The sequence below is a fragment of the Triticum aestivum genome, chromosome 6B (genome assembly GCF_018294505.1).
Source record: "Triticum aestivum cultivar Chinese Spring chromosome 6B, IWGSC CS RefSeq v2.1, whole genome shotgun sequence".
Taxonomy (NCBI): domain Eukaryota; kingdom Viridiplantae; phylum Streptophyta; class Magnoliopsida; order Poales; family Poaceae; genus Triticum; species Triticum aestivum.
In genome coordinates, this window is record NC_057810.1 from 683,794,609 (window position 1) to 683,866,697 (window position 72,089).

Genomic DNA, 72,089 nt, shown 5'->3' on the forward strand with positions numbered 1-72,089 from the left:
GATATATACATGGTGGACACACTTAAAGAGAAGGAGGCCGACGACGATAATGATCTGCCTGTCGATGAACCTCCCAAGCGTCGGCGTCAGAAGCGTCGACCTCGATCCGGCAAAGGGAAAAACAACAACATTGTCATGGACGACAGTGATAATCCGGACCAAAACTGAGGACCCCGTAGACCCAGTGTTGGAATAGGACGTGTGAGAGGACGGTGAGCACAGTACGGCATTGTCTGACCACAGCAATGCCGAATATAGCAATTATCAACCTGTATCTGAAGAGGAGATCAGCCTGGGCGACGAAGAATTCATCTTCCCAAAAGAACCCTTAGAACAAGAATGCCTCCATCAAAGGCTTATCGCCACTGCAAGGGGCCTGAAGAAGCAGAAGCAGCAGCTTAAAGCCGCTCAGGATACGCTCAATAACAAATGGAACGAAGTGCTAGATACTGAGGAAAAATATGGCTGTAATCGCCAAACAAGGGGCTATCCTAAGCGTAAACTGCTGCCCGGATTCGACGACGAGGCTATTGCGCCTATACCGCCAAAAAACAACACGACCGACAAGCCGGACTGACCACCTTGTGGATGAGACAGAGCGGCTAGCAACGCCGTACACAAGCCCGTACCCCCTCCCCGTAAAGGAAGGGAGGTTGCGGTTCAGGACCAGAAACACGATCTACGTGAGACCTGAACAAAAAGGCCGGTAAAGCCAGATCCATCTATGGATCTAGGGACCGTGCCCCCACACGGGATTGTGGCTATCAAGCCAAAAATGCCGGCCATATACCAGTTCAGATTTGATACCGAACATCACAACCGTCGAACCCACGCTACGACACAGTCAAATACAGGGGTGCCATGCACCCCCTGTGCTTCACCGATGAGGTGCTGGATCAGGAATTTCCAGAAGGGTTCAAACCCGTAAACATCGAGGCATATGGCGGAACGACGGATCCGGCGGTCTGGATAGAAGACTTTATTCTTCACATCCACATGGCTCACGGAGATGATCTCCACTCCATCAAATACTTACCCCTCAAACTGAAAGGACCAGCTCGACACTGGCTGAAAAGCCTCCCAAAAAATTCCATTGGAAGTTGGGAAGAACTTGAGGGTGCTTTTCGGGCCAATTTTCAACGGACCTATGTCCGGCCCCCGGATGCCGACAATCTAAGTCACATAATTCAACAACTCGGAGAATCAGCCCGTAAGCTTTGGAATTGGTTTCTCACTAAGAAGAACCAAATCGTCGATTGTCCGGACTCTGAAGCCTTAGCAGCTTTCAAGCATAGTGTCCGGGATGAATGGCTAGCTAGACACCCTGGCCAAGAAAAGCCAAGGACAATGGCAGCCCTAACTGCGCTCATGACCTGCTTTTGCGCGGGCGAGGACAGCTGGTTAGCCCGCAGCAGCACCAGCGAGCCTGGCACATCCGAAGTCAGGGATGGCAATGGAAAGCCACGACATAACAAAAACAAACGTCAAAACAATCCTGGAAGCCCAGATGATACAACAGTAAACGCCGGATTCAGTGGCTCCAGACCCGGTCAATGGAAGAAACCATTTAAAAGCAACAAAGATGGTCCATCAAGCCTACACAAAATATTAGACAGGAATTGCCAGATCCATGGCACCCCCCACTAAACCTGCGAACCATACCAACCGCAGTTGTTGGGTCTTCAAGCAGGTCGGCAAGCTCACCACCGAACATAAGGGGAAGGGACCTAAGAGCGAAGATGAGGATGAACCTCGCCAGCCGAACACGAGGGGACAGAGGAAATTTCCACCGGAGATCAAAATAGTGAACATGATCTATGTCACTCATATCCCAAAGAGGAAGCGCAAACGCGCACTCCGAGACATCTATGCCGTTGAGCCTGTTGCCCCCAAATTCAACCCATGGGCGGCCTGTCCGATCACCTTTGATCGCAGGGACCATCCGACTAGTATCCGTCATGGGGGTTCGGCTGCCCTAGTGCTCGACCCAATAATCGATGGATACCATCTGCCTCGAGTCCTCATGGACGGCGACAATAGTCTAAATGTGATATATCAGGACACTGTCTGCAAGATGGGGATAGACCCGTCAAGAATCAAGCCAAGCAGCACGGCCTTTAAAGGAGTTATACCGGGCATAGAAGCCCGCTGCACGGGCTCCTTAACATTGGAAGTCATATTCGGCTCTCCTGATAACTTTCGAAGTGAAGAGTTAATCTTCGACATAGCTCTGTTCTGAAGTGGCTATCATGCACTACTCGAAAGAACGGCCTTCGCCCGCTTTAATGCAGTCCCGCATTATGCCTATTTAAAGATCAAAATGCCTGGACCACGTGGCGTCATTACGGTCAGTGGAAATATGGAGCACTCTCTCCGTACGGAGAAAGACACTACGGCCTTAGTAGCCGAAGTCCAAAACGGCATATTCAAGCCAAACAGATCATCGGTCGTTAGGACCACGGACACAGATAACATATTCGGAGTATGCCTCAGTGCGGTAGCTCAGACAAACCTGAGCTCGATTAGCAGTTACGCCTCCATTGACTATCCCATAAGGCGATAACACACGTGCCCCATATACACAAGTACACCCTTAAAATCCCTTGGGCAGCGCTGGGGGCATACTACACACCAATAGTACATAGTTTGGCTCGACCCTATTTGTATTCTACGGTTATCTTTCAAGGTTCATTAAATGAACCAGCCTTATTTGCGGCCACACTGGATTTTCTTTTCTAGGGTTTTTTTTCTTCTTCACAGATGGCCATCACACTACCCCCTTCAAGGACACATCACAAAGGAGAAAACGGCGCAGAAGTGCAGCAGGGCCCCGCGCTAAGGTTTCTGTTTAGATTAAGACCCTGCGTAAACCTTTTTATCTCCTTTTGTTTTAAACTTTTCTGGCATGTACAATGTCCTAGGAAGTTATCGACACTATCTGTAAACACACGGCTCGCCGTACTAGAATGGGATATTATAGAAGTAGATTGGTCCATATTATGTTTGGAGATTTATTCTCTCACCACCTGCGTTCTCTCCTCATGTCAGATTGCCACACGTGCCTTGACACCAGGGTCCATTACCAGGGGTTGTATTCGGCTCGGTATACCTTTAAAAGTCTGAACATCTTCATGGAGTGTTCGGCGTCACGAGTTTGGTCTTATATGCATCAGCTCCGAATCATGTATTTGGTCAATAGTTGGGTTGCCCGGCTCCTGTGCTTACTACCTTACGTTCTGCTCTATCGGCTAAGGTAGTAAAGGGAGAAGTACTGCGATTGTGTCCTCGTTCGTCCGGATGAGCACCTCGGTAGAGAAAGCCGAAAACTGACTGTCATGATGCGGCGAGAGCTGGTCAACCACTCGATGACTCATCGGAATCTTCGCGATTCCCTCCGTATTAAACGAAGGACTGTTCTTCTGGTCACGTATGTAAATGCACCGTGTTCGGATAAACGCGTACATACCAGGGGCTATATCGTAGACCCACCATCAAACTCCTATGGCTAAGTGAAAGTGTTAAAGCCCTATAGTCCGATTGCCTGGTACATACAGCCGGTCTATTCTGCTAATATTAGCAGAATAGCTATTCTGATAACACTTACGCACTGCACGTTCAACGCAAGTGCACGCCATTGTTTGAACCAAGTGTGCTGCAGTACTCAGGTGAGTGAACTTCGTGTCGAAAAAACTGCACACTGTGTTTTTATGGTACTGTTTTCTCTCTAGTTTTTTTGCCGTTTATCAGAACGACGCGTATAATATACCGATGAGAAGCTATGGATTAGTCGCAACTTTGCCATATTGAACACTTTTCGAGATTCATCATAGTTTAAGAGCAGTTTTGAAAATTGTGCGGCTCACGAGAATGTCAGCGAGCGTTTTTCCGCGTTTTCTTCTAATCTGCTCGTCGGAATGAAGCAAATGATATAGCGTTATGAAGATATCTTCAAGGCACATCTTTTTCATATATATTATTTTCTCTAATTCGTTACGGTTTAAGAGCAGTTTCAAATTTACTAAATCGAGGAATTGTGTTTTTGATTTTTTTTTAAATTTTTTGGTACTGTTTTTGCTCCAGTTTTTTAACCATTTGTCGAAACGATGCGTGTGATACACCATTGGAAAGATATAGATGAGGCGCAAATTTCATATGTTGAAATATTTTTTAGATTCCTTACGGTTTTAAGTTAATTTCGAAAATCATGCGGCGGACGACGAGTGACAGTTGCCGTTTTTCATGAAATTTTTACAAACCGCTAGCCGGAATGATTCAAATGATACGTTGTTGGAAAGATATCAACGAGGCACAACTTTTTCATCTAGACCACTCTCTCTAATCCTTACGGTTTAAGAGCAATTTTGAATTTACCGAAACACGGACACTCTATTTTTTGCGACAACCAAATCGACGAGTGAACTTCATCAGACAGAAAAGCGCACTGCTCCATACAGAAAACCGCTCTACAGCAGACGAGCAAGTGAACTCCATGTTTTTTTGTTGGAGGTAAATTTTCTGAGACGAGCAAGTGAATCGCGCTTCACGTCGGGCGTAAGGGAACCGCAACACTATCAAGAAGTGAACTGCATTATTTTTTTGTCATCTGTGCATCATTTTTTTCCACACTTCATTTGCGATTTTACCTTTGAATGAACCACAACATGCTTCAAAGTGAACCACAAGCACTCTTTAAAGTGAATCGCACTACTCTTTTTAGTATTTTATAAACTTCTCCAACGCACACAATGTAAGCATTTTGTAAATACATTTTTTTCCAAATGAAGTGTTTGTGAAAGCCCTTCAGAGTGTACTTTTTTAAAGACCGGAGTGCACCGCATTTTCCTCGGTTTCCCCGTAGCGCACTGCATATATACTCTTTTGGTTAGTAATGAAATATGTACTGCGGGAACGAGGCGAGTGGATTGCATTTTTTGTTTGCACGCTACACATTTTTACACATCGCGTTGTGGACTGCATGGTCACAGCATCGGCTTCCACCCATGACAACACCTCCTTTGTCCCTTCTGGCCATGTGTGTATCACTGCGATGAAGCACATGCAGGTATTTCAGGCCCTGCCAAACAGCACTGCACGCCATGCCGAATAGCACTGCACGCCCAGTCTAACTGCAAAGTGGCTCCAACGAACCCAAAAATGAAGAGAAAAAGAATTGCGCGCATGTGAGGGGGAACCAGCGTGTGAACCCGTCGCCAAATCCATACTGCAAGAGGGCGAGCTGCCGAACTGTAGTTTTTTACCGCAAATGCATCAGCTGGTTTTTTGTCTTTGTAATCCTGCCAGCACCGATGATTGATCTTCCATCAGAAGAACGAGGTGAGGGGAAGATGCATGTCAGGGGTGGAGCGAACTGCAGTGCCCGTGCCCCCTCAACCGGCCGGATTGGGGGCGATGTCCTACTCGCCGACGGCCGGCACCTCAACCACCTGTGGCCGCCGCGCAGGGGAGCAGTCCTGCCATCGCACAGGGTGGCTGCTCGATGAGATCTGGCGGCGTGGGGACGCAGCGGTCAACCAGTAGGAGCAGCAGTGCAGCAGGAGGTCGCCGACTGGATCTGGCGGCCGCAACGGAGCAGGACGTCGCCAGGGAGGAGCAAGGAGGAGGATCACCGTCGATGGAGTAGAAGGAAGGGGGAGGGAGATTGCTCGTGGGAACGAACGGGGCGTACGATAGTAGTCGGGTGTTGGGGGGCCATGGAGAGGGAAGCAGGGCGGGGGTTGGATCTAGCCAGATTCGTCAACGGGGAGGCACGAGGGGTGTGCGCATGGTGCATCGGGGGCGGCGGAGGAAGGTGGGAGGAGGCGGCGTCAAGGGGCTGTGGGTGGGAAGAATGTGGAGGTAGTGGATTAGGCACTAGCGGTGAGGAAGGAGGGCGTCCACGACGGCCTGGCCAGCTGTACATCGGCGGGAGGTGGTGTGGTGGCTGCGGGAAGAAGGTAGGAGAGGATAGTGGAGCGGCCAGGGGGAAGGAGAAGGTGGGGGTGGGGGCTTGGGCACGAGCCCTCGGGAGAGGAACAAGCTTGGGCTTGGTGTTGTGTTCGATGACAAGGAGTAGTTCACAAGTGTTATCAGAATAAGCGCATTTGTTGGTAGAATAAGACTCTTAAGGGCGTTATCATTATATATATATATATATATATATATATATATATATATATATATATATATATATATGATGGTCTATTATGCTAATATTAGCAGAATAACTATTCTGTACACCACTTCCGCACTGCACGCTGAAGGCAAGTGCACGTCATTCTTTGAACCAAGTGTGCTACAGTACTCACACGAGTGAACTTCTCGTCGGAAAAAACTGCACGCGTTATTTTTTCGGTATTGTTTTCGCTCTAGTTTTTTAACCATCTATCGAAATGAGGCGTGTAATATACCGTTGAAAAGCTATGGATTAGGCGCAACTTCGACATGTTGAACACTTTCCGAGATTCCACATGGTTTAAGAGCAGTTTTGAAAATGGTGCGGCCCATGACGAGTGTCAACGAGCGTTTTTTCGCGATTTCTTCTAAACCGCTTGTCGGAATGAAGCAAACAATATGCCGTTGGATAGATATAGTCGAGGCACATCTTTTCCATATATAAATGTTTCTCTAATTCCTTACGGTTTAAGACCAGTTTCCAATTTACTAAATCGCGGAATTCTGTTTTTCATTTTTTTTTTCAAATTTTCGGTACTGTTTTCGCTGCAGTTTTTGAACCGTTTGTCAAAACAAGGCGTGTGATACGCCGTTGGAAAGCTACGAACGAGGCGCAACTTTCATATGTTGAAATATTTTTGAAATTCCTTACGATTTTAAGTTAATTTTGAAAATCATGCGGCGGACGACGAGTGGCAGCGGCCGTTTTTCACAAAAAATTTGCAAACCGCTGGTCAAAATGATTCAAACGATACGCCATTGAAAAGATATCGAAGAAACGCAACTTTTTCATGTATAACACTCTCTCTAATTCCTTACGGTTTAAGAGCAGTTTTAAAATTACCGAAACGCGGACACTCTGTTTTTCGTGACAACAAAATCAATGAGTGAACCGCATCAGACAAAAAATGCACTGCTTCTCACTGAAAACCACACTGCATCAGACAGTCAAGTAAACTTCATGATTTCTTTTGTCAAACGTAAATTTTTCGTGTGTTTCGTACCACGGGACAAGAGTAGAAAACCACACACAAGAGAGTAGCGAACCACACCAACGAGTAGTGAACTTCATACTTTTTCGGCAATCTTGCTTTTACAGAGTGAACCACTTTGACTCACTAGCAAATGAACCGCAGTGCAATGGCAACAAAGGGAACTGCATTATTTTTTATTTTTGTTAGCATTTTCTCTTTATAATTTCATCTCAACTGCGAGGCCATGTGTAGTGAACCGCACGCGACAGCGAAATGCACTGCAAATGCCGATGCAATTTTTTTTGAACACACGACGCCATGCAAGAATAAGTGCAATTCAAATTTTGCATCGAAGGAAGTGAGCCACGACCCAATTCAAAACAAACTGCATGTTTTTTTGTCGCAACCACCAAGGGGTTTTAACAGAGAAACCACATGCTTTGTAGAAGTTTTTACAAAGTAAACTCCTCTATACTATGCACTGCACTGCAAATCTCAATGGTCAATTTTTTATGAACTTTACCATGGGAGCCCCAATCGAACTCCATGACCCACAATACAGGACATCAATCAAACTCTAAACGAACTACACGCAGGAGAGCGAGTCTTGCGAATTTTTATAATTGGTTGTTCCTCCTTTTTTCTGCATTAGCGAACAGAGTGGACTGATCTGTGCCTTTGTTCGAGCTCACACCGAACAACACACACGCACTGCAAAAAGAAACTTTAACATGCGAAATGCAAAAAGAAAAAAGTGGGCTGCAGCACTTGGTCCTGGGGGAGGTCGCTATCGAATGGGAGCCACACGCCTGCCCAAACGAAACTGTAGCTGATGAGAGGCCGCCTGAATCGGAGGAATCTTCGGTCGGGAAGGGAAGTCGGACTCTACCTCTGTTCGTCGGGGAAGTTGGTGCTTTCTGTTGGAGGCTAATTCCCCGAGGTCACCATCAGCATCGGATCCATGGACGAGGTACAGAGTGCGGCGGCGTTGACGAGGAAGATGAACGCCGAGGGGAGCAAGCAAGATCAGGGGCACAGTGGTCGAGGCATTCGCCGGGACGGCGCTGTGGACCGGCGGCGGCCGGATCCATCGGCTGGGCAGTGTAGTGGGGCTGGATTCGTCGTCTGGGCGGCGCGGAGTCGTACGGGGTCATGTTGCGGCTGGGAGGAGCTCCAGCGCTGGGAGGAAGTGCGGTGCGGGGAAGAAAGGAGCCAGCGGCCCTGCAGCGGTGGGAGGAAGGAGCCCCGGGGGCACTTTGGGCGGAGAAGGAAGTCAGGCGGCGGCGCGGCACGATGACGGGAGGCCGATGCAGGCGCGGGAGGAGGAAGGTGGAGAAGGATTCCGCCGGATCCGGTTGGGGAAATCGGTGGTGCTCGGGAGGAAAGGAGCCAGGGGAGTTCTCAAGGCCGGCGCGACAGTGCGGGTGGGTGGCTGTGCTAGGAGGCCCGCGCACGGATCTCGCCGTGCGGGTGGATCTAGGGCGCCGTGGGGAAGGAGGGGAATGGGCACGCGGCGTGGCGGGTAGGGGTGGAGTGGGTTGCTCTAGGTTCTGTCTGCGGTTCACTTTATCCACGTCGCAGTTTGTTTGGTGTTAGCAGAATAAGCGTGTTGTTATCAGAATAACACTCTTAAGGGTGTTATCATAATAGACCCACCCTATATATATATATATATATATATATATATATATATATATATATATAACGGCCGCACAGGAGGCACCAAAACTTTTCGGGCAAAAGTATAAAAACATAAGCTTAAATATATCATAAGATTGTTGTTACAATTTTGGTACACTTCACTCGAACATAATATGTTCTGAGCACTGACCCTCTATCAAGAAGGCACCCTCCAGGACGGCCTCAAAGTAATGCTCTGGCGTGTGATGATCCTTGCCCTCGGGTCGACTTTGCGCTGCAATATCGGTGGCCTTCATCTTCGCCCAATACGTCTTAACGCGGGCAAGGGCCATTCGTGCACCTTCTATGCACGTTGACCGCTTAACAGCGTTGATACGTGGCACCGCATCAACAAGTCTCCGCACCAAACCAAAATAACTATTCAGAATTGGCTCAGTCGGCCACAGCCGGACTATGACGTCCTTCATGGCAGATCCGGATATCTTGTAGAGCTCGGCCCACTAGGCCATCTGTTCTTTCAACAGCGGACGCTTTGGCATGTTGAATTGCGACCAGAATAGCTTTTCCGTCGCATGTCCTTCTTGGGCGTGGAAAAACTGAGTCGCTTCGGCGACACTCTTTGGCAAGTGCAAAAATGCGTCTGGAGAACTCCACATTTGATTAAGCGGTGCATACTTCGGATCGCCGAACTTAGTTTGTAATAAGAATGGCTTACCAGCCGCGATCTCCCCAGCTTATCGGATCTCCTCCCGAGCTGCTCTAGACTCGGACCGTGCTTCCCTCGCCTCTTGTAAGGCCTTGTCAAGATCGGCCACTTTGGCTTTGTTATCTTTCTAAAGAAATTAGCATCGGCTAGCGGCATGTTTTAACTCAAGTGCCATAACAAATATTCTCTCCTCGCACTGGCGCCTAGCAGCCTGTTTGGCCTTTAATTCGGCAGCTGCATTTTTGGCAGCCGCACTGGTCATCCTGGACTGCTCCTTGGCCTGGGCAAGTTCAGCCCGAAGGATCTCAATTGCAGCGGCACTATCTGCAGTTATGCATATTTCAGTATGCAATTCTCAGGGTCATGCTCATGTTCTTGCACTTGCATGTACTGAGTGCCTCAGAGACATACCTTGTGCCTCGTCAAGCCGCCTGTTCATAAGCGTGATATCATCATCCGCCACATCAACTTTCTGCTTCAGATGTTCAATCTCTGTAGCTTGGGCAGTCGCCACGGATGTAATAGTCTAAGTTTCAATTAGTCAGGTCATTTCCTGGGCATATATTTCTTGATCCTCTGATCGCCTCCCCTTGGACGCCAACCAGAGTCTCAGGGGCTACTATCTGTACGGGCGCATTTTTGCGTTTATAGCACAATTAAAAACATTACATTACGTACCTCGAAGCCTTTTAGCAGGCTCGTAAAGGCTTCATTCAATCCGCTCTTCGCGGACAGAATCCTCTCAACTACCGTACCCATCAAGGTATGATGTTCCTCCGAGACCAACGCATGTCGCAATGTGTCCAACAATGTATCCGACACCTCCAGATTCGGAGCAGGCTGTGCCGTCCCGCGGAAATTGGATAGTCCAGGGCCTTTATTGTTGGTCCCTATGTGGGACGCACACCCCGGACCCCGGAAGGCTGAAGTGTTACCTCCGAGCCCGGTCTCCACTATCTCTCGCACCACTGGGTGATCGGGAGAGAGCCTCCGGGACGACACCTCGGTGTCGTCATGTTATCGGGCGGGGAGATCTATGAGGGTGTCTTGCTCTCCATCATCTCCGGAAGAAGATCCCCTGAAGAGGAGGACTGTTGAGGAAGGCTACATGCCGGACTACAAACATATATTTTAAATGTTACCTCTACAACCAAGAAAGAGCGGGACATGTTTAAAACACCCTTGTTCACTTACGATTCAGCTGAAGGCCTATCTTAACTGAGGGACTGCGTGTCAACATCTCCTCCCGAGCCAGAACCAACTGACAGGGATATCTTCCCTCGCTTAGAAGCCTCTATCTCTAAGTCTTCAGAGCTGGTCCTCTTCTCCCCATGGGGAGAGGGGATGTCAGCTTCTCTTTCATCTTCGGAAGAGGGAACCCCAATCTCCGCCGGCACCTGGTATGGCGACGGATCCATCATCCTTGTTAGCACCCGATCGGATAAGTCTTTGGGAAGAGGGGCCGAACACCTAATTCTTTCCGCCTTCTTTGTCCAGCCCTGGCCAAGTATGCTTTTATCAGTATGGCATTATGAGGAATTTAATTAAGCTGTGTTCGGAAGTCAAATACTAACCGGGGTATCCGGATGGTTGTAGTCGAGGCCGGTGTCCGCTGTAGTATCTGACTATTGTTTCCGTGCCCCGATGAATAATTTCCACATTCCTCTGAGTGTCGTGCCGGGGAGGTACAGAAGGGTTCGTGGTCCTTTTGGATTGAACTCCCACATACGGAGAGGCCGTCGCTGGCACGGCAGGACCCGACGGACTAGCATTACTTGAATTATGTTGATGAGCCTGGTGTCCTTTTCAATAAGGCTCCGGATGCGGCTTTGCAGCGTATTCACTTCATCGACGGATCCCCGGTCCAGCCCCTTGTTAATCCATGATGCAAGCTGTAGCGGAGGGCCGGATCGAAATGCAGGTGTAGCTGCCCACTTGTTGCCACGAGGTTCAGTGATGTAAAACCACTCCCGTTGCCACATGACAGAAGTTTCTGCAAATGTGCCCTTTGGCCAAGTAGTATTGGCGAGTTTGCTTATCGCAGCACCACCGCACCCCACCTGTTTCCCGTCGATCACCTTCGGCTTTATGTTAAAGGTCTTGAGCCAAAAGCCGAAGTGTGGGGGGATTCGGAGGAAGGCCTCACGTGTAATGATGAACGCCAAGACATGAAGAAAGGAGTCTGGAGCTAGATCGTGGAAATCTAGCCCATAATAAAACATGAGCCCTCGAACGAAGGGATGAAGAGCGAAACCTAGCCCTCAGAGGAAGTGGGAGATGAATACAACCCTCTCATTGGATCTGGGAGTAGGAATAATCTGTCCTTGTGCAGGAAGCCTGTGGAGGATTTCCGCAGTCAGGAATCTTGCTTCCCGGAGCTTCACGATATCCTCCTCTGTGACAGAGGAGGCCACCCGCCGGCCTTGAAGGTTGGGTCCGGATATGATTGGATTGAACTTTGGGTGCTGGAACTCAAGGTGGGAGCGATTGAGGGAAGGCTTGGTGTAAAGGAAGAAAGGCGAGTCTTAGCCCCTTTATAAAGGCGATGAATGTCAAACGTCCCCTCTTAGGCCTTAAAACATGCCTATTCCCAAGGAATCATGCCGACGGGACAGTTGGGTTACCAACACCTGTATTGATCAGAATCCCGCAATAAGGGGACATGATATCTGCTTTGACAACACGTGCCAATGAAACTGCAACTCGAAATATGGAGCGACAGGCTAAAAAAGGTTTGAATAATGGCCGGGTGGTAGCATGATGTCACGCTACAAAAAGTTGTCAGCAGATTGGACTCGTGAAATATTATACTCTCTATGGTTGTGTGTGGTATTTGCTTTGCAGAGCCGGACATGTTTTGGTGTCCGAAGACTATTGTGGAGTATTCGGAGAAGGAACCCTCCTTGCAATGCCGAAGATAATCTGCACGCCGGAGTCATCGTCATTGAGAGCCTGGTTCAGGGTCTACTGAGGGAGTCCTGGATTAAGGGGTCCTCAGACGGCCGGACTATTAACATGGGCCGGACTGTTGGGCTATGAAGATACAAGACAGAAGACTTCTTCCCGTGTCCGGATGGGACTCTCCTTTGCGTGGATGGCAAGCTTGGTGATTCGGATATGTAGATTCCTTTCTCTGTAACTGACTTTGTGCAACCCTAGCCCCCTCCGGTGTCTATATAAACCGGAGGGTTTAGTCCATAGGGCAGGATGATAATCATATAGGCTAGACTTCTAGGGTTTTAGCCATTACGATCTCGTGGTAGATCCACTCTTGTAATACTCATATTCATCAAGATCAATCAAGCATGAAGTAGGGTATTACCTCCATAGAGAGGGCTCGAACCTGGGTAAACATCGTGTCCCCCGTCTCTTGTTACCATCGACCTTCGACGCACAGTTCGGGACCCCCTACCCGAGATCCACCGGTTTCGACACCAACAGTCATGGGCCAGAGCATCGAGCACTTCCTGGTGTTTCTGCATCAGGTCTTGGGTCCGCTGCACGACGAGCCGCTCGATCTCCTCATCCTTGGCGCGAAGCGTGGCGGCAAGCGCCGCTTCGCGAGCGACCAAGTCTTCCTCCTGGACATCGAGTGAGATGGCGCTGCGTCTGGTCGGACTCATCCTTGGCAGCTTTGGCCTTGGCCACTGAGGGAGTCCTAGATTAGGGGGTATCCGGACAGCTGGACTGTATACTTTGGCCGGACTGTTGGACTATGAAGATACAAGACTCAAGACTTCGTCCCGTGTCCGGATCGGACTCTCCTTTGCGTGGAAGACAATCTTGGCGATTCGGATGTTAGATCTCCTTCTTTGTAACTGACTCTGTGTAACCCTAGCCTCCTCCGGTGTCTATATAAACCGAAGGGTTTAGTCTGTAGGACCAGAACAATCATAATCATAGGCTAGCTCCTAGGGTTTAGCCTCTACGATCTCGTGGTAGATCAACTCTTGTAATACTCATATCATCAAGATCAAGCAAGCAGGAAGTAGGGTATTACCCTCATCGAGAGGGCCTGAACCTGGGTAAAACATCATGTCCCCTGCCTCATGTTACCATTATCCTTAGACGCACAGTTCGGGACCCCCTACCCGAGATCCGCCAATTTTGACACCGACATTGGTGCTTTCATTGAGAGTTCCACTGTGTCATCACCACAAGGCTTGATGGCTCCTTCAATCATCAACAACAACACGGTCCAGGGTGAGACTTTTTCCACGGACAGATCTTCGTGTTCGGCGGCTTCACACTGCGGGCCAACTCATTGGGCCACCTGGAGCAGATTGACAGCTATGCCCCTGGCCATTAGGTCAGGTTCGGAAACTTGAATTACACGACCGACATCTGCGGAGATTTGATCTTCGACAAATTCGGGCCTTCGTCAGGAGCGTTGAACTGCCACGACGGGCACGACCTAGATCTACCGTCGGACGGTATTCGGGATATCACACCTGCACCAGCCCCGGACCTAAATCCGAGGCAGAGCGCGTCGTCCGAGGACGGGTGGATAGACCCTGCCATGGAGGCTGCATACTCATCGGCGTTGGAGCTGAACACAGGCTCCACCTCTAAGGAAATCTGTGTCGCCGGACCCTCGGACTCATTTCCGGCTGTGGGTCTAGGACCGCGCGCATCCGTGCCCATCGAAGCTGATTGGGCACCAATCATGGAGTTCACCGCCACGGATATCTTTCAGCACCCACCCTTTGGTGATGTGCTAAACTCTTTAAGGCCTCTCTCTTTGTCAGAGGACTCTTGGCCGAACTATGTACGGCTCGAGGGGGATTCGGACGACGAAGAAAATCTCCGCCCACCCACCACCCACTTAATAGCCACCGTCGATGACGTAACAGACATGCTTGACTTCGACTCCGACGACACCGACAGTACGAACGTCGGCGCAGGGGACGATTTGGAACCACCGCCCATGGGGCGCTGGACGGCCACCTCATCATATGATATATATATGGTGGACACGCCCAAGGAGGACAATGGCGACAAAAAGGATACAACGGAGGATAAAACCCCCGGACAAAAGCCAAAAGGACGGTGCAGACGCCGCTCTAATTCCAGCCACAGTAAAAATAGCGATAAAAGCGCTAGAAAAATCGACACCCCAGTCAACTCCAATGGCAACAATGACCATATGGACCCAGCGATGGAGCAGGATGAGCCAGGTCATGCCGAACACAGCCCAGAGCAGACGCCCGATCACAGTGATCCCGAGGGCCGAACTCATTAATCTGCCTCCGGAGAAGAGTACAGTCCGGACGACGATGCATTCATCATCCCGAAAAAAGTTTGGAGCGAGATAACCTCAACAGAAGGCTTATGGCCACTACGAGAAGCCTAAAGAAGCAGAAGCAAAGGCTTAAGGCCACACAGGAAACGCTCAACCGCAGATGGAATAAAGTGCTAGACACTGAAGAAAAATATGGCGACGATCACCACACAAAGAGCTACCCAAAGTGCAAGCTGCTGCCAGAATTCGATGATGAGGCCATTCTGCCGAAGAACTATACAGCCAATAGGCCGGACCAACCACTTCATGACCGCGATAGAGCAGCTACTGACGCCACACACGATTTACGTGAGCTCCTGGACAAAAAAGCCAGCGCGACCAGGACCATCTATGGATCTAGACAACATGCCCCGGCGCAGTATTACGGTCACCAAAACGATCAGACTGATCAAATACCAGTTCAGAATCAACACCGGACACAACAACAGTCGACAGCATGCCACAATATGTCCAGATACAGAGGGGCTATGCACCCTCTATGCTTCACTGAAGAGGTACTGGACCACGAATTTCCACAAGGATTCAAACCCGTGAACATAGAGGCATATGACGGAACGACAGACCCTGGGGTCTGGATTGAGGATTTTATCCATCATATCCACATGGCTCGTGGGGACGACCTCCATGCCATCAAATACCTTCCCCTCAAGTTGAAGGGGCCATCTCGGCACTGGTTGAAAATCCTCCCCGAAAATTCAATCGAAAGTTGTGAAGAACTTGAGGACGCTTTCCAGGCCAATCTTCAAGGGACCTATGTCCGACCTCCGGACGCTGACGATTTAAGTCACATAATACAACAGCCCGGAGAGTCCACCCGTAAGCTTTGGAACAGATTTCTCACTAAGAAGAATCAAATTGTCGATTGTCCGGCTGCCGAAGCCCTAGCGGCCTTCAAGCACAGTATCCGAGATGAGTGGCTCGCCAGACACCTCGGCCAAGAAAAGCCGAGGACAATGGCAGCCTTAACAAGCCTTATGACCCGCTTTTGCGCGGGTGAGGACAACTGATTGGCCCGTAGAGGCACCAGCGACCCGGGCACATCCGAAATTAGGGATGGCAATGGGAAGCCACGGTGCAATAAAAACAAGCGTCGAAACAAGGAAGAAAGTCCGGACAACACGGCGGTCGACGCCGGATTCAGGGGCTCTCGGCCCGGTCAACGAAAGAAGCCATTTAAAGGCAGCAAAGAGGGACCGTCCGGCCTGAACAAAGTCCTGGACAGACTGTGCCAAATTCATGGCACCCCCAAAAAACCTGCGAACCACACTCACAGAGAATGCTGGGTCTTTAAGCAGGCCGGCAAGTTAAATGCAAAACACAATGGAAGGGAAACACCAAGTGAAGACGACGAAGAGCCTCGCCAGCCGAACACTAGGGGACAGAAAAATTCCCACCAGAAGTAAAAACAGTAAACATGATCTATGCGACTCACATACCAAAGAGAAGGCACAAATGCGCGCTCATAGACGTATACGCTGTAGAGCCCGTTGCCCCCAAACTCAACCCCTAGTCGGCCCGCCCGATCACTTTTGATCACGGGGACCACCCGACTAGTATCCGGCAAGGAGGATCGGCTGCCTTGGTGCTCGACGCAATAATCGATGGATACCATCTCACTCGTGTCCTCATGGACGGCGGCAGTAGTCTGAATCTAATATATCAGGATACTATCCGCAAGATAGGGATAGACCCATCCAGAATCAACCAAAGTAACACCACCTTTAAAGGAGTGATATCAGGCGTTGAGGCCCGTTGCAGGGGCTCCCTTGTATTAGAGGTCACATTTGGTTCTCCTGACAACTTTAGAAGCGAAGAATTACTCTTCGACATCGCTCCCCTTCCGAAGCGGTTATCATGCATTGCTCGGAAGAATGGCCTTCACTCGCTTCAACGCAGTACCGCACAACGCCTACCTTAAACTCAAGATGCCCGGTCCACGTGGCGTAATCACTGTTAGCGGAAACGTAGAGCATTCCTTACGTGCGGAAAAGTGTGTGGCGGCTCTAGCAACTGGACACTAAGCGGCCTCTCCTATCAGAATGCATGATCGGTTGTTAAGACCACGGACACGGTTAGACGATTCCGGCGCACCACCATCGGTAACAGCCCAGATAAACCTGATCTGGGTGCTATACATGTACCCCCATAGAGGGCATCAGGGGCTGCAAACATGCAATAAAGTCCACCCTTTGGCTTGACCTTATTAACATGCCAATGTCTCACACTTCTACTATCCATTGATAATAACCAACTCTTCGCACGCTTATGATATACTCTTTTACATGAGTTTTCCTTTTTACACACACCATTCGTGCGACACCCTCCCAGGACACGGCACAACGGAGACAAAGGCACAGACGTGCAGCAGGGCCCCGCTCGAAGGTTTCTCTTTAGATTAAGCCCCTGTGTAAACCTTCTTTATTGTCTCTTGTTGCTTGATATCCCATGGGTACTCAATACACCCACAGGGGATACTGGTGTTATTGGCATTTCGCCATGACAGACCAAAGCACGTACCTGGAAATACAGGGTTCATAATCAAGGGCGCCACTCAGCCCAGTATATGTTATAAAGTTTGAATACCTTCGGGAGTGTTCGGCGTCGCGAGTTTGGCCTTATATGCATCAGCTCCGAATCATGTCTTTGGTCAAATGTTGGGTTTGCCTGGCTCCTGGGTTTGCCGCCTTACGTTTTGCTTCTAGCGGCTAAGGCGGCCAAAGGAGAACTACCGCGATTGTGCCCTGGTTATTTCGGATGAGCACCTCAGTAGAGAAAGCCGAAAATTGACTGTCATGATATAGCGACAGACTGGTCAACCACTCGAGGACTCGTCGAAATCTTCGGGATTCCTCCGCATTAACGAAGGGCCGTTTCCCGATCATGTACATACGCGCCCGTATCCGGATGCACGCGAAAGTACCAGGGCCTACATAGTAGCCCCACTGTCAAACTCCTATGGCTAAGTGAAAGTGCTAGAGCTATATAGTCTGGTTGCCTAGTTCGACGTGCGATCACCTCCTTAATGGACCAAGACGTTGGATCAAGTGTGATTACGCACATTTTTGCGAACACCCCCGCATTGTATGCATGGGGGCTGAAGCAAACGACTGCTAACTTTCAGGTTATATATATACATCAAACGGCCGCACAGGAGACACAGTAACACTTTCGGGCGAAAGTATAAACATAGCCCCTATAATTAAAGTAGAATTGTTTTTACAATTGAATGACTTGTCACTCGAACATGACACTCTTTGAGCACTGAGCCTCTATCAAACGAGCACCTTCTGTTACCTGCTCAAAATAGTCCTCGGCTGGATCCTGGCTTCCTGCCGGATTCTGGGTTGCAATGATGGTGGCCTCCATATCCGCCCAATATGTTTTAACACGGACAAGAGCCATCCGCGCACCCTCTATGCACGCCGACCTCTTCATGGCATAGATTCGTGATACGGCGCCAAGGAATTGTTGCACTAAACCAAAATAAATGTCCGGCTCGGTCCCTTCAGCCATAGATGGTCTATTACAAACCTCATTGCAAGATCGGACAACCTATGGAGCTCGGCCACAGCGGCCATCCTCTCACTCAATGGCAACGGGCGCATTGGAGCACTGAATTGCGACCAGAACAGCCTTTCTACTTCACCATCTTTTTGATCCTTGAAGAACTTGGTCGCATCAGCCGTACTTTTTGCCAGATCCGCATACGTGTCTGCAGCGCTCCAGAGCCGATCCAGAGGAGCGTACTTTGGATATAAGAACTTCATCCGCAACAAATAGGGGCTTCCAGCCGCAATTTCTCCGGCCTGTCAAAGCTCCTCCCGCGCATCCCTAATTTCGGAACGCGTCTCCTTGGCCGCATCAAGGGCCTTCTGCAGGTCAGCCGACTTCACCTGATTATCCTTTTCAAGGAGCTCATACCGGCCGGCGGTGTCTCTCAGCTCCACAGCCATCTCGGCTATTTTATCTTTGCTTCGGCCATGAGCAGCCTGTTCGGCTCTCAAATCTTTGGCCGCCTTTAGGGCAGCCGCATTGCTAGCCCGGGCTTGTTCCTTGGCTAGGGAAAGTTCCGCCCTCGGGGCCTCCACGGCAGCAGCTCCGCCTGCAGCCAAAGCATATCACATTAACATTATGCTCCTCTTAATATTTCCTACAACAAATGAGGAAAAAGAGCACATACTCTATGACTCGTCAAGCTGCTCGTTTACAAGTGTGATGTCGGCGTCCACCACATAAATCTATCGCCTTAGTTCGGGGAATCCATCGGTCCGGTCTATCTCCGGACCCTTAGCCACCTGTGCATGAATGCAGCGCGATCATTACTTGACAGTGTGATCCTCTGTTTGCCGCCTAGGGCTGGCAACCAGAGTCTCAGGGGCTACTATCTATACGGAGCACACCTAGCGCGTGCGGTACAACCGAAAAATTACGTAGTTCATTATGTACCTCAAAGCCTTTGAGCAGGCTCGTAAAGCTTCATTCAACCCTCTTGTGGCGGATGAAATCTTCTCAAGCACCATGCCTAGTAACGCACGGTGATCCTCCGAGAGAGCAGCTTGTTCCAAAAGGCCTGTCAGCGTGTCCGGCTGGTTGCTGGACTGTACCGGACCCTTCTTACTGCCCCCCGTGGGAGCCAAACGCTTCAGACTCAGGGTGGCCGAAGTGTTAGCTTCTGGCCTCGGCGAATCTGGACTCCTCCGTGACGACACCTCAGGGTCGCCCGCCCCATGGGGCGGAGAGGCAAGTGGAGTTTCACTCTCCATCATCTCCGGAAGAAGATCCCCCGAAGACGAACTCTATCGAGAAGAGCTACTAGCCGGACTGCAAAGGATGGCTCCTGGTTATTGTTCTCAGAGGAGGAAGCAGTAGCTTTGTATTTACGATTAACTTACAGCTCGATGGAGGTCTGGCCCGTTTGCGGGCATGGCGCGGTGAGGATGCCCTCCGAGGCAGGGCCCCCTGGTTAAGTTTTCTTCCCTTGTCTAGGTGCCTCCGCTTCCAAGTCCTCGGAGGTGGCCCTCTTCTTCCCGTGGAGGGAGGAGACCTCAGATTCCCCTCCCCGATTATCCTCCTTCATGGAGACAGTAATTCCCCCAGTTTGGATGTGCAATGTGTGAAGCTCTGCTTCTCTATTCTTCCCTTCATCTTTCCCCGAGGGCACTTGACTTAGCGCACGCCTGAGCATCTTGGCTATTGCAGGACTAAGTGAGCCTTCGGGAAGGGGGGCCGGACACCTGATCCTCTCCGCCTTGCTAAGCCAATCCTGGCCGCACACAATTTTTAGAATAATGTTGTGATAAATATAAACAAAGTGTTCGGTTTCAGGGATACTTACTTAGGTATCTGGGCAGTTGCAGCTCAGGCCTGCATCCTCGGTGGTGTACGGACTCTTTATTTGTGGTCCGAAGAATAACCTATACATCCCTTCGAGCGTCATGCCGAAGAAGTGCTGAATAGTTTGCGGACCTTCTGGGTTGAACTCCCACATCCGGAGAGGCTGACGTTTGCACGGCAGGATCCGCCGAACTAGCATTACCTGAATTATGCTGACAAGACTAATGTCCCTCTCAAGAAGCTCCCTAATGCGGCTCTGCAATGTCGGTACGTCATTAGCAGGCCCCCAGTCCATTCCCACGTTGGCCCACGATGCCAGTTGAGGCGGAGGGCCCGAGCGGAAGTCAGGGGCAGCCGCCCACTTTGTGCATCTGGGAGCCGTGACGTAGAACCACCTCCGCTGCCATAGATCGGACACCTCCGGGAAGAAGCCCTCTGGCCATGGGGCATCGACGTTTCTTCTTATTGCAGTGCCTCCGCACTCCACGTGTCGCCCCTCGATCGCCTTCGGATTTACATTGAAGGTCTTGAGCCATAAGCCGAAGTGTGGGGTGATGTGGAGGAAGGCTTCGCACATGACGATAAACAATGAGATGTGAAGGATGGAGTCCGGAGCTAGATCATGAAAATCTAGCCGTAATAGAACATGAGCCCCCTCACGAAGGGATCAAGGGTGAAGCCTAAGCCACGAAGGAAGTGAGAAACAAATATGACGCTCTTGTTGGGCTCGGGAGTGGGGACGACCTGCCCTGAAGCAGGAAGCCTGTGCTTGATGTCGGTGGTCAGATATCTGGCCTCCCTAAGCTTCGCAATGTCCTCCTCTGTGATAAGAGGAGGCCATCCACCGGCCTTGAAGGTTGGATCCGGACATGATTGAAGATCTGAAGTGCCTAAGCTTGAGCTTCAGGTGTTGGAACTCGAGATGCGGAAAGGCGCAAGCGTGGTAAGAGAGAGGGATAGGCCTCGGCCCCTATATAAAGGGGGTGAATATCAAGCGTCCTTAGCATAACCGTTTGGGACTTGCCTAAAAACACGGAGTAATACCAATAGGCATAGTGGGGTTGCCCACACCTGTATTGATGAGAATCCCACAATAAGGGGGACACGATCTCCGCTTCAACGAGGCGTGCCAATAAAACCGTCTTGCAGTGCGTGTCGTGGCAGGCTGAGAAAAACCGGTTTGTATTAAGCCAGGCCGTGGCGTAAGGGCACACCATGAAAACTTGTCAGCAGATTAGATTTGTCAAGTGTTGTGCTCTCTACGGTGGTGTGCGGAAATTATCTTGCAGAGCCAGACATGATCCTTAATCTACCTTGGAGTATTCGGAGATGGAACCTGCCTTGCAATGTCGAAGACAATCTACGCGCCGGACTCATTGTCATTGAAGCCTGGTTCAGGGGCTACTAAGGGAGTCCTGGATTAGGGGGTATCCGGACAGCCAGACTGAATACTTTGGCCAGACTGTTGGACTATGAAGATACAAGACTCAAGATTTCGCCCCGTGTCCGGATGGGACTCTCCTTTGCGTGGAAGACAAGCTTGGCGATTCGGATGTTAGATCTCCTTCTTTGTAACCGACTCTGTGTAACCCTAGCCTCCTCCGGTGTCTATATAAACCGGAGGGTTTAGTCCATAGGACCAGAACAATCATAATCATAGGCTAGCTCCTAGGGTTTAGCCTCTACGATCTCGTGGTAGATCAACTCTTGTAATACTCATATCATCAAGATCAATCAAGAAGGAAGTAGGGTATTACCTCCATCGAGAGGGCCCGAACCTTGGTAAAACATCGTGTCCCCTACCTCCTGTTACCATTATCCTTAGACGCACAGTTCGGGACCCCCTACCCGAGATCCACCGGTTTTGACACCGACAGCCACCTCCTGCGCCTTGTCGAAATTGGCCTGCTTCAAGAGGAGATCCTGCTGGCGCTCGCTCAGTTGGATTTGTGAGGCCCTCGGATCTTCCTGAGCCTCATCAAACCAGAATTTTATCTGGGCGACGCGCTCCTTGGAGTTCGCCTCGGCCTTGTCCATGGCAGGCACCAGAACACCGACCGATGGAGAGCCTGGAGCTTGTGGAAGTTAGCGCCTATAGCCTGAAGGAGTTGGTCTTCCTTGGAGACGCCGCTGCTGATGCTCGGTTCATCAACAACCTGGAGCCCAGCAGCGATGAGGATCTCCTCATCAAAGACCTCCACGTCGATTGGCGTTCTGGTGCCTGCCGCCCCTAGAATGCTGACGAAGAGGTCCTCGCCAACCTTCAAGTATCTGCTCGGGGTAGGGGATGAGGAGGAGGAGGGTTGGTCATTGACCACCTCCTCCCTGGCAGGATCCTGGCGGCCTCTCCAGTGGCGGCCTTGCCGGGCTCCCCAGCAAGCCCCGTGGTGGCCTCCTCAGTGGCAACCTTGCCGGATTCTCCAGCAGGCTCCTCGGCCACCTTATCCCCGGCAGGATCCTTGTTGGCCTCCCTGGCAAGCCCTGTGGCCGCCTCCTCGGCAGCAATATTGGTGGCTTCGACCTCGGCATCCCTGGCGGTCTTCATGATCACGGTGTCGACGTCCGCCTGGTCCGCCAAGGGAGGAACTGAAGCCAAGGAAGGGAGAAAGGCAAAACCAAAATCAGAAAAGTTCACGACAAGGAGAAGGGAAGGAATCGAGGCGACGATGGCAGGAAACAGGAATGAGTGACATACCCGCGATGAGTGGGAAGGACACATCCCCCTCCCCGATGACATTTGTTATCGGGACAGGGTCACCAGCACCTGGGCCCGCCTCCTCCTCCTCTGAGCGCATGGGCTTGTCAGTAGGTGCTCTTGCCGGGGACGCCCCATCGGCCGGTGTAGTAGATGGGGGCAGCGTGTCGGATGCAGCCCTCAGGGGCTCCTCCTCCTGCTGCTCCCCTCCTGCGATCCCGACAAGGTCATCAACAACAAGACACGCTCCAATGCCCGCTGACAAGAAATAAGTAGCAAACTTACGCCGGGGGCTGCCCTAGGGGCTAGACTTCGGGCTGATGAAGATCCTCCCCGACGCACGAGGAGTGCTTGCCGGTGGCTCAACGCTCGTCGAGGCCCTGGCCCTTTTCACCCTCTGGGCCAGCGTCTCCGTGTCGCTGCAGCGATGAAGCCAAATCAAGATAAAGTGATTCGAGTAAAAAGTGCGAGAATAGATGGGGGAAGCAGAGTGCATATACTCGTCCTCCTCTTCTTCTGCCCTCCTCTTCTTCCTCGGGCTGAATGACCCAAGGTTGTATTTGGCCGCCGGGACGGAGCCCACCGGGGAAGGATACGGAGTCCTTACACGCTCGACCGCTGGAGAAGCAGCGGCGCGTCTTTTCGAGGAGGAAGAAGCGGCGGCACGCCTGGTCAAAGAGGAGACAGCGGCTGCGGCCCTCTACGCCGGTGCTGCCTCCTCCAGCGCCTCTGCGGCTACGCGCCTCATTTGCCGGATGGACTCCGCCTGAGCCCCTTTCCGCCGCGTGGCCTTGGCGGGGCGGACTGGCCTCCTAGAGCCGGTCTACTGCAAGACGTGCCTCTTCTTTGGGGCCGAGGGCTCATCCGCCTCGCGCGCCTCCCCGGCGAGCTCTCCAGCCACCTCCGCGGCAGGAGGAGCGCCGGGGCCAGCACCACTAGTCTCCCTGGCGGGCCCCACCCACTTGAGGAATCTTTGCTCCTCTTCGGCCTCTTCGTCCTCCTCCTCCATGGTGCCGCAACTGCCGGCCTCCGCGGCAAGATCTGCCTCCTTCGCCCTGGTGGTAATGTACGCCACCTCTTCGTTGGTGGTGGGGTGGATGAGTTCTGGCTCGTCACGGACAGTGTCCTCCGACATGTTGTCAAAGAATTGCTGCACCAACTCTGCCTTTGGCTCGGCCCAGGTTGGATCCAGGCCATGGGTGTTGAATGCAGGCATCGTGGCAACAATCTCGGACCGACGGGAGTTATTGCTCATTGGATGCACCCCTGCCGGCAACCTGAATGGGTGGCCAGTCTTTCCGGCCTTTACGGTCTTGCCGGTCCACTCAGCGTTGCCGTCCTCATCAGTCTTGAGCTGAAAGAGCCTCTGGCAGACGGACGCATGATGCATCACCATAAAGTTGTATTTCAAGCCAGGGCGGAGCCTCATGATATCCGTTGCGTTCCTAAAATCCCAAGCTGGCCTCCCCTTCTGGTGCAAAGGAGCAATGCAGCGACGGATGAAGTCGGCCCCAACCATCTCCAACGTGAGGCCGACAGAGACGAGGCGAAGGATCATGGTGCTGGCGACCGTGAGCTTCCCATCATCGGGGTCAAGGTCGCTCCAGTCGTCGCCGTGGACCGGCGGACTCCGAGGGACCTCACACAAATGTCGTGGCTCCTTCTCTACAATCTAGCACCACCGGCCTCGCCATTCATCTCACCGCTCCTTATAGAAACCACCCTGGTATGCGCCCTTGCACAGAGGCCTCGGGATCCAAGCAACAGAGCCCAGTGATGGCATCCCCTTGCTGGACCCGGGGGAAGAAATAGTGGCGAAAGAGTGTCGTGCTGGGGTAGAATCCAGCGAAGCCCTCACAGAGATGGGCGAAGAGGGCCATGCACGCCACCGCATTTGGTGTGAAGTCCAGGAGATGGAAGCCATAGGTATGCATGATGTCGTTGAAGAAATCTGCGAAAGGGGGGCAGAGGCCGCAGGAGAAGTAGTCGACGAAGAAAGGATAAATATCCGGGTTGGGCTTGGCAACGGGAGCGGGGATGACCTTCGTGGTGGGATGCCCCATCGTCTCCTTCCCCTACAAGCACATGAACTGATCTTTGAGCGTGAGCACATCGATCGCCGGAGGAAAGAGGGCATGCTTCTTCCGCATCTTCACCAGCTCACTCTCCGGCACCTCCTTCCCCGTGGTAGCATTAGCCGCTCCCTTGCCCTTGCCAGCTTTGAGCGCCACGGCGGCTAAGGAGGAGCAGGGGATCGAGGGGTGATAGAGGCGTGGAGGCGTGAGCAAGGGCGCGGAGCTCTGGATCGGATTTGCGGAAGAGAAGGGGAACAGCGGTTGCGCGATTGGGAGAAGTAGAGAAGGTAAATGAGCAGTGCCCCAGTGGTTTTTCCTTTTTATGGGGAAGGCGCGGGCCAGCTCTTTACCATTTACTGCGGGGTGACGCATGCGTGCCACACCCATCCCACGTGTGACCCCCACGTCACGCACTCGATGCGGGTTGTGGGGAAGCGCAACTGACGAAAAGGTCATGGCCGTTCGCCTCTGCCACACCCGCCCGCACATTGCTTTGGGCCTGGCCCAACTACACCTCGCACATATGTGTGGCCCAGGCCCGGTGGCTCCTGTCGGTTACAAAAGTGTGGGTACTTCTGTAGCCCTTACTTGTGCACGGGTGGTCCCATCCACGTCTACAGGAGGGCCTGGCAAAGCAGAGGAGGATGGCAGGAGGCAGGACAGATATAAGGAATATCAAAACAGACGTTCAAGGTAACAAGCAGCAGGAGGCGAGCAGGGCCACACTCGGCGACAAGCCTTGCCGAGGTGACCTGCGAGGACCCCCGCAAGCTCCTTGCCGGGGCAGCTTGCGAAGTGACCAATAGGGCCACCATCCTTGGGGTTGAGAGCTCAGACACCATCCACAAAGTTAAGACCAAGATTTGGAGAGCACATGCCTGGTAGCATGCAGACCCTCACGAAGATTGGCAACCCACGAATCCACGTGGGATCAGAAGGCGAATACCCCCGGCAAGACCCTTGCCGGGGACGACTCCAAGGCAACCGACAAGCCTTGCCGGGGACGATCGCTGGGCCGCGGCCAGACCCGCGCCCGGCAAGGTTTCGCCACCACTCCAGTGCGACGATAGGCATGCCAGCTAAGCAGGCGCCTGCATGGCAGCAAGCAGATCTTCGTGGAAGCCTACCATTTCACCAACACAGCAGCTGGTTGTCCAGTGTGGCGCTGCATGCCTCGTCGGCCCGGACGCCTGGCGAGGCAAGGAGGAGCGGCAAAAGATGAGATGGCCTCTGTTGTCGTCCCCAATAAAGCGAGAGGACACGCAGGTAACACATTAAATGCGCTTGTCCTATGTTGGTCGAGCGATAAGCTCGTACCACTGTAGCTTGCCACCTCTTGTGTGCCGCTGTGGCAACCCCTTTGTGTATAAAAGGAGGCCCGAGGCGCACAGAGAGGGGATTCGGACTTTTGGACAAAGTACGCATCGTAGCTAGTTCAAAAGCTCGAGAACACACATATAACCAGACAAAGCAGGACTAGGGTATTACGCATCTCTGCAGCCCGAACCTGGATAAGAATCTCCTGTGTGCTAACGGCTCGACCTGCTCTTCGTGCAACTAACCCCCTGCCAAACGTAGAAGGGATCCTTGTGACCCCATAGGTGATTGGTTTCCCCGACAGCGGGCTCATTGACCTCCTCCACTTCAGGGTCATCCTCCTCCCTCTCATGATCATCGGCCATAGACATCGATATATATGTCATCAAGTTCGAGTATGTGATTCATCCAATTGATACATGAAACTTGTAACATCATATTCGCCTACACTAAATGAGCAAGGACAAGCATGTCGCACGATCATCTCGCATTGCATCACAAAAATTTAGCAACAAAAATAAAAATGCTATTTTTTACCTTTCGGAAATTGTTTCGAACACTTGGTGGGCATGATCCTTGTCGGTGATTGAGGTGGTCATAGTTGTTGGCGAATGAGGTGAGCGGGGCTGGCCGGAGATGGAAGAGAAGGTGTTGGAGTGGATGGCTTTTTCCTCTTCTTTGCCATTGCCTCGTCGAGGGGCTTGCCCATTGATGACAGCTTCCTTGTCCTCTTGGCGATGGCTGGAGCAACCGGAGGGTGGCCGGTCGCCTTCACGAATGGCGCTACCTTACCGCCAGTCCTCGTGGACGACGCAGCGGAGTGCATGACGGTTTTCATTTATGAGCCGCTTCCTTGGCGTGGGTGTCAAACTCTAGGAGTGTTCGCCGGAGTGCGAAGGCGGCTAACAGTTCCATTCTCGGAGAAATCAAGCAGCCTGGTGGTTGCAGCAACTGAGGCGGGAGAGGCGCCATGTGCGCGGGAGAAGTGAAAAGGAATCATTTGATGAGACTTGGTGGCCGCTGCTCAAAATTGAGAGTTGGTGAACTTTTGAGACTTAACTCGTGAGTTAACCGTTCGACTGTGACTTACCTCCTCAAAATGGAATCTTTTGAGGAGTTAAACTTTTTTGAGAGTTCAGCTAGAGGTGCTCTTAGTTCCTATAGGGCATACATGATCACCACGAAGAAAATATAAAACATGTACTACAAAGCCAGTGGCATTGCTTTCAAAAAAAAACAATTGCATCCGACATGCTTCTTTGTTCATGTATTTCATTTCAGAAGGTAAACACATTGAAACCCTCCATGCATTAAATCCAACTTATCCATAGCCCCACATGTAGTAGAAGCTTTCAGAAGACGCAGGTGTACCCTAGGGTTTAGGGTTCTGTCGCACCTACGCCGTTAGCTAAACTAGACTGACCGGCACCCAACTTTCCAGGACTGGGCAATGCTCGCGGCACCTGTGACCAAACACAAAAACCTAAAACTTCTTGTGCTTAGCAGCTAATTTAAAGTGCTGCATTTGGTTAAGCACTAATGAACAAACTAGTGGCTTAAACAAATTGTTCATGGGCCAACTTTTGTGGAAACATCCTCCCATTTAGGGTGGCATGCAAGGACGTACTCCATTAATTAAAGTTAATTAAAGGTAGGGATCCAGCGACATTTGCACTCGTAAGTATAGTTGTTTAATTTGTATATGTTGTAGATAAACCACTCATGACAGACATAAGTGCATCAAACACTGGTGCGGGTTGAAAAGCAGGTCATATATATATCATCTCTCACGAGGTTAGTCATACTTCAGCTCAAACGACTTGATTAGCCTCTCCTCTCTCTACACTCTCTTCTTAGCTGACTCCCCTAGGTAGTCAGTGACATCAATCTCTGACATGATGAGGAGTTCCATTTCCAGCTACTTGCCACTGGCTGCAGCTGTGATCGTGCTTCTAGTACTGTCAGCCATGGAGGCTGAAGGCACCAGGCTAGACTCAGAGACCCGGGCGTCAGTCAGCAGCGGCGGCGGCGGCAACCCAGTGCTCAATGTAAGTAGTGATTCTGATCTTCTGTTTCGTTGCCTGAATCTTTGGATGAGCCTTTCTGCAGGTGCTAATTAACCTGCTTGTGTTGCTCAATGCAGAAACCAATTGATGATGCGGTCAAGGGTTCCGGTGGATCGGCGAGCGAGAGCACATGGAGCGCTGATACTGCCATCGAAGCTAGGTCAGTAGCCCATGGGTTGCCGGAGTTCCAGGAAGACTATTATGTTCCAAGCGTTCACAGCCCTAGGCACCACTGACAAAAAATTGAACACCCAGAGCAGCTAGTTGGTTAGTCCCAGAGGATGTACATATACCATCTCTCATGAGGTTAGATGCGATCAATTCCACTTCTGCATCTCTGTAAGCTGGAGAAGACAAAGTTTTGGTGTACTAATTAACTTATTGACAAATGACAATATTTTACGGACTTATGGTTTGAATGCCCAAGCAACATTGATCGCGATTGTGTGTGGAATGTACCTGTGCTCGTCAGATGGTTCATCAGCCCTGCGTTTTGATTTTCGGCCGAAAAAAACAATTTTCGGGCGAATTTCGGCCGTCTCGCCTGGGCCCGACATATGGGCCTTTCGGCCGAACAATTCAGCCCAATTTGAATTTATCTGGCCCGACCCAGCTTCCAGAGCCTTCCTGTTACGCTTCTGGTCGCATAAAACAACGAAACCAATCGCCCTAACCCTAGTTCGTGATTTCCTCTGGCTCCTCCCGTGTGCGGCGCCGCCGCTGCACATCGAGCAGACACATCTCACTCCAGCGCTGCTTCTCCCGCGTCCTCCGCATCTCGCCGGCGCTCACTAGCCTCCTGCCGCCCTCCACGTCTCCTCGCATCCACCCCATCCACTCCCTGTCCATTGCTTCTTCAAGACGGCGGCATGGTGCTCGGCGGCTGCGGCAACGGAGGTGATGGTGCGCGAGCCGACCAGTTCAACGGAGGCAGGAGCACGGGCCAGCGGCAGCAGCATGGAGGGCGTCCTCTTGGTTGGGAAGGTACAGATGTTCTTGATGTGTTTATATCTTCCTAGTTGAAGCAGCAATCTGTACAAAGCTATATAGCTATTACAAGCAGCTTGATTAATAGTACGTACACAGCTAGCTAGCTATTACAAGCAGCTTGATCGATTGTTCTACGAGTAGCTTCCTGCTTGTTGCTGCATCGGACTGCTTGCTTGCTAGTTGGGTTCACCCTCTACTTGTTGCATCTGCTGGCATTAGAAAGATTTTCCGTCTACTTGCTACTGCATATGCATGGAATACGACGAGTCGGCAACCAACAATTAATGAGCCTGACTGCCAAAGGATGGAAGAAGCAAGATGTGCTCTATTACCATGTAATTTTGTATGATTCACATCTGTTTTCATGCATATTTTGCTTTTAGTCACCAAGGATGCTCACGATCTGGTAGTATTTATTTTGGTCCAAAAGAAAAGTGGGTTACAAACCTTGTTATTAACATCCTCAAATATACAATCGTTCCATAAATCTGGGTTGTGTGCTTGCGTTTTGAGCTATTGAGATGATTCTTGTCTTTTATCACATCCAACCACTGGCTTGTATATTTGAAGAAGCATCCGATGTTTGAATCGATCATTTATTTAGATCTACAGCACGTCCAATAAAAAACAGTTGTGTTATGTGTTTATTTAAGTAAGTAGATGTTGACCGAATGATTAATTTCAATGGTCAGCAATACCATTAAGTAAGCAAGTGACACTCTAGTAGATCGGGCTGTACTGTTTTTGTTTATCATTCATATGGGGACACCCTAGTAAGCAAGTGTGGCTACCTTAGTTACCTACTCTTCATAGCTGACCGTTGTTCTTTTGTCATGTGATTTTCAGGTAATGGAAATGCAAATAGGAGTGGTAGTGGCAACCATGATGCAAATGCAAGTGATTCCCAAAAATCTTGGAAAGGTATTACTATGCTTTGCTTGTTCACACGATGCAAATGGAAGCATGATCTTGATTTGCTAGCTTCAATTGAAGTGATGTTGTTTGTAACTTTGCAATGCAGGAATTAAAGATAATAACTTGTGTGATCCTTGGAACCATGCATGGCCGTATTATGGGGGTTTTGATTGTGTGTACTGCAGCCTAAAGCACAAAGGTGGAGGTGCAACCCGTGTCGCGGAGCACCTTGGTGGTATTGTAGGTAATGTGAGGAGCTGCCCCAATGTGCCAAGAAATGTGAGAGATGCAATGAGAGAGTGTCGGGATGAATCAAGGAGGAAGAAAAGAGACAAACAAAATAGCAGGCTGAGAATTGAAAGAAATATTATGGAAGGGTTGTATCAAAAAGGAGGGGTGATTAACATACTAGATGATGAAGAAGAAGAAATTCAGATGAATATTAGAGAGGCCTTGCGTGACCCGAATGTCTCTCGCAGAGTTGAAAGGAGGATTGGTAGGGGGGCGTGGGTGATGTGCGGGTTTCTGTTGGCAAAAGGAGTATCACTGCCTATTTTGACAAACAATTATCCAGCAACAAAGTATCTATGCAGCCCAAGATCACTAGTGCTTTGGATCCTAATTCAAGAGATGCACTTGGCCTAGCTTGGTCCAAGTTTTTTCATGCCAATGATATTGCTGGACGTAAAGCTGATTGCCCATACTTCCGAGCTGCTGTGAAGATCACTCAACAATTAGGGCCTGCTCCTATACCAACCGCAAAGGAGATTGATGGGAAATATTTGGAGGTTAACTATGATGAAGCTACTTCGTTTCTTCAAAAATTTAAACAAGATTGGAAAAACTTCGGTGTGACTCTTATGTGTGACTCTTGGACTGGTCCAACAGGAATGAGCCTCATAAACTTCATGGTATATTGTAATACACGAATGTTCTTCCTCAATACCATTGATGCATCCGGTCAGACTCAGAATTCAGGTTACTTCTTCCTCCCCTTCTTCGCATTTTACTTGCTCCTTGAACACTTGTATTTGTCCTATACATGCATTTCACATATGTTCTTAGAATACTTGCTTCTTGAATACTTGGATCTGTTTTAGGATTGTTTTATGTTCTCAATGCCTTGTTCTAATTAGGTATATATGCATTTTACATATGTTCCTACAATACTTGCTTGTTCAATTCTTGGATCTGTCTTACAATTGTCTTGTGTTCTTAAAATACTTGCTTTGTTCTAATTAGGTATATGCATTTTACATAATTTTGCAGACTTTATCTATAGAGAGATTGAGAAGGTTGTAGAAGAGATAGGCCATGAACATATTGTTCAAATAGTAACCGATAATGGGTCCAACTATAAGAAAGCTTGCAAAACCCTTATAGAAGAGCCAAAATACTCTCATATTGTTTGGCAACCGTGTGCTGCCCACACCGTCAATCTTATGTTAAAAGATATAGCCAAATTTCCCGAGGTTGATGTGATAGTCAAGAGTGCCAAGACAATCTGTAGGTTCTTGCATAAGCACAATAACCTACATGATAACATGAAGAAGAACATAGGTGGTGAACTAATTAGACCAAATGCCACCCGTTTTGGGACTGTCTTCATGTTCCTTGAGAGTTACCATTTGAAGAAAGATAAATTTAGGGAGTGGATGGTTTCGACTGATTGGAAGGAGTGTCAGTGGAGGTATGAGCCTGGATATGTGTTTGCTGAAGAATGTTTGTCCAGTAATGTTTGGTGGAACACACTAGAGTGGGTATTGGGTTCGTTGAGGCCACTTTATAAGGCCATGAGGTATGCTGATACACAGAAACAATGCACTCTTTCTGGATTCAAGAAAAGTATGATGCTCGCTATACAAGGGATGGAAGCACATCTAGGCCCTACATCAAGGTTGTACCTTAGTTTCATGCGCAAGGTGGGCAAGAGGATAGAGGCAATGGAAGAAGATACATTTATGGTTGCAGGTATTCATAAATGAATGGAATTTTGAAATTTATATTTCTCTTTTTTCTGTTTTTAATTCATGTTGCTCTATTTTTATGCAGCTGCTGTCCTTGATCCATATACACATTACAAGCTCAACCTTTGCAACCATACAGATTATGCTACCTCACTAACAGATGCGATAGCGAAGATATTAGATCCAAGGAGTGCTCTTTCAGCCATTGATGAAGTAAGTAAGTTTAGGGAGTGCCAAGGGAGGTTTGGGACCAGATTAGCAGAAGAAGCTGCGGCGAGAATGGAGCCAAGTAAGACATGGTCCTTTAGTTTTAGAATTTTCATCTCCTTTTGGTTTGCAATTCTAAAAATTTCATTGGTGATATCTTGCAGCCCAATGGTGGTTTCAATTTGGAGGGGATGTTCCTGCATTGCAGAAGTGTGCAATGAGAATTTGCTCACAATGTGTCTCATCAAGTGGGTGTGAGAGGAATTGGAGCGCCTTTGCTTTGGTGCACACAAAGCAAAGAAATCGTCTTTTATATGACAAGCTCCACAAGCTAGTTTCTGTCCGCTACAACCTAAAGGTATAAACTAACTCATTTTACTTTCTTTGTCAACCTTGTATTGTCCTTGCATGTCATATAATTTACTTGGTTACTATTCAAACTTTGAAGATACATGCTGAAGAAGATCAAGAGAAAGATATAGATAATGAAGTTGATCCAAGTGCACTGCTGCTGGACACAACAATGTTTGATGAAGCAAATCCAATAATGGAGTGGCTGAATGAGGATGAAGAGGATCCAATTGTGGATGGAGCTGATGCAGCCAGTGCTGTTTTTGAGAAAATAAGGCGTCTCAACTCAAGCAGGAAGGATTCTTATGTTGGTACAAAAGGTAATAAGAAGAAAAGAAAGAGGAATCATGATGAGGAGAATGAGTATGTCGAAACTGAGAGTGAGGATGACGATGAAGAGAATGAGTATGTTGATAATGAGAGTGAGGATGATGATGGGGTGAGTGAGGATGATGAGGATGATCAACAAGATCAGCAAGAGACACAAATGCAAGTGGAAGAAGAGACACACGTACAAGCTGAAAAGGAGACAGCAGCAAGTGTTGGCAATTTGGAGGCTCGTAGATCTGGACGACTAGTTAGGAAGAAGACCAAGGAAGTGAACAGCCTCTACTCGTAGATTTGGTAAGTCTCTTATTTTCGGCGTCTCCGCTTCAAAATTTTAGCTTCATGTTTTATATGTTTGAAGCAAATAGCTTGATGTGCATTTCTTTATTTAAGTAGGTTGATATTTAATTGTTATGGTGCTCTAATGTTTACCTCACTGTGAATGATCAGTACTGCTGCTCTAATTGCTACTTGTCAATTATCACCTTGTAGTGTTATAGTTGCCACTTATCTTCTTGTATTGTTGTTGTAGTTGCTATACTTATCAGTGTTGCCACTTATCTTCTTGTATTGCTATTGTAATTGCCACCTATCAGTGTTGTTCTGATTGCTACCGATCACCTAGTAGTGATGTTCTCTGTTAGTCCATTTTATTTGATTATGCACAAAGTGGAAAAAGAAAATTTTGATGTTGAACTACATCCATCCTGATCCTATCTTTGTTTTCTCTAAACCAAAAATGCCACACGAAGAACTAAGGATATCAAGAAGCTTTTGGATGTATGCAAGCTTGGAGCTACTGTTTTATAGGTATGTTACCACTATATTTATCCTGCAATACCTTGAGCTTATGCATGATTTTTGATTCACATTTTTCACCGTGGATTTTCCTTCTGTGTGACAATTGAAAAATGGCTAGTCCAAGCCAACAGCGGGCTGTTTGTGTCTATGTTGCTTTCTTTGTATCCTTAGAGTTTTGTTGTGCTGGAGTACAAACTATAAACTAAAATTCATCATTCTAGTATATGGAGCCATAACCTTTGCTCTTGAAGCTTTTTGGTGAATAAAAACTATATTGCTATAGTAGAATTGTTATTTCATTCATGAGCATGCATAACATTTGAATATTGTTCTACTAGCTACTTCTCCTGATAATCCATTTTATTTTTTGTTGCACAAAGTGGCAGAAGATAATTCCCATGCAGACTACCTCCATCCTAACCCTTCCTCTATTTTCTCTAAACCAGTAATGGCATGTGAAGAATATCCAGGGATATCAAGAAGCTTTTGGATGTAGGCAAGCTTGGAGCTGATGTTTCAGTGTCATGCTTTGATGGTTGTCTTTTGGGGCTGTTGTTTCTGTGTAATCATTTAAGTTTGTTGGCTGTAACGGACTATTTAAACTCTGAACTACGCTGTGATGGTTGAAGTTGGACTGTTAAGGGTTATGTTGGAGGCAACTTTATAACTAATGTGTGCCTGTTATGTTGGACAGATGCAGTTTTATTAATCCCTAGAGCTTATTTGCTGAAGTTTATTCGATCCATCCTGATGGTTGTTGCACTGATATGTTTATGCTTTGTTTTATTTCAAATTTTGTTTGAATTTTGGCCGAATTTCGGCCAAATTTCGGTCGAATTTTGGGCAAATTTTCAAATTTTGATTTTGCAATTTCGTCCGAGATTTTGCCGAAAAAATTTGAAATTCCGAAATTCGGCCATTTCGCCCAAGGACGAAAAAAAACATAAACCGAAAATCAAAACGCAGATCAGCCACATTGCGTCAAATACAAACAACACCACTACGCCTGGGGTTGATCTACGGACATCATTCCGAGTTCGTAGCGAATACCAACCTCATCAGTGGAAGCGTTGCCGGATATGCTGCAGTGTTGTTCGCCCAAGTACTGCTGTACTTTGTGCCCGGCCGTACGGCTGAGCTAAAGTATATATCCTCCACCCAGACTAGCTCAATCATAACTCGATGATTGGTTGAGCTAGCCAGGGGTTATTATTTGTAAAAGGGTTGGTTTCAGTTGACGTCGGCTGACGTCATATGCTTGTAGTCCAGCCCACTTTATTCCTCTGTCCAACCTGGTTGTTCTCTGTTGTCGCATTTTGGGTTGGCATTGTGTTTGACTTCACAAAGTCTCAGTGGTCAATGTAAGCAGTGATTCTGATCTTCTGTTCCGTTGTCTGAATCTTTGGATGATTCTTTCTGCAGATGCTAATTAACTGTCCTGTGTTCATGATTGCAGAAACCAATCGACGATGTGGCTAAGAGTTTTGCTGGATCAGAAGGCAAGACGATGAGAAACGCCGGTGCTGCGAGCCATGCTAAGGCGGTGGCCCATGGGTTGCCGGAGTTCCACGAAGACTATTATGTTCCAAGTGTTCACAGTCCTAGGCACCGCTGACAAAAAATAGAACAACCGGAGTAGAGCTACTTAGTCGCAGACGATGTATATATACCATCTCTCATGAGGTTAGATGCGAAGCAGCTAGAATTTCATGTAAGCTGAAGCAGTGATCACATCATGATAGCTATAGCAAGTTAGCAACTATGAAGCTCAATTCCACTTCTGCATGTCTGTAAGCCGGAGAAGACACAGTTTTGGTGTACTACAACACTTTACGTTCGGGCAGGACGGTGCACTAGATTATCCAAAGCTACGTACAACCACTATTTCGCACATGCTCAATGATAACTAGTTCCTCCGTTCCTAAATATAAGTCTTTGTAAAGATTCCGCTATGAACCACATACGAATGTATGTATATGTATTTTAACTGTAGATTCATTCATTTTGCTCCGTATGTAGTCTATCTAGTGGAATTTCTACAAAGACTTATATTTAGGAACGGAGGGAGTAGATGATTGATTGAGCTTAGCCACCTTTTGCAATGCAAGGATAAGTGTTGGCAATAAAGAATGCAGTACATGACGTTCTCAAGATAGGTAATGTGTGCAGAAAAGCAAGAGAGGGTCGGCAACAAAGGCAAAAAACAAGAAGAGAAAATAACATGGTAGTGTTCTTTTTGTGAACACCCCCCTGCCCTCGCCTGGTACTTAATCATTACTACCTCCGTTTCTAAATATAATATTTTTTAGAGATTTCAATACGGGGTACATACAGATGTATATAGACATGTTTTAGAATGTAGATTCACTCATTTTGCTCCGTACGTAGTCCATATTGAAATCTCTATAACAGGTCTTATATTTAGAAACGGAGGGAGTAGAAAGCCAGAAATAACATACTACGGTCATGTTGTATATTGTGTGTGTTGTGCTCTCTGGTACTCCCTCCGATCGGAAATAAGTGTCCACTTATTTCCGATTGGAGGGAAGTATATTTAGTTCAAACAGGAGCTATATGATTACCAGGAAAACAAAATATAGAACATGTACAGAGCTAGAGCCAGCTACCATTCTAAGCACGTAAAAGCTACTCCCTCCGTTCCGAAATAGATGACCCAACTTTGTACTAACTTTAGTACGTTAGTACAAAGTTGGGTCATCTATTTCGGAACGGAGGGAGTACATCCAAAGCATGTCCGCAGATTAATCCAACATAACTGCCATGATATTCTCTTCTCCCCGTAGACGCTTTCATAAGACGTAGCCTCTGTCAATGCACCAACGTCGTTAGCTAGACTAGACAGACCGGCACCCAACCTTCCAGGACCGGGCAATGCGTGCGGCACCTGGAACCAAACACAAGAACCTAAAGCTTCTTGTGCTTAGTAGTTAATTTAAAGTGTTGTAGTATTTGGTTAAGTACTAAGGAACAAACTAGTGGCTTAACCAAATTGTTCATGGCCCAACTTTCGTGGAAACATCCTCCCATTTAGGGTGGCATGCAAGGACGGTCTCTATATATTCAAGTTAATTAGTTGCAGTGATCCAGAGACATTTGCACTAAGAAATAGTGGTTTAATTTGTATATGCTGTTGATAAACCACTCCTCACAGACATTAGTGTAGCAAACACCGGGACGGGTTGCAAAGCTGAATGCATATATACCATCTCTCACGAGGTTAGATGCATGCTTCAGTTCAAACGACTTCATTAGCCTAGCTAACCTCTCCTCTCTACACCCTCTTCTGAGCTAAAACTCACTGAAGTATAATCTCCAGCTAGTCAATGACATTGATCTCTCACAAGATGAGGAGTTGCAGTTCCAGATACTTGACACTGGCTGCAGCTATGATCTTGGTTCTGGTACTGATGGCGGCCACAGAGGCTGAAGCCATCCGGCTAGATGCAGAGGCGCGGGCATCACTCAGCAGCAGCGGTGGCAAGTCAGTGTCGTCAATGCAGAAACCGATTGGGACCAATGCCATCGAGGGATCTGCTGGCTCGACAAGCAAGACAAAGAGGAGCGTCCACGTTGCTGCAGATGAAGTTAGTGCGGCGGCGCATAAGTTGCCGGAGTTTCATGAGGACTACTATGGTCCAAAAGATCACAGCCCTAGGCACCATTGATGGAGCAAATTCTTCTTTATTTCCTCTCTTGATCGATGGTCTCTGTCTAGAACTGACTAGCTAGCTAGGTAGACACGGCGGCTGCAGGCTGCCAGAATTACTTTGTAAATTTCATGTCAGCTCACTCAGTGGGCACATGACATAGCGTTGATGTGCTAATATTCTTGGCAATACGATTTCAAGCAACATATGTGAGTTGCTGCCTGCCTCTTGATCGATCAGTCTCGTGTGGGCTTGCACAATTACAGATCACGATTTTCATTAACCTGACGACAACCTCCAAATAGAACCACCAATTTGTTTGATCGGAAGACAGTCCTAATTATAACATTTTTTCAATAAAGAAGGGTGCCTTTATTAACTCAAAATATACCATCAAGTGGATAACAAACATGACGAGTGACGCCCGGCCTCTGCATAGCAAGTCCTAAGTTATAACTAACAAGAAAGAACCTGCATAGTATACACACCCACTGTTTCTGAAACATGCTCAATGATAACTAGATGATTGATGGGGCTAGCTAGCCACCTTTTGGAAGGCAAGGATAAGTGCTGTAGCTAAAGAATGTAGTCCATGACTCAGGGTGGACGACACGAGCGGTCTTTCGGACCGGCTCGTGGCCCGCTCGGTCCGGGCCAGCTCGGTCCTAGCCCGATGGAAAAAACAGCCGGTCCGAGCTGCAGAATCTGGCCCGAAAGTTTGTCGGTCCGGTCCGGGCTTTCACCGAGCCAGCTCGCAGGACCGAGAAACCGAAGCATCGGCATGGCGGGTGCGTGGCGGGAGCATGGCGGCGGCATGGTGAGCACCGAGTGGGGCGTGGCTGGGGCGTGCGCGCGGCATGGTGGGGGCGAGGCGGGGGCGTGGCGGGGCTGTGGCGAGTGTGTGGCGACCCAGGCATGGCGGGGGCGCAAGAAACTGTCGCCGTTCATGTCCGCCGCCGCGGGGGCCGTCGTCCGCGCGGCCACTCGACTCGCTGGCCCTGGAAACTATGTCCACTGGACGCGCCCCACTCGGATCTGTCGTATGCACCAACGAAAACGACGTGGGAGGACCTGCATCGCCACATCGGGCATTGTCTTTTTCATCTCCATCCATCGGCCGTCGTGCCAAATTCGTCGTCGATGAGCTCGCTCTGGTGATGTTCTTGACTCCTCTAGCTCCCTCTGACTCTTCCAAAGCTGCCTGACATCTCCACGTCGAGCTCCGCTGCCTCCAGCGCTCTCCCCCCGTCGCCATGCTCCGGCGCGTGCTCTGTGGTGAACTCCGGCCGGTCCAAACGAGCCGCTCGGTCCGGCTCGGGCTTCGTCCCTGCCGGTCCGGTCCCGGGAAACAGGACCGTGACGCTGCTCGGTCCGGTCCGGTCCGGACCGCCCACGGCCGGTCCAAAGGACAGCTCGGTCAGGGACCGGACCGGCCCGGACCGTGTCCACCCTGATCCATGACGCTCTCAAGATGGCAGTTTGTTAAAAAAAGGCAGAGGGAGTTAGGAAATGGCGCCATGAAGGAGGAGGACGAAGAAATCGGCTCATGTAGAAAAAATTTACGGGCAACTCGCATATGGTGCCTGCCTTGGAGCATCTCTGGCCGAACCCCTATCCTGTAACTTTCTAAAAAGAATGTCCAATTTCTTTCATTATTGGGCATGTACATTTGAAACAAATGCACCATATTTCATCAACAGTATGAATGATTCAAATGCACCATATACAACAATTTGACTACAGATATACATATAATTAATCCAATCCAGTAACTCAATTTAAAACATGCATATACTTCATCCAAAAGCCACCAAATCGATCAAGTTTATCAAAAAAAAACACCACATAGCGTGTCTTATGTCTTGGACCAACCCCTATCAATTTCATGTTACACAAAATCAAGCACTCCCATGCCCAGCATCACCACCACCATTACCACGGCCAGCAATCACCATGGCGGACACAATCACCACCACCATCACCACCTGGCATATATCAACTTGGCAAAAATCTCACCACGAGTGAGTTGCCAATATTGCTTTGTCGTGTCATCCATCGTGCTCGGATCCATGAACATGATAGCACACTCTTCTGCCTTCTTCTCTTTTGCAAGTCTGTCCTCCTCGAGTGCAATCCCGTATCTTCCACTTCCACCTTCCTCGCTTCAGCTGCCACCTTTTTTCTCCACTTCTAATCCTCCATGAACATGAGCTCGTTTGACCTTGCTATATTCTCTACCTTCCTTTCTGCTGCCAATGCTTTCTTGGTCTCGATCATAGCACAAAGCTCCTCTTGGTACACGTCGACGCCTGCATTTTGCTTTCCCTCTTCTGCGATCTTTTGCCCATTTGGCCTAGTGTGAGGATTTTCATCATGCATGTCGTTAGCATCAACCGATATGCTAATTATTGCCCTCTATGTAGTGGTTTTGAAGTTTATCCTTATCCACTTACCATGGCCAACTAGCTCCTTGTACCAATGGTGCAACACGAACGGTTTGCAACCACCATTCTTGTTGTGTTGCTTGTATAGGACTTGGATGATAGACACATACTCATTGATTGTCACCCCACTCGGTGGTGAGGTTGACTTGGTCAACACAACCAAATCATCGATTGCATTGATCTTGGATCACACCCCACCGGTGGGCAATAGAACCTTGAGCACAGTTGGAAGGAACAACCACATTGCTCAAGTAGTACTCTTCAATTCTTTGTCAAAACCTCTCATTCATTTCATGAGTACAAACCTAGACACCAAAGGACGCATTCATCCAAGCAAAACACAAAGCAATGTCTTCTTGGCTACGATAGTTCACTGATCTTGTCTTCTACACACTTGTTTGTGTCTCCACAGGCTCATTGACCTCCTCCGCTTCAGGGTCATCCTCCTCCCTCTCATTTTTTTTAGAAAAGGAGGATGACCCCCGGCCTCTGCATCTGGGAGATGCATACGACCATTTTATTGATTATTCTCGAGGACCTTACAAAGTATTACAACAATATGCCTGAATCCGCCATCTTAGCAACATATGCCACTACTCCTATCCAAATGATGCAGGGGTGCTACCTGGGCCACATACCCAGACTACTCACCTAACCCTATCATCAAAGCCAGAAGCCCCAGCTCCCTCTCATGATCATCAGCCATAGACATCGATATGTCATCAAGTTCGAGTATGTGCGATTCATCAAATTGAGACATGAAACTTGTAACATCATATTCATCTACACTAAACCACCAAGAACCAACATGTCATGCAATCATCGTCGCATTGCATCACAAAAATTCATCAACAAAACAAAAACAAAAAAGCTATTTTTTACCTTTCAGGAATTGTGTCAGACACTTGGTGGGCATGATCCTTGTCGGCGGTTGCGGTGGTTGTAGGTGTTGGCGGAGGAGGTGAGTGGAGTGGTCGGAGACGGAAGAGGAGACGTTGGAGTGGATGGCTTTTTCCTCTTCTTCGCCATTGCCTTGTCTAGGGACTTGCCCACCGACGTCAGCTTCCTTGTATGCTTGGTGATGGCCAAAGCAACTGGAGGGTGGCCGGTCGTCTTCACGAATGGCGCGGCCTTGCCGCCAGTCCTCGTGGGACGTAGTGGAGCGCAAGACTGTCTTCGTCATAAGCCGCTTCCTTGGCGTCGGTGTCAAATGCCAGCAGGAGTGTTCACCAGAGTGCGAAGGCGGCCAACAGTTCCATTCTCAGGCAGCCTGGTGGTTGTAGTGGCGGAGGCCGGAGAGGCGCCATGTGCGTGGGAGAGGAGAAAAGGAAGCTTTTGATGAGAGTTGGTGGCCGCTGCTCAAAATAGAGAGTGGGGGGAACTTGAGACTTAGGGCATCTCCAGCCGTTCGGCCCCCCAGGGTGCCTAAATAGAGCGGCCTGGGGGCGTGCTGGCGCTAGTTCGGCCCCTGGGGGCGACCTAGCTCCCAGTCACGCCCCCACGCGCCGGCCCCAGGATGCGGGAAATTCAAACTTGGTCGTTCCCGCTCTCAAAAGACGCCGCAAATCCGGCGGTCGGACGTAGTCTGGCGTTACAAAGAACAGAGAGGCGCCGTGCGCAACGAATCACTCGGCTTGGTCGGCTCCAGGCGTTGGCGGAGTCGGCGTGCGCGGGCTCGTCGGTGTCGGAGCTGCTTCGTCGCAGGGCTGCGTCGGCGCGGCTTCGGCACTGCTGGGCGGCGATGTAGAGGCGCCGTCCGGGCTTGGCGTCCGTGTGGTCGTGGGCGTCATCGGCGTCGTCGGCGTTGCCGGTGGCAGCTCGTTCAGGATGAGGCCGCGCTGCACCAGGTACCACGCCTTGAGCTTCTCGTCGTTGCTCTGGAGCATGTCCGCCCCGCTCATCAGAAAAGCCATGTCGGTGTTCCTCTTCTTCGCGGCGACGTTCGTCCGGAGCAGGTCGAGCTTGATGGCTTTGTTCTTCATAAGCGACGACCACCACGCCTCGGTCTTCTCTTCGCGTAGGACAGCCCGGGCCTGGGCGTCGGCGAGGCAATGCTCGATGGACTCCTGCACTCGCGCGGTTGCCGCGTCGGCACTTTTCCCCTTCTTTGCCAACTTGTGGCCGTCCGGCCGTCCCTCTGACGCGCCCGGAGTCATCGCGTCTGGCTTGTATGTCTCCTTGGCCTTGTCGAGGGCACGCCGGACTTCAGCTCAAACGACTTGATTAGCCTCTCCTCTCTCTACACTCTCTTCTTAGCTGACTCCCCTAGGTAGTCAGTGACATCAATCTCTGACATGATGAGGAGTTCCATTTCCAGCTACTTGCCACTGGCTGCAGCTGTGATCGTGCTTCTAGTACTGTCAGCCATGGAGGCTGAAGGCACCAGGCTAGACTCAGAGACCCGGGCGTCAGTCAGCAGCGGCGGCGGCGGCAACCCAGTGCTCAATGTAAGTAGTGATTCTGATCTTCTGTTTCGTTGCCTGAATCTTTGGATGAGCCTTTCTGCAGGTGCTAATTAACCTGCTTGTGTTGCTCAATGCAGAAACCAATTGATGATGCGGTCAAGGGTTCCGGTGGATCGGCGAGCGAGAGCACATGGAGCGCTGATACTGCCATCGAAGCTAGGTCAGTAGCCCATGGGTTGCCGGAGTTCCAGGAAGACTATTATGTTCCAAGCGTTCACAGCCCTAGGCACCACTGACAAAAAATTGAACACCCAGAGCAGCTAGTTGGTTAGTCCCAGAGGATGTACATATACCATCTCTCATGAGGTTAGATGCGATCAATTCCACTTCTGCATCTCTGTAAGCTGGAGAAGACAAAGTTTTGGTGTACTAATTAACTTATTGACAAATGACAATATTTTACGGACTTATGGTTTGAATGCCCAAGCAACATTGATCGCGATTGTGTGTGGAATGTACCTGTGCTCGTCAGATGGTTCATCAGCCCTGCGTTTTGATTTTCGGCCGAAAAAAACAATTTTCGGCCGAATTTCGGCCGTCTCGCCTGGGCCCGACATATGGGCCTTTCGGCCGAACAATTCAGCCCAATTTGAATTTATCTGGCCCGACCCAGCTTCCAGAGCCTTCCTGTTATGCTTCTGGTCGCATAAAACAACGAAACCAATCGCCCTAACCCTAGTTCGTGATTTCCTCTGGCTCCTCCCGTGTGTGGCGCCGCCGCTGCACATCGAGCAGACACATCTCACTCCAGCGCTGCTTCTCCCGCGTCCTCCGCATCTCGCCGGCGCTCACTAGCCTCCTGCCGCCCTCCACGTCTCCTCGCATCCACCCCATCCACTCCCTGTCCATTGCTTCTTCAAGACGGCGGCATGGTGCTCGGCGGCTGCGGCAACGGAGGTGATGGTGCGCGAGCCGACCAGTTCAACTGAGGCAGGAGCACGGGCCAGCGGCAGCAGCATGGAGGGCGTCCTCTTGGTTGGGAAGGTACAGATGTTCTTGATGTGTTTATATCTTCCTAGTTGAAGCAGCAATCGGTACAAAGCTATATAGCTATTACAAGCAGCTTGATTAATAGTACGTACACAGCTAGCTAGCTATTACAAGCAGCTTGATCGATTGTTGTACGAGTAGCTTCCTGCTTGTTGCTGCATCGGACTGCTTGCTTGCTAGTTGGGTTCACCCTCTACTTGTTGCATCTGCTGGCATTAGAAAGATTTTCCGTCTACTTGCTATTGCATATGCATGGAATACAACGAGTCGGCAACCAACAATTAATGAGCCTGACTGCCAAAGGATGGAAGAAGCAAGATGTGCTCTATTACCATGTAATTTTTTATGATTCACATCTGTTTTCATGCATATTTTGCTTTTAGTCACCAAGGATGCTCACGATCTGGTAGTATTTATTTTGGTCCAAAAGAAAAGTGGGTTACAAACCTTGTTATTAACATCCTCAAATATACAATCGTTCCATAAATCTGGGTTGTGTGCTTGCGTTTTGAGCTATTGAGATGATTCTTGTCTTTTATCACATCCAACCACTGGCTTGTATATTTGAAGAAGCATCCGATGTTTGAATCGATCATTTATTTAGATCTATAGCACGTCCAATAAAAAAGAAGTTGTGTTATGTGTTTATTTAAGTAAGTAGATGTTGACCCAATGATTAATTTCAATGGTCAGCAATACCATTAAGTAAGCAAGTGACACTCTAGTAGATCGGGCTGTACTGTTTTTGTTTATCATTCATATGGGGACACCCTAGTAAGCAAGTGTGGCTACCTTAGTTACCTACTCTTCATAGCTGACCGTTGTTCTTTTGTCATGTGATTTTCAGGTAATGGAAATGCAAATAGGAGTGGTAGTGGCAACCATGATGCAAATGCAAGTGATTCCCAAAAATCTTGGAAAGGTATTACTATGCTTTGCTTGTTCACACGATGCAAATGGAACCATGATCTTGATTTGCTAGCTTCAATTGAAGTGATGTTGTTTGTAACTTTGCAATGCAGGAATTAAAGATAATAACTTGTATGATCCTTGGAACCATGCATGGCCGTATTATGGGGGTTTTGATTGTGTGTACTGCAACCTAAAGCACAAAGGTGGAGGTGCAACCCGTGTCGCGGAGCACCTTGGTGGTATTGTAGGTAATGTGAGGAGCTGCCCCAATGTGCCAAGAAATGTGAGAGATGCAATGAGAGAGTGTCGGGATGAATCAAGGAGGAAGAAAAGAGACAAACAAAATAGCAGGCTGAGAATTGAAAGAAATATTATGGAAGGGTTGTATCAAAAAGGAGGGGTGATTAACATACTAGATGATGAAGAAGAAGAAATTCAGATGAATATTAGAGAGGCCTTGCGTGACCCAAATGTCTCTCGCAGAGTTGAAAGGAGGATTGGTAGGGGGGCGTGGGTGATGTGCGGGTTTCTGTTGGCAAAAGGAGTATCACTGCCTATTTTGACAAACAATTATCCAGCAACAAAGTATCTATGCAGCCCAAGATCACTAGTGCTTTGGATCCTAATTCAAGAGATGCACTTGGCCTAGCTTGGTCCAAGTTTTTTCATGCCAATGATATTGCTGGACGTAAAGCTGATTGCCCATACTTCCGAGCTGCTGTGAAGATCACTCAACAATTAGGGCCTGCTCCTATACCAACCGCAAAGGAGATTGATGGGAAATATTTGGAGGTTAACTATGATGAAGCTACTTCGTTTCTTCAAAAATTTAAACAAGATTGGAAAAACTTCGGTGTGACTCTTATGTGTGACTCTTGGACTGGTCCAACAGGAATGAGCCTCATAAACTTCATGGTATATTGTAATACACGAATGTTCTTCCTCAATACCATTGATGCATCCGGCCAGACTCAGAATTCAGGTTACTTCTTCCTCCCCTTCTTCGCATTTTACTTGCTCCTTGAACACTTGTATTTGTCCTATACATGCATTTCACATATGTTCTTAGAATACTTGCTTCTTAAATACTTGGATCTGTTTTAGGATTGTTTTATGTTCTCAATGCCTTGTTCTAATTAGGTATATATGCATTTTACATATGTTCCTACAATACTTGCTTGTTCAATTCTTGGATCTGTCTTACAATTGTCTTGTGTTCTTAAAATACTTGCTTTGTTCTAATTAGGTATATGCATTTTACATAATTTTGCAGACTTTATCTATAGAGAGATTGAGAAGGTTGTAGAAGAGATAGGCCATGAACATATTGTTCAAATAGTAACCGATAATGGGTCCAACTATAAGAAAGCTTGCAAAACCCTTATAGAAGAACCAAAATACTCTCATATTGTTTGGCAACCGTGTGCTGCCCACACCGTCAATCTTATGTTAAAAGATATAGCCAAATTTCCCGAGGTTGATGTGATAGTCAAGAGTGCCAAGACAATCTGTAGGTTCTTGCATAAGCACAATAACCTACATGATAACATGAAGAAGAACATAGGTGGTGAACTAATTAGACCAAATGCCACCCGTTTTGGGACTGTCTTCATGTTCCTTGAGAGTTACCATTTGAAGAAAGATAAATTTAGGGAGTGGATGGTTTCGACTGATTGGAAGGAGTGTCAGTGGAGGTATGAGCCTGGATATGTGTTTGCTGAAGAATGTTTGTCCAGTAATGTTTGGTGGAACACACTAGAGTGGGTATTGGGTTCGTTGAGGCCACTTTATAAGGCCATGAGGTATGCTGATACACAGAAACAATGCACTCTTTCCGGATTCAAGAAAAGTATGATGCTCGCTATACAACAGATGGAAGCACATCTAGGCCCTACATCAAGGTTGTACCTTAGTTTCATGCGCAAGGTGGGCAAGAGGATAGAGGCAATGGAAGAAGATACATTTATGGTTGCAGGTATTCATAAATGAATGGACTTTCAAAATTTATATTTCTCTTTTTTCTGTTTTTAATTCACGTTGCTCTATTTTTATGCAGCTGCCGTCCTTGATCCATATACACATTACAAGCTCAACCTTTGCAACCATACAGATTATGCTACCTCACTAACAGATGCGATAGCGAAGATATTAGATCCAAAGAGTGCTCTTTCAGCCATTGATGAAGTAAGTAAGTTTAGGGAGTGCCAAGGGAGGTTTGGGACCAGATTAGCAGAAGAAGCTGCGGCGAGAATGGAGCCAAGTAAGAGATGGTCCTTTAGTTTTAGAATTTTCATCTCCTTTTGGTTTGCAATTCTGAAAATTTCATTGGTGATATCTTGCAGCCCAATGGTGGTTTCAATTTGGAGGGGATGTTCCTGCATTGCAGAAGTGTGCAATGAGAATTTGCTCACAATGTGTCTCATCGAGTGGGTGTGAGAGGAATTGGAGCGCCTTTGCTTTGGTGCACACAAAGCAAAGAAATCGTCTTTTATATGACAAGCTCCACAAGCTAGTTTCTGTCCGCTACAACCTAAAGGTATAAACAAACTCATTTTACTTTCTTTGTCAACCTTGTATTGTCCTTGCATGTCATATAATTTACTTGGTTACTATTCAAACTTTGAAGATACATGCTGAAGAAGATCAAGAGAAAGATATAGATAATGAAGTTGATCCAAGTGCACTGCTGCTGGACACAACAATGTTTGATGAAGCAAATCCAATAATGGAGTGGCTGAATGAGGATGAAGAGGATCCAATTGTGGATGGAGCTGATGCAGCCAGTGCTGTTTTTGAGAAAATAAGGCGTCTCAACTCAAGCAGGAAGGATTCTTATGTTGGTACAAAAGGTAATAAGAAGAAAAGAAAGAGGAATCATGATGAGGAGAATGAGTATGTCGAAACTGAGAGTGAGGATGACGATGAAGAGAATGAGTATGTTGATAATGAGAGTGAGGATGATGATGGGGTGAGTGAGGATGATGAGGATGATCAACAAGATCAGCAAGAGACACAAATGCAAGTGGAAGAAGAGACACAAGTACAAGCTGAAAAGGAGACAGCAGCAAGTGTTGGCAATTTGGAGGCTCGTAGATCTGGACGACTAGTTAGGAAGAAGACCAAGGAAGTGAACAGCCTCTACTCGTAGATTTGGTAAGTCTCTTATTTTCGGCGTCTCCGCTTCAAAATTTTAGCTTCATGTTTTATATGTTTGAAGCAAATAGCTTGATGTGCATTTCTTTATTTAAGTAGGTTGATATTTAATTGTTATGGTGCTCTAATGTTTACCTCACTGTGTATGATCAGTACTGCTGCTCTAATTGCTACTTGTCAATTATCACCTTGTAGTGTTATAGTTGCCACTTATCTTCTTGTATTGTTGTTGTAGTTGCTATACTTATCAGTGTTGCCACTTATCTTCTTGTATTGCTATTGTAATTGCCACCTATCAGTGTTGTTCTGATTGCTACCGATCACCTAGTAGTGATGTTCTCTGTTAGTCCATTTTATTTGATTATGCACAAAGTGGAAAAAGAAAATTTTGATGTTGAACTACATCCATCCTGATCCTATCTTTGTTTTCTCTAAACCAAAAATGCCACATGAAGAACTAGGATATCAAGAAGCTTTTGGATGTATGCAAGCTTGGAGCTACTGTTTTATAGGTATGTTACCACTATATTTATCCTGCAATACCTTGTGCTTATGCATGATTTTTGATTCATATTTTTCACCGTGGATTTTCCTTCTGTGTGACAATTGAAAAATGGCTAGTCCAAGCCAACAGCGGGCTGTTTGTGTCTATGTTGCTTTCTTTGTATCCTTAGAGTTTTGTTGTGCTGGAGTACAAACTATAAACTAAAATTCATCATTCTAGTATATGGAGCCATAACCTTTGCTCTTGAAGCTTTTTGGTGAATAAAAACTATATTGCTGTAGTAGAATTGTTATTTCATTCATGAGCATGCATAACATTTGAATATTGTTCTACTAGCTACTTCTCCTGATAATCCATTTTATTTTTTGTTGCACAAAGTGGCAGAAGATAATTCCCATGCAGACTACCTCCATCCTAACCCTTCCTCTATTTTCTCTAAACCAGTAATGGCATGTGAAGAATATCCAGGGATATCAAGAAGCTTTTGGATGTAGGCAAGCTTGGAGCTGCTGTTTCAGTGTCATGCTTTGATGGTTGTCTTTTGGGGCTGTTGTTTCTGTGTAATCATTTAAGTTTGTTGGCTGTAACGGACTATTTAAACTCTGAACTACGCTGTGATGGTTGAAGTTGGACTGTTAAGGGTTATGTTGGAGGCAACTTTATAACTAAGGTGTGCCTGTTATGTTGGACAGATGCAGTTTTATTAATCCCTAGAGCTTATTTGCTGAAGTTTATTCGATCCATCCTGATGGTTGTTGCACTGATATGTTTATGCTTTGTTTTATTTCAAATTTTGTTTGAATTTTGGCCGAATTTCGGCCAAATTTCGGTCGAATTTTGGGCAAATTTTCAAATTTTGATTTTGCAATTTCGTCCGAGATTTTGCCGAAAAATTTGAAATTTCCGAAATTCGGCCATTTCGCCCAAGGACGAAAAAAAACATAAACCGAAAATCAAAACGCAGATCAGCCACATTGCGTCAAATACAAACAACACCACTACGCCTGGGGGTTGATCTACGGACATCATTCCGAGTTCGTAGCGAATACCAACCTCATCAGTGGAAGCGTTGCCGGATATGCTGCAGTGTTGTTCGCCCAAGTACTGCTGTACTTTGTGCCCGGCCGTACGGCTGAGCTAAAGTATATATCCTCCACCCAGACTAGCTCAATCATAACTCGATGATTGGTTGAGCTAGCCAGGGGTTATTATTTGTAAAAGGGTTGGTTTCAGTTGACGTCGGCTGACGTCATATGCTTGTAGTCCAGCCCACTTTATTCCTCTGTCCAACCTGGTTGTTCTCTGTTGTCGCATTTTGGGTTGGCATTGTGTTTGACTTCACAAAGTCTCAGTGGTCAATGTAAGCAGTGATTCTGATCTTCTGTTCCGTTGTCTGAATCTTTGGATGATTCTTTCTGCAGATGCTAATTAACTGTCCTGTGTTCATGATTGCAGAAACCAATCGACGATGTGGCTAAGAGTTTTGCTGGATCAGAAGGCAAGACGATGAGAAACGCCGGTGCTGCGAGCCATGCTAAGGCGGTGGCCCATGGGTTGCCGGAGTTCCACGAAGACTATTATGTTCCAAGTGTTCACAGTCCTAGGCACCGCTGACAAAAAATAGAACAACCGGAGTAGAGCTACTTAGTCGCAGACGATGTATATATACCATCTCTCATGAGGTTAGATGCGAAGCAGCTAGAATTTCATGTAAGCTGAAGCAGTGATCACATCATGATAGCTATAGCAAGTTAGCAACTATGAAGCTCAATTCCACTTCTGCATGTCTGTAAGCCGGAGAAGACACAGTTTTGGTGTACTACAACACTTTACGTTCGGGCAGGACGGTGCACTAGATTATCCAAAGCTACGTACAACCACTATTTCGCACATGCTCAATGATAACTAGTTCCTCCGTTCCTAAATATAAGTCTTTGTAAAGATTCCGCTATGAACCACATACGAATGTATGTATATGTATTTTAACTGTAGATTCATTCATTTTGCTCCGTATGTAGTCTATCTAGTGGAATTTCTACAAAGACTTATATTTAGGAACGGAGGGAGTAGATGATTGATTGAGCTTAGCCACCTTTTGCAATGCAAGGATAAGTGTTGGCAATAAAGAATGCAGTACATGACGTTCTCAAGATAGGTAATGTGTGCAGAAAAGCAAGAGAGGGTCGGCAACAAAGGCAAAAAACAAGAAGAGAAAATAACATGGTAGTGTTCTTTTTGTGAACACCCCCCTGCCCTCGCCTGGTACTTAATCATTACTACCTCCGTTTCTAAATATAATATTTTTTAGAGATTTCAATACGGGGTACATACAGATGTATATAGACATGTTTTAGAATGTAGATTCACTCATTTTGCTCCGTACGTAGTCCATATTGAAATCTCTATAACAGGTCTTATATTTAGAAACGGAGGGAGTAGAAAGCCAGAAATAACATACTACGGTCATGTTGTATATTGTGTGTGTTGTGCTCTCTGGTACTCCCTCCGATCGGAAATAAGTGTCCACTTATTTCCGATTGGAGGGAAGTATATTTAGTTCAAACAGGAGCTATATGATTACCAGGAAAACAAAATATAGAACATGTACAGAGCTAGAGCCAGCTACCATTCTAAGCACGTAAAAGCTACTCCCTCCGTTCCGAAATAGATGACCCAACTTTGTACTAACTTTAGTACGTTAGTACAAAGTTGGGTCATCTATTTCGGAACGGAGGGAGTACATCCAAAGCATGTCCGCAGATTAATCCAACATAACTGCCATGATATTCTCTTCTCCCCGTAGACGCTTTCATAAGACGTAGCCTCTGTCAATGCACCAACGTCGTTAGCTAGACTAGACAGACCGGCACCCAACCTTCCAGGACCGGGCAATGCGTGCGGCACCTGGAACCAAACACAAGAACCTAAAGCTTCTTGTGCTTAGTAGTTAATTTAAAGTGTTGTAGTATTTGGTTAAGTACTAAGGAACAAACTAGTGGCTTAACCAAATTGTTCATGGCCCAACTTTCGTGGAAACATCCTCCCATTTAGGGTGGCATGCAAGGACGGTCTCTATATATTCAAGTTAATTAGTTGCAGTGATCCAGAGACATTTGCACTAAGAAATAGTGGTTTAATTTGTATATGCTGTTGATAAACCACTCCTCACAGACATTAGTGTAGCAAACACCGGGACGGGTTGCAAAGCTGAATGCATATATACCATCTCTCACGAGGTTAGATGCATGCTTCAGTTCAAACGACTTCATTAGCCTAGCTAACCTCTCCTCTCTACACCCTCTTCTGAGCTAAAACTCACTGAAGTATAATCTCCAGCTAGTCAATGACATTGATCTCTCACAAGATGAGGAGTTGCAGTTCCAGATACTTGACACTGGCTGCAGCTATGATCTTGGTTCTGGTACTGATGGCGGCCACAGAGGCTGAAGCCATCCGGCTAGATGCAGAGGCGCGGGCATCACTCAGCAGCAGCGGTGGCAAGTCAGTGTCGTCAATGCAGAAACCGATTGGGACCAATGCCATCGAGGGATCTGCTGGCTCGACAAGCGAGACAAAGAGGAGCGTCCACGTTGCTGCAGATGAAGTTAGTGCGGCGGCGCATAAGTTGCCGGAGTTTCATGAGGACTACTATGGTCCAAAAGATCACAGCCCTAGGCACCATTGATGGAGCAAATTCTTCTTTATTTCCTCTCTTGATCGATGGTCTCTGTCTAGAACTGACTAGCTAGCTAGGTAGACACGGCGGCTGCAGGCTGCCAGAATTACTTTGTAAATTTCATGTCAGCTCACTCAGTGGGCACATGACATAGCGTTGATGTGCTAATATTCTTGGCAATACGATTTCAAGCAACATATGTGAGTTGCTGCCTGCCTCTTGATCGATCAGTCTCGTGTGGGCTTGCACAATTACAGATCACGATTTTCATTAACCTGACGACAACCTCCAAATAGAACCACCAATTTGTTTGATCGGAAGACAGTCCTAATTATAACATTTTTTCAATAAAGAAGGGTGCCTTTATTAACTCAAAATATACCATCAAGTGGATAACAAACATGACGAGTGACGCCCGGCCTCTGCATAGCAAGTCCTAAGTTATAACTAACAAGAAAGAACCTGCATAGTATACACACCCACTGTTTCTGAAACATGCTCAATGATAACTAGATGATTGATGGGGCTAGCTAGCCACCTTTTGGAAGGCAAGGATAAGTGCTGTAGCTAAAGAATGTAGTCCATGACTCAGGGTGGACGACACGAGCGGTCTTTCGGACCGGCTCGTGGCCCGCTCGGTCCGGGCCAGCTCGGTCCTAGCCCGATGGAAAAAACAGCCGGTCCGAGCTGCAGAATCTGGCCCGAAAGTTTGTCGGTCCGGTCCGGGCTTTCACCGAGCCAGCTCGCAGGACCGAGAAACCGAAGCATCGGCATGGCGGGTGCGTGGCGGGAGCATGGCGGCGGCATGGTGAGCACCGAGTGGGGCGTGGCTGGGGCGTGCGCGCGGCATGGTGGGGGCGAGGCGGGGGCGTGGCGGGGCTGTGGCGAGTGTGTGGCGACCCAGGCATGGCGGGGGCGCAAGAAACTGTCGCCGTTCATGTCCGCCGCCGCGGGGGCCGTCGTCCGCGCGGCCACTCGACTCGCTGGCCCTGGAAACTATGTCCACTGGACGCGCCCCACTCGGATCTGTCGTATGCACCAACGAAAACGACGTGGGAGGACCTGCATCGCCACATCGGGCATTGTCTTTTTCATCTCCATCCATCGGCCGTCGTGCCAAATTCGTCGTCGATGAGCTCGCTCTGGTGATGTTCTTGACTCCTCTAGCTCCCTCTGACTCTTCCAAAGCTGCCTGACATCTCCACGTCGAGCTCCGCTGCCTCCAGCGCTCTCCCCCCGTCGCCATGCTCCGGCGCGTGCTCTGTGGTGAACTCCGGCCGGTCCAAACGAGCCGCTCGGTCCGGCTCGGGCTTCGTCCCTGCCGGTCCGGTCCCGGGAAACAGGACCGTGACGCTGCTCGGTCCGGTCCGGTCCGGACCGCCCACGGCCGGTCCAAAGGACAGCTCGGTCAGGGACCGGACCGGCCCGGACCGTGTCCACCCTGATCCATGACGCTCTCAAGATGGCAGTTTGTTAAAAAAAGGCAGAGGGAGTTAGGAAATGGCGCCATGAAGGAGGAGGACGAAGAAATCGGCTCATGTAGAAAAAATTTACGGGCAACTCGCATATGGTGCCTGCCTTGGAGCATCTCTGGCCGAACCCCTATCCTGTAACTTTCTAAAAAGAATGTCCAATTTCTTTCATTATTGGGCATGTACATTTGAAACAAATGCACCATATTTCATCAACAGTATGAATGATTCAAATGCACCATATACAACAATTTGACTACAGATATACATATAATTAATCCAATCCAGTAACTCAATTTAAAACATGCATATACTTCATCCAAAAGCCACCAAATCGATCAAGTTTATCAAAAAAAAAACACCACATAGCGTGTCTTATGTCTTGGACCAACCCCTATCAATTTCATGTTACACAAAATCAAGCACTCCCATGCCCAGCATCACCACCACCATTACCACGGCCAGCAATCACCATGGCGGACACAATCACCACCACCATCACCACCTGGCATATATCAACTTGGCAAAAATCTCACCACGAGTGAGTTGCCAATATTGCTTTGTCGTGTCATCCATCGTGCTCGGATCCATGAACATGATAGCACACTCTTCTGCCTTCTTCTCTTTTGCAAGTCTGTCCTCCTCGAGTGCAATCCCGTATCTTCCACTTCCACCTTCCTCGCTTCAGCTGCCACCTTTTTTCTCCACTTCTAATCCTCCATGAACATGAGCTCGTTTGACCTTGCTATATTCTCTACCTTCCTTTCTGCTGCCAATGCTTTCTTGGTCTCGATCATAGCACAAAGCTCCTCTTGGTACACGTCGACGCCTGCATTTTGCTTTCCCTCTTCTGCGATCTTTTGCCCATTTGGCCTAGTGTGAGGATTTTCATCATGCATGTCGTTAGCATCAACCGATATGCTAATTATTGCCCTCTATGTAGTGGTTTTGAAGTTTATCCTTATCCACTTACCATGGCCAACTAGCTCCTTGTACCAATGGTGCAACACGAACGGTTTGCAACCACCATTCTTGTTGTGTTGCTTGTATAGGACTTGGATGATAGACACATACTCATTGATTGTCACCCCACTCGGTGGTGAGGTTGACTTGGTCAACACAACCAAATCATCGATTGCATTGATCTTGGATCACACCCCACCGGTGGGCAATAGAACCTTGAGCACAGTTGGAAGGAACAACCACATTGCTCAAGTAGTACTCTTCAATTCTTTGTCAAAACCTCTCATTCATTTCATGAGTACAAACCTAGACACCAAAGGACGCATTCATCCAAGCAAAACACAAAGCAATGTCTTCTTGGCTACGATAGTTCACTGATCTTGTCTTCTACACACTTGTTTGTGTCTCCACAGGCTCATTGACCTCCTCCGCTTCAGGGTCATCCTCCTCCCTCTCATTTTTTTTAGAAAAGGAGGATGACCCCCGGCCTCTGCATCTGGGAGATGCATACGACCATTTTATTGATTATTCTCGAGGACCTTACAAAGTATTACAACAATATGCCTGAATCCGCCATCTTAGCAACATATGCCACTACTCCTATCCAAATGATGCAGGGGTGCTACCTGGGCCACATACCCAGACTACTCACCTAACCCTATCATCAAAGCCAGAAGCCCCAGCTCCCTCTCATGATCATCAGCCATAGACATCGATATGTCATCAAGTTCGAGTATGTGCGATTCATCAAATTGAGACATGAAACTTGTAACATCATATTCATCTACACTAAACCACCAAGAACCAACATGTCATGCAATCATCGTCGCATTGCATCACAAAAATTCATCAACAAAACAAAAACAAAAAAGCTATTTTTTACCTTTCAGGAATTGTGTCAGACACTTGGTGGGCATGATCCTTGTCGGCGGTTGCGGTGGTTGTAGGTGTTGGCGGAGGAGGTGAGTGGAGTGGTCGGAGACGGAAGAGGAGACGTTGGAGTGGATGGCTTTTTCCTCTTCTTCGCCATTGCCTTGTCTAGGGACTTGCCCACCGACGTCAGCTTCCTTGTATGCTTGGTGATGGCCAAAGCAACTGGAGGGTGGCCGGTCGTCTTCACGAATGGCGCGGCCTTGCCGCCAGTCCTCGTGGGACGTAGTGGAGCGCAAGACTGTCTTCGTCATAAGCCGCTTCCTTGGCGTCGGTGTCAAATGCCAGCAGGAGTGTTCACCAGAGTGCGAAGGCGGCCAACAGTTCCATTCTCAGGCAGCCTGGTGGTTGTAGTGGCGGAGGCCGGAGAGGCGCCATGTGCGTGGGAGAGGAGAAAAGGAAGCTTTTGATGAGAGTTGGTGGCCGCTGCTCAAAATAGAGAGTGGGGGGAACTTGAGACTTAGGGCATCTCCAGCCGTTCGGCCCCCCAGGGCGCCTAAATAGAGCGGCCTGGGGGCGTGCCGGCGCTAGTTCGGCCCCTGGGGGCGACCTAGCTCCCAGTCACGCCCCCACGCGCCGGCCCCAGGATGCGGGAAATTCAAACTTGGTCGTTCCCGCTCTCAAAAGACGCCGCAAATCCGGCGATCGGACGTAGTCTGGCGTTACAAAAAACAGAGAGGCGCCGTGCGCAACGAATCACTCGGCTTGGTCGGCTCCAGGCGTTGGCGGAGTCGGCGTGCGCGGGCTCGTCGGTGTCGGACCTGCTTCGTCGCAGGGCTGCGTCGGCGCGGCTTCGGCACTGCTGGGCGGCGATGTAGAGGCGCCGTCCGGGCTTGGCGTCCGTGTGGTCGTGGGCGTCATCGGCGTCGTCGGCGTTGCCGTCGGCAGCTCGTTCAGGATGAGGCCGCGCTGCACCAGGTACCACGCCTTGAGCTTCTCGTCGTTGCTCTGGAGCATGTCCGCCCCGCTCATCAGAAAAGCCATGTCGGTGTTCCTCTTCTTCGCGGCGACGTTCGTCCGGAGCAGGTCGAGCTTGATGGCGTTGTTCTTCATAAGCGACGACCACCGCGCCTCGGTCTTCTCTTCGCGTAGGACGGCCCGGGCCTGGGCGTCGGCGAGGCAATGCTCGATGGACTCCTGCACTCGCGCGGTTGCCGCGTCGGCACTTTTCCCCTTCTTTGCCAACTTGTGGCCGTCCGGCCGTCCCTCTGACGCGCCCGGAGTCGTCGCGTCTGGCTTGTATGTCTCCTTGGCCTTGTCGAGGGCACGCCGGACTTCCGCCCACTTCTCGCACTTGTCAATGCGCTTGTAGACGTGGAGGTGCTTGAAGTCGGCGTCTTGGTTGTCGCCCCGATACATGGCGAACATACGCAGCAGCTGCGCGGAGAGACAAACAGTTGGCGGGGCGTAGGGGACGAAGATATGCGGGCGAACGGCGTGCGTACCTGATCCTCAATGCTGGCGCCGCTCTCCGGGCGAGCCGCGACCTCCTCGACGATTCCATGCCATTTGTTGCACGCCAACTGGATACGCCCCCAATGGTTCGCCATCGCCTTGGAGCCGCGCTGCATGTACACGCCTTTGAAGTAGGGGTCGACGAGCTTCCGCTCGTCGAACTCGGCCTTGATGCGGTCCCAGTACGTGTCCAAGCTCTGGTTCGCGCCGGTGGTCGGGTCGAGGCAGACGACTTTCCATGCTTCGGCGAGGCATTCCTCCTCCTTGGACGTCCACTTGATGCGCGGTTCGCCTGACCTAGCCGCCCGCTTCTTCTTCTTCTGGCGCCCCTTCGTCGGAACAGGGGCCGGTTCCTCCTCCTCCTCCTCCTCCTCGTCCTCCTCCTCCTCGGGTTCCTGCGCGTCGTCGCCGTAGACGTAGCCGAGCTCGGCCTCCATGTCGCCGTTGAGGTCCACCACCTCGTCCTGGGTGGCGAACCCGGGAGACTCGGCGGCCGCGGTTGATCCTGTCGCGATGATGTCATCCATGTCGGCTCCCGTGTCGTCGGTGTCGCCGAGGTGCGAGAAGGGTAGTGGTCCGCGGTAGAGATGGGGCGTCGGTGTGGACGCGTAGGAGGCGGGCGGCGAGTAGTTGTATGGAGGATACTGCACGCTGACGAAGGCGGGCGAGGGCGTGCGCGTAGCGGGGTGACCATGAGGGAAGGTCACGTTTGGGTTGAACCCGCCGTGCGCGTCGCCGTCGGCGTAGCAGCCGGGCCACGATGAACCCCATGGAGATCCGGCGCCTTGCTATCCCCAGGGCGCGTACTGGGCGTGGCTGACGACGGGTGGGTTCATCCCCGCCTGGTCGACCGATGAGGAAGACGCCGCCGTGCGTGCCGCGGTGTCGTGGGCCTTCTTGGCTATGGCCCTGTTCCGCCTGTCGGCGGTGACCGCTTCGCGCTGCTGAACTTCCACCCTCCACTCGGCGTTCGACGGGCCTGGTGGCTTTGATGGCGGCGCCCGCGGCTTCCTCGGCTTCGGCTGGGCCACGGCGCCAGTCACGGTTGCCGCCGCGCGCGGCATGGCGTACTTTTTCGGCGGCATGGCGTGCTTCTTCGCGGCGAGCGGGAGGGGGTTTGGCGGATGGAAGGCGAGCGAGCGGGAGAAAGGGATAGAATGGCGGGAGGAAGGCGAGCGAGTGGGAGAGATGCGAGGGGAAAGTGTCAAGAAACGGCGGGAAAAGACCCTCGGGTCGCTTCCAGGGCGGGCCCACGCGCCTTTTCGCTTGCGCCGGCTCCCCAAGCGCCCCCCAGGGCGCCGGGTTCGGCCTGGATCCGCCGGCACCAGTTTTGGCCCGAGCCGGCGAAAAACGGGCTTCTGGGGGCGCGACTGGGGCCTTTTTTTGTTGCCGGCGCGGCAAAATCGGCTGAGGAGGGCCAGTTGGGGGCGCGGCTGGAGATGCCCTTAACTCCTGAGTTAACCTTGTGAGCCTTTGATTAGCCGTGGCTGACCCTCTCAAAATGGAATCTTTTGAGGAGTTAACCATTTTTTTGAGTTCCGTTAGAGATGCTCTTAGTTCTCTTTGTTCGTGTATTTCATTTCAGAAGCTAAACACGCTGAAACCCTCCACATCATTAAATCCAACTTATCCAGCCCCACATGTAGTAGAAGCTTTCAGAAGATCCAGGTTCCCTAGGGTTTAGGGTTCGGTCGCACCTAAGCCGTTGGCTAGACTAGACAGACCGGCACCCAACTTTCCAGGACTGGGCAATGCACGCGGCACCTGTGACCAAACACAAAAACCTAAAGCTTCTTGTGCTTAGCAGCTAATTTAAAGTGATGCATTTGGTTAAATATTAATGAACAAACTAGTGGCTTAAACAAATTGTTCATGGGCCAACTTTTGTGGAGACATCCTCCCATTTAGGGTGGCATGAAAGGACCGAAGGACGTACTCCATTAATTAAAGTTAATTGAAGGTAGTGATCCAGCGACATTTGCACTTGTAAGTATAATTGTTTAATTTGTATATGTTGCAGATAGACCACTCATGACAGACATAAGTGCAGCAAACACTGGTGCGGGTTGAAAAGCAGGATGTATATATATCATCTCTCATGTGGTTAGATGCATGCTTCAGCTCAAATGACTTGATTAGCGTCTCCTCTCTCTACACTCTCTTCTTAGTTGAATACTGAGTGAAGTATACTCTCCTAGCTAGTCAGTGACATCAATCTCTGACATGATGATGAGTTCCATTTCCAAGTACCTGTCACTGAGTGCAGCTGTGATCTTGCTTCTAGTACTGACAGCCACAGAGGCTGAAGGCATCCGGCTAGACGCAGAGACCCGGGAGTCCATCAGCAGCGGCGGCGGCAACCCAGTGCTCAATGTAAGTAGTGGTTCTGATCTTATGTTCCGTTGTCTGAATCTTTGGAGGATGATCTTTTCTGCAGACGCTAATTAACTTTCTTGTGTTCACGATTGCAGAAACCAATTGACGATGTGGCTAAGAGTTCTGCTGGATCAGCAGGCGAGACGACGAGAACAGCCGGTGCTGTGAGCCAAGTTAAGGCGGTGGCCCATGGATTGCCAGAGTTCCAGGAAGACTATTATGTTCCAAGTGTTCACAGCCCTAGGCACCACTGACAAAAAATTTAACAACCGGAGTAGAGCTAGTTAGTTAGTCCCAGAGGATGTGTGTGTGTGTGTGTGTGTATATATATATATATATATATCATGAGGTTAGATGCGAAGCAGCTAAAATTTCATGTAAGCTGAAGTAGTGAGCACATCGTTATGGCAAGTTAGAGCATCTCCAGCCGGCCCCCCAGGATGCTCCCCAGGACCACTTTTTGGCCGTCGGCGCCTAAATTTTCGCCCACTTGTGATCCCAAGAGTCCAGATTTCGCCGGATTTGGCCAAAGTTAGAGTCGGCGGTCACAGACCACACCCAGCCCATCGGGGGCGCTTGGGGGCGGAGAGAGAAGATTTTGCATGTCCTTTGGCCCACAGTCAGCCTCCCACTCCCTCTCTCCACCCTTTTACTCCGGGCTCCACCCACATGCAGCCCATTCTTCCACGCCCGCGTGACAGCCTCCACTCCAACCACCACCACCGCCCACAAATGCAGCCCCTCCTCGCCCTGCTCCTGGCGTCGCCGGCGCCGGCACTCGGCGGCCACCGCGCGCCCGCGGCTGCCTCACTCTCCCGCGCCCTCGTCGCCGTCTCCAGTCCCTCGCCGCTACCGGTCTCCCTGGTGCTCGCTCGCATGCGCTGCAACTCGGCCCGGGCGGCCGCGCTGTCTGCCCGCGCCATCATCTCCAGTCCGGGGGCAGCGGCGAGTACTTCTCCCGCGTTGGCGTCAGCCGTCCCGGACGCGGGCGCGAACGCCGGCTCCAGTCTAGGGGCGCGCCGAGGCCGCCGTTGGGAAGCGTGGCTAGGCGCCGTCCTCGCGACCGGAGGCGGGGCAGCCAACGGGCGCCCCCCGGGTCGGCGCCGGGCGAGGGACGGCGGCCGCCGCTGGGCGACGTTCAACGCGGCGCTGTTCTCCATGGCGCCCGCGGTGGCCGCAGTCCCGGAAGCCGCTGTAGGTGGTGTCGGGCGGGCTGGACGCGAGGTGGCGGCGGAGCATGGAGGAGGTGCTGCGGAAGCGTGGACGGGGGCAGACATCATCGGGCTGCAGAACGTGTCACTACTAGGGAAAACCTTATACACAGAATGTTACCAGTAGCGCTTATTAAAATGAGGCGCTACTGCTACTTAGCAGTAGCGCGTCTGGCAGAACCGCGCTACTGTTACCCGCTTAGCAGTAGCGCGGCAGGAACAGAAAGCGCTACTACTATAATTGCCACACCGTTCCCGACGTGCTAGGTATGGTAGTAGCGCCATTCTACGAACAGCGCTACTACTACGGATTTTAGCAGCAGCGCGTTTTCCCTCCCCACGCTACAGTTAAAGCTATTTTCACCTAGCCCCACGCGCGGCCTGATCATCTGCTTCCTCCCCCAATTCTCCTCTACTATTCCTCGTCGCCTCCGCCACGCCGCCGTCTCCCCCGACCCCGCCTCGCCGTCGTCTCCCCCGACCCGCCTCGTCGCCGTCTCCCCTGACCCCGCCTCGCCGCCGTCTCCCCCGACCCCGCCTCGCCGCCGTCTCCCTCGACCCGCCTCGCCGCCGTCTCCCCCGACCCCGCCTCGCCGCCGTCTCCCCCGACCCCGCCTTGCCGCCGTCTCCCCTGACCCCGCCTCGCCGCGCCTCGGTGCCGCCGTCTCCCCGCCCTCTGTAAGCACTCTCCCCTTCCGATCCCTCTTCTCTGCTTAGTATGAACCCTAACTATTTAGTGCTAGTTAGTATGAACCATAGGCTATTTTTAGTGCTAGTTAGTTAATTACTTAGATGGTAATTAAGGCAGTAGTTCCTAGATACTAATTAGTTAGTAAGAACTAGGTACTAATTAGGTACTAAAATATTTTTATTTATAGTAAGTTTATTTTTAGTAAGAACTAGTTGAATTAATAGAACTAGTTAGTAAGAACTTGTTTCTATTTTTTAGTTAAAGCAATTTTTCCCGCCTCGACGTGGACGATGCCTATCCCGCATCCTCGTCGTCGAGTCGGCGGAGGACAACACCTGCTTGACCAGATCGGCCATGTCCAGAATGGGCTCCGCCGAGGTGGTACTGGGAGGCGCTACCTACCGGGGGGCGCAGGTTGGTGAGGAGCCAGTCTGTCGTTGACCCGAACCTTCTTTGGTGGCGGCCGCGTGGGCCAGTGACGATCCAGAGGCTAGGGGACTCCGCGGAGGTGGTGCGTCACCGTGTCAGTGAGGAGGACGCGCTCGTCCGTCGCTACTTGTTTGCGTTGGAGCACAGACCATTCTCCAATACCTGGCAGGTTCTCTGGGGATCTCACTGGAGCTATGATCCCGTGATGGTTCCTTCTCTGTGGGTGTCCACCGCCCGCGCCGATACCCGTCGTGTGCTAGAGTTTTAGTTGTATTAGTGATGTTATATGTATGACACTATTCGTGATGTATTAGTGATAATATTCGACAATGTACGGACGCATGAGATGATTTACTTTTGCTTATTGAATGCATGCTAATTTGAGTCCTATAAGATATTTTAAAATGTATATCTTTTGTTGCTCAATATCCAAGTGGCCGGTCATGTTTGCAGGTTACACCTCCGAGTGGCCTATGTTTTGCCTTAGTGTTGATTCATTTCCGTTCTGGCAAATTTTAGGCGCTCGATATGTCCTATTTTAGCAAAGGTCATGCCGGATTTTTCCATGAATTTTGGCATGACTTGTGCCAGAATATGTAGGAAATATCGAGTGCCTCGGATTTGTGTGTTGAGTATCTTGGTAGTTGTCTTCGATCGATTTTCAATTAATGTTTTAATTATGAACATAGGAAATGTCTGACGAGGAAAAGGATTTCGGTATTTGCAAATACTGCGAAGACGAGCGCGGTCTGTGTGACGGAATCTTCCTAGATGATGATAGGCACTTCAGCATCAAGCTGTACGAGAATTTCGAAGTGGATACAGTAAGTCACAACGACAAGTCTTTTTTTCGTAATTAAGCATGACATCTGCTTCATTTGCTTCAACTAATTTTTGTTTTACTATTCTACTAGTGTATCCCCTGCCATGCAAGAGTTTTTGTATTGGATAAGATAGGTTTCAGTCATAGTATGGAGGAAAAAAAAGTTTACTTGAAGACCGAGCATGGTTATATTTTCCATGCAAAATTATACAATTCAGATGACTACACCTATTTTGGATGCAAAACATGGCGAGCACTATGCAAGACTTATGCATTTGAGCCTGATATGGTTATCACCTTTGATATTCGTCCGGAAGATAATATTGAAGGTAATACCGACATCTGGGTCGATGTGCAGACGCCTCCAGTTATACCATTATGTAAGTTTCTCACCCATATATATTTATGTCTTTGATATTGTTTATTCAAAAATAGTTGATAACTAATTTGTATTGTCAGCTTATTTCGGTGCAAGCAAACATGTCCAACGCTTGGTAGACAGGACCGTATACTGTCCTGGGGCTGAACTCAACTGCGAGGAGCTCAGTCATTATGTTTCATGGCTTGAGGATCTTGATACTGTCAAGACAAATTTTCTTCCTGCATTTAAAAATGTTAGTACTGAAAATGTGCGATCAATAGTGTTCGTAATGAACTACGGTCACATCTATTTAGAAAGGATGGTAAGATTTTTACTATTTGTCATCAGTGCATCTTTTCATTACATTATTTTTGAAGCTAAACTTCATTGCTAAGTATGTTACCATATGATGTTCTTTCACAGGGACTCCCGATGAATGTTGTACCTTATGGGATCAAGACTAAAGGTACCATGAGTATTATCAGCTTACGGCCAAGATATCCTACAGATTACTTTAGTGCATTCAAGATTAGCGACCGATGCTTAATAGTGCAAGACTGGACCAAATATGTGATGGGGGAGCGCAGAGAAGTATTAGGGGGCAGCAAACAGATGCGCTACCCACGATTAGGAGACAGGTTCATCTGCATGCTCCAGCTTGATCAAGGAGGAGAGCTATACATGTTTTATGTTATTTTACCTAAGAGAAAGCAGCAGGAGTGATTAGCTAGCTAGAAATGAGTTTGAGGATGATGATGTGCTACACTATTACTATGATGATAAAATAGCTAGTGTTGGTGGTAATGACTATGATGATTATTATTAGCTAGTGTTAGCGGTGATTAAATAAATACTGTTGGTGGTAATGACTATGATGATGATTAAATAGCTTGTGCTGGCGGATTAGATTCAAGTGGAGGCAACATGTGGTGCACATCGAAAGTACTACTAGTCCAAACTAGATCAAGTTTGGAATAATAGTATACTTTTGACATGCACCACATATTGCCTCCACTTGAATCTAATCCACCTTCATTTGACACACTATTATGAACATAATGATGTAGACCTCATAACTGGTATTGTACCAATATTTGTACGATGGCGCATAAATACACTAAAAAATACTAGTAGCGATGGACAAAAAACACGCTGCAAGTAGTTACCTTAGCAGTAGCGTGATACTGAACAAACGCTGCAGCTATTTGTGCTAGCAGTAGCGCGTGCGGGCACGCGTTACTGCTAAGCAATAGCTGTAGCGCCTTATTAGTAGCGCGCCTACCCGCGCTACTAGTGTGCACAAAACCAGCGCTACTGCTAGGGTTTTCCCTAGTAGTGTGTGTGCCGAGGAGGAGCGCGGGATGCGGCCGCTGTCGGAGCTGGCGGGCGCGCTAGGCATGCGCCCCGTCCTCTCCATGGTCACCCCACGAGTCACACCCGCGTCCACGCTCGTCGGGGTCCTCACCGGGCACGTGGGGCACGAGGACGGAGCGGCGGCGGTCGAGCTCGGTGGGCGCGTGCGCAGTGCATTCGTCGGTTGGGTGGGGGGACGACTGAAAAAATTGTTGGCCCCAGTGCAAAAAAATCCGCCGGTGCCTCCCCAGGAGGCCGAAAAAACGCCTCCTGGGGGGCACAACGGCTGGAGATGCTCTTAGCAACTATGAAGCTCAATTTCACTTCTGCATCTCTTTAAGCCGGAGAAGACACAGTTTTGGTGTACTAATTAACTTATTGAAAAATGACAATATTTTACGGACTTACGGTTTGAATGTCCAAGCAACGTTGATCGCTTGTGTGTCCAAGCAACGTTTATCGCTTATAATCTAATTATGATACGAAGGGAGTATGAAGGTATGAAGCAACTAGGAAGCAGGCAGAATTGCTCGACAGAGACTTGTGGCATGTAGCGAATACCAAAGCCCGCCAGTGAAAGCGTTGCCGGATATGCTGCAGTGTTGTTCACTCAAGTACTGTTGTACTTTGTGCCCGGCCGTACGGCTGCGCTAAAGTATATGGGTCTATATATCCTCCACTCATGCATGCTTAATCATAAGTTGATGATTGGTTGAGCAAGCCAGGGGTTATTTGTAAAAAGTAAGGGAAAACACTCGCCATCACCCGGCCGATAACATGGGCGTGTCGGCAGCCTCGTGCTGGCGACGTGTGTCCCATGGGCCCACACAGCGCACATCTCTCCACAACCTTATCCCCTGGAAGCCTCGTCCATTTGTTTTCTTCTCCGTGCAAACTTATGTTCTTTTTCTCTCTCAGAGCATCTCCAACAGGCACCCAAAAAGAGCTCCGCGTACTAAAGGTTTGTTTGTTTGGGTGCCGGACAGCTCCAGCAAAAACTGTAGCGCTAAAAGTTTTTGGGCGCGCGCTGAAAAACGCTATCGCGCGGAGCATATTTTGGGCACCGGATTGCGCGCGCTTCACAATTTGCACTGTCTGCTTTTTGGGCGCGCGTTTTTGGGCGCCTGCTAAAGCAAAGTTGGTCCCGACGCATTAAAAGTGTTACAGTGGTGCGCTATGATTTTTATTGGACGCGGAATTTTTGCGCGGCCGTTGGAGATGCTCTCACGCCACCGCGCCCTTGCTACCACCATCGCCGCCACTATCATGTCAAGGTTTAGAAGCTTTCAAGAGGGGGTATATCTGACGAGTAGGTGATGGAACTCAGATTGATATTTGGTGTCATAATTAATTGAGGTATTCAATTTAGAATATATCCTCCCTAATTTTTAAGGCCTTACATGCAATTGAGTTGTCCAATTTGGAATTGGATCATCGATTTTGATCGGGTCAATGATTTAAGGGGCTCTCTCTTCAATTCTTTTATCATTTAATACACCATGATCCCTAATTTTTAGAGCCCTCACATTCAATTGAGGTGTTGCACATTCAATTGAGGCCTCCAATTTGAAATTTGGTCATCAGTTTTGACCGGATCAATGATTGAAGGGGCACTCTCTTTAATTCTTTTATCATCTATCTAATGCACTATGCTGCCTAATTCTGGAGATCTCCCGCTCAATTGAGAAGTTCATTGGTTCTTGATTTCTACCAGGTCAACGATTTCTCACGGAGCTCTCTCATTCAGTTGAGGTATTAAATTTTGGATTTGATTGATGATTTTGATTGGATCATCAACTTTTCAAATTAATTGGAAACAATCATTCCTTAGAAACACATATGTCCCGTACACCCTCTCAACTAACAAAGAAGCACCAACATGTGCACTGTAGCTCTAATATAGCACATGTGTCCACCAACGTAGAATGTTTTTGCACGTATGGATTGATTAGCAGATAACACAAAATCATACTGCCAAAAATCACATCAAAACATTGTATTATAAAAATGAAAACACACTTTACTATCTTCCCTACGTGTCAAACCAATTTTGATTACTATATCCCAACAATATAAATGGGGCAACAAAGCGCGCCTAATCCTTCTAGTATAAATACCATCAATGATAGCAAATACCATCCCCATCACCATTGTTCGCCCAAGTACTGTTGTACTTTTTTCTGTACTTGACTAGCAAGATGCCCGTGCGTTGCACGGAACATCAAGATGTATTTATATGAGTAGTTTATTTTATAAAATATCTGTTGTGATTGACCCATGCGGGAGTAGTCCCATGTGTAAAAACTACCGATATTTTTTTATAAAATATTCAGTCCTGATCCCAAATTGCATACCATATGGTTCTAGTTGTGTGCAAAACTTTGTGAAGAAATAACATTCGTAGGTGGCGGCACTGCCACCGAGGATGAGCAGGATGTAGCCTGCCGCGTACTTACGAAGGTGGGTGCCGAAGGAGACAATGGAGGGGCGGAGGTGATAGCGATTAGGAGGGTGAAGAGGTGGTGCTGGGTGGTGAGGCAACTGAGGTGTTGGGTCACGGACGGTGCCGTCGACGTGCTTTGCAGAGGTTGGTGTCGGTGAGGGTCTGCATCAGCGGCGTACATGATGAGTTATGAGTGGGGGAGACGAGAAAGAGGAGAGATAAGGTGAGGAGGAGTGGGGCATGGTGGTGGTTGGTGGTCGGCCTGAGTGGGAGATGGAGATGGACGACGCCGGCAGCTGCCACCATGCCAAATTGTTTCAGAGGTTTTTTTAATTGCTCAACAATGAGGTTGTGGGAGATAAGGATGAACGCGGGAATGCCTTCTCTGCAAATGTGGAGAGGGATGCGGGTATCTTTTTTGTAAAATTACCATAGTTTGCATCCATACACTTTGGTACGTTGAGTTTGCCAGGGGCTTCTTATAGCGCCCCACAATACGGCAAGACAAGTCCGAACACTTTCAACAGTGCGGCACCCCGAACTTACAACATTATATGCATCAGCTCCGAATCATGTCTTGGGTTACAGTTGGGATAGCCCGGCTCCCTTGCTTTGGTACCTTACGCTCCATTAATTCGGCTAAGGTAGCGCAGGAAGAACTACTGCGATTGTGCCCTGATTTTTTCGGACGAGCACCTCAGTAGAGAAAGCACAAAACTGTCCGACATGACGTGGCGAGAGACTGGTCGCTATTCGAGAGGTCTTAAAATCCTAAGATTTTTCCGCCTTAGGCGATTATTCGGCTTTGTCCGATATAGGCGTGTATAGCGCTCCAATTCGGCCTTCCGGATACTAGGGGCTTCGCCGAAATTTTAAATCATAGACTTCTATGGCTAAGTGAAGGTTATAAAGCCGTATAGTTCGATTAACTGGTTCGTTGCGCTGGACACCTCCTTAAGGGACCAAATATTTGGACAAAGAGTGTCCGGGTTTTCCACGAACACCCCAGTACTAGTTACACGGGGGCGGAAGCCGACGACTGGCCTACTTTTAGAATTTGATAAACAGCCGCATAGGAGGTAATATTTTAAATTATGTCTTTGCTACATTCATCGGCCACGAGGCAAGCACCCTTCATAACGCCATCATAATAATTCTCGGGGACGCGGTGCGGCTTGTCCTCCGGCGGCCCGTCCTTCACCAGCTTCTCCGTATCCAGCTTGCCCCAATGCACCTTGGCGCGGGCAAGGGCCCGGCGGGCGCCTTCAATACAAACGGATCACTTGATGACTTCTAGTCATGGACAAGAATCCACCATCCGCTTGATCAGGCCGAAGTAGCTGGTGGGCAGAAGCTCGCCAGACCATATCCGGACTATGGGATCTTTCATAGCCACTTCGGCCGCCTTCTGGAGTTCGACCAACTGCTTCAGTTGGTCACTCAGAGGCGTTTCATGTTCGTCCCAAGCATACTGGGACCAGAACAACTTCTCCGTTGAGCTCCCCTCCTGGGCACGGTAGAACTCCGCGGCATCTAATACGCTGCGTGGCAGGTCTGCGAATGCCCCTGGAGAGCTCCGGATTCGAGTAAGTAAAAGAAACGCCTCCTCCACATGTTTGCTTTGCATAAAAAATTTCTTACCCGCCGCTATTTTCTTGGCCTCCTGGATCTCTTGCTGAGCCCTCTCGGCTTCGGCCTTGGCGTCTTTTGTATTTGTAAGGGCCTTCGCAAGTTCAGCCTCTTTTGCTTTCAGCTCCCGCTCCACAGACTCGAGCTTCTTGCCGAGCTCCCGGAGCTCTTCTTGTACCTCGCCCACTCGGGCATCTTGCTTTTCGTGCTCCTTGAGTTCCAAGGCCGCTTTCTGTTCGGCCTCGGACAGCGCCTTCTTGAGAGACGCCACTTCGGTGGTGGCCTCTGTTACCATATCACGACATCGCGTCGTTAGCATAATCAAATTTTATTTACTATTCATTATATGAGATAGGGGAACCATTTACCTTTGCTCTCCTCGAGCTGCCTCGTCGCGAGGCAGAGCTCTCCCTATGCCCGCTCTAAATCCTGCGTTAGGCCGGCGATTTCGGCCGTGCGAGCAGCAGCGGCCAGCAGCACAGCCTGTTTATTTACATTCACTATTGTCAGACTCCTGCGGATTATAATTGACCCTCCGTTTGGTTTTTCTTTCCGAACACCAAACTGAGTATCAGGGGCTACTACCTATCGGGTGGTAACTTCACATATTTTTACTGCTTACCTCAAAGCCTGTTAGAAGGATGGTGCAGGCTTGGGTTAGTCCGCTCTTGGCGGACGAAACCTTCTGAATCACCGCACTCATGAGAGTACGGTGCTCTTCACCTAGGGAAGCACCGCGAAGCGCTTCCAGCAGACAATCCAGCGCCTGGGGCGCAATGGAAGTCCTTGATACAGACGGCCCTCCCTCCATAACGAGGGGCTGCCCGCCTAAGTCCGGAACCACTGAAGGCTCCAGAACAGTGTTCGGCTGAGAGCCCGGCTTACCATGGCTCTCATCAACATGATCCGCAGGGACCTTCAACTCCGCGAGTCCGACGTCTGGGACGCCGCCGTGAGGCGCCTCCAGGGCCACCTCCGCCATCGTCTGGAGCCTTCGGGACAACACCTCCGTGTCGTCCGCAGGTCGAGGAGACGTGGCCGTTGGGAGTGAGTTCATTGCTGACTCGGTCAAGGACCTGTCCGAAGACGACACTTCGGGAAGGACCCTGGCCGGACTGCATACAAGTTCGGCATTATAAACAATACTATGAAGCGAAATCACGATTGAGTGCGAACACTTACGATCGCACAAGGGGCTTCTTCCTGGGCAGCCACCCTTCCTCGCTATCGGCGGCGGTGGGGGAGTAGTCCGGAAGGGATGCCTTTCCCTTCTTGGACGTCCCAGTCTCTCCCATCGGGGCGGCCTTCCTCTTCTTCCCTCCCCCAGTGCGGGGAGGTGGTGTTTCTCCTTGTTCCTCCTCGCCTCTGCGGGAGGAATCTGCCTCGTCGTCATCGGACGACAGGGGTATGACGGCCTTACGCCGAGGGCCTCTCCTGGCCCCCTGGTTCGCCATCTCCGGCCCCCATCCTTTCCGGACGGGGCGGCCTCCTCCTCCTCCTCTTCTTCTTCCCCTTCGGGGGAGGAATGCGTCTCGTCGTCTTCGGATGAGGCTTGCGCAACCTTATTTCGGAGGCCCTTTCGGGTCCCCGGGGCCTTCTTGTCGGCCTTCTTCTCCGGCCCCTTATAGGGTGCCGGGACCAGCATCTTTGTCAGAAGATCATTGGCTGGGCTTTCCGGCAATGGAGCCGGACTGTCGATTTGCTCCGCTGTCTCCACATACTACTAAAACGAACATACACAATCACTTAGGAATTTTCCATAAATACGTTGGGGAGAACCGGACCCAGTGGCGGCCTGAGAACTCACCTGGGTGGGGTGCCGTGCGGCGTGTAGCCCGCGGTCCTCGGTTATAAGAAGAGGTACTTCGGAGGCCTTGAATAGCGCCTTCCACGCGTCCTTGTGCTTCATGCCGTAGAGCCTCTGAAGCATCTGGTGTTCGGCCGGGTCGAACTCCCACAGATTGAATGCCCTCCTTTGGCATGGCAGAATCCGGCGAATGAGCATAAGTTGGATCACATTGACAAGCTTGATGTTCTTGTCCTTCATGCACTTGATGCAGCTGATGAGTCCGGTCAGCTCTGTAGATTCGCGCCATAGCAGGCCCTTCTGTTCCCAGGAGGTGAGACGCATAGGGGTTCCAGATCGGAACTTGGGGGCCGCCGCCCAGTTGGCGTCGCGCGGCTCGGTGATGTAGAACCACCACGATTGCCACCCCTTCACGATTTCCGCAAAGGAGCCTTCAGGCCAAGTGACATTAGGCATTTTGCCCACCATGGCTCCTCCGCACTCCGCTTGTTGGCCACTCACGATCTTCGGCTTCACGCAGAAGATTTGTAGCCACAAGCTGAAATGAGGCTTGATGCGGAGGAAAGCCTCGCATACGACGATGAACGCCGAGATGTTGAGGACGAAGTTCGGAGCTAGATCATGAAAGTCTAGCCTGTAGTAGAACATGAGCCCGCGGACGAAGGGGTGGAGTGGAAACCCCAGTCCACGGACGAAGTGGGCCAGGAACACGACCCTCTCGTAGGGTCCTGGAGTTGGAATGACCTGCCCCTCATCTGGTAGCCGGTGCGCTATATCTGCGGCCAAGTATCCGGCCACCCGAAGATTCGTGATCTTCTTCTCCGTCATGGTGGAAGCCACCCACTTGCCTCCTGCTCCGAACATGACTAACTGTGCGGAGAAAACCTGGGCTGGGGCGCTGGAGCTTGAGGGGGCAAGAGTATGCGGGGGAGGAAGAAGGCGTGGGTAAGAATGGGGAACTCTTATCCCTTTATAGAGGCGACGAAAGCGGTGCGCCTCCCCACTAGCCTGTTGAGAATCGCTTACTTCCTAACCACCACGATTGATGGCACGGGGGGATTACCCATACCCGTATTGATGAGAATCCCGTGATAAGGGGACATGATCTCTGTTTTGACAAGACGTGTCATGGAAACCGCCTCGCAATATGCGCTGTGGCTGGTTGAGAAAAACGGTTCGAATAATGACCTAGCTCTAGTGGCATGTCACGTCATCTAAAAATCGTCAGCTGAAGTATCATTCTCTCTACGGTGGTATGTGAGGATCATTTGGCAAATCCGGACACAACCTACGTGTTCGATAGTAACCTTGGAGTATTCGGAGGAGGAACCCGCCTTGCAATGCCGAAGATAAGACTGCGCGCCAGTCTCATCGTCATTGAAGCCTGGTTCAGGGGCTACTGAGGGAGTCCTGGATAAGGGGGTATCCGGACAGCCGGACTATATTCATCGTCCGGACTATAGAAGCGTCAAGATACAAGACTCAAGACTTCGGCTCGTGTCCGGATGGGACTCTCCTTTGTGTGGAAGACAAGCTTGGCGATCCGGATATTATGTTTCCTTCCTTGTAACCGACTCCATGTAAACCCTAGCTCTCCGGTGTCTATATAAACCGGAGAGGGTGGTCCTTAGAAGGCCGATCACATTTACAATCATACCATCATAGGCTAGCTTTTAGGGTTTAGCCTCTACGATCTCGTGGTAGATCTACTCTTGTATTCTACATATCTTCAATATTAATCAAGCAGGGAGTAGGGTTTTACCTCCATCGAGAAGGCCCGAACCTGGGTAAACATTGTGTCCCTTGCTTCCTGTTACCATCAGCCTAAGACGCATAGATCAGTACCCCCTACCCGAGATCCGCCGGTTTTGACACCGACACCTACGCCATTAGCTAAACTACACAGACCGGCACCCAACTTTCCAGGACTGGGCAATGCGCGTGGCACCTGTGACCAAACACAAAAACCTAAAACTTCTTGTGCTTAGCAGCTAATTTAAAGTGTTGCATTTGGTTAAGCACTAATGAACAAACTAGTGGCCTAAACAAATTGTTCATGGGCCAACTTTTGTGGAAACATCCAACATCCTCCCATTTAGGGGGGCATGCAAGGACATACTCCATTAACTAAAGTTAATTAAAGGTAGGGATCCAACAACATTTGCACTCATAACTCGTAAGTATAGTTGTTTAATTTGTATATATGTTGTATGTTGTAGATAAACCACTCATGACAGACATAAGTGCAGCAAAGGACTGGGCGGGTTGAAAAGCAGGATGTATATATACCATCTCTCATGTGGCTAGATGCATGCTTTAGCTCAAACCACTTGATTAGCCTCTCCTCTCTCTACACTCTCTTCTTAGCTGAAGACTGAGTGAAATATACTCTCCTAGCTAGTCAGTGACATCAATCTGTGACGTGATGAAGAGTTCCATTTCCAGCTACTTGCCACTGGCTGCAGCCGTGATCGTGCTTCTAGTACTGTCAGCC

The 72,089-nt window shown here is 49.2% G+C and overlaps 2 pseudogenes; both read left to right on the forward strand.

Moving 5' to 3' along the window:
- The first annotated feature begins 28,936 nt into the window (after window positions 1-28,936).
- On the forward strand, window positions 28,937-33,710 carry LOC123139221 (uncharacterized; annotated as a pseudogene).
- A 9,575-nt stretch (window positions 33,711-43,285) lies between these two features.
- On the forward strand, window positions 43,286-48,645 carry LOC123139617 (uncharacterized; annotated as a pseudogene).
- Window positions 48,646-72,089: the final 23,444 nt, after the last annotated feature.